The sequence below is a fragment of the Pristiophorus japonicus genome, chromosome 2, assembly GCF_044704955.1.
Source record: "Pristiophorus japonicus isolate sPriJap1 chromosome 2, sPriJap1.hap1, whole genome shotgun sequence".
NCBI classification, from domain to species: domain Eukaryota; kingdom Metazoa; phylum Chordata; class Chondrichthyes; family Pristiophoridae; genus Pristiophorus; species Pristiophorus japonicus.
Genome location: NC_091978.1, coordinates 333,488,277 through 333,560,365, shown reverse-complemented (window position 1 = coordinate 333,560,365; position 72,089 = coordinate 333,488,277). Strand labels below are relative to the sequence as shown.

The following is a 72,089-nucleotide window of genomic DNA, read 5'->3' as shown; positions in this document are numbered from 1 at the left end:
CGGTTCTCCTCATCGTTTGTGGATCAAAAATTTATGGCCTTATCAAGAATCTACTCTCACCGACTCGACCAACAAATAAGGCTTACGATGAATTGTGTACGCTAGTTCAGAATCACTTTAAACCGAAGGAAAGCATCATCATGGCGAGGTATCGTTTCTATACACACAATCGCTCCGAGGGCCAGGATGTGGCGGAATTTGTTACCGATCTCAAACGTCTCGCTGGGCCGTGGAACTTTGGAGCTACATTGGAGGAAATGCTGCGGGACTTTTTCGTGCTTGGCATTGGCCATGAGGTCATCCTTCGAAAGCTGCTGGCTGCTGAATCTCTAGACCTGAGCAGGGCCATCATGATCGCCCAGGCATGCATGTCCACAGATGAAAACTCGAAACAGATATCATCCCAGCATCGAAACTCACCGGCAAGTACTGTGCATAAAATATCATCGGCAGGCAGAGTTGCACATAGCAGGGCCTACTCGTCCGCATTCGTACGACCTGTAACTGCTCAAAGTCCGCCATCAGAGGCGTTGTGGGAGCTATCATCAGGCCCTTCAATGCCGATTCAAGCAAGATGTGTGCAAAGGCTATGCAATCATGGGGCACCTTCAGCGAATGTGTCCCCAACCGAGCAAGCGTGCAGCGACACACCACGTGGCTGCGGATGATCGATCCAGCGTGGATCAAGTGGCACAGGCCACTTGGAGAGTTTGCTGAAGTCCTCTGATAATGCTGCAAGTTAAACTAAATGGGGTTCCACTATCCATGGAATTGGACACGGATACGAATCAGTCAATAATGAACCAGAGGGATTTCGAAAAGCTGTGGGACACTAAGGCAAAAAGACCCAAACTGAACCCAATCAATGCGAAGCTGCATGCCTACACCAAAGAGCTCATACCAGTCATTGGCAGCGCAGCAGTAAAGGTATCATACGATGGAGCTGTGCATGATTTATCGTTGTAGATCATTCCAGACAATGGCCCAATGCTGTTCGGCAAGAGTTGGCTTGAGAAATTTAAATGGAACTGGAACAATATTAAAGCCTTATATCAGTGGGTGATGCTTCGTGTGCTCAAGTGCTGAGCGAGTATCCCTCGCTGTTCGAACCAGGCATCGGCAACTTCACGGGAGCCAAGATGCAGATCCACCTAAGCCCAGATGCAAGACCCGTCCATCACAAGGCTCGGGCGGTTCCGTACATGATGAGGGAGAAGGTTGAGATTGAACTGGACAGACTTCAATGGGAAGGAATCATATCACCAGTGGAGTTCAGCGAACGGGCCAGTCCAATTGTCCCGGTGTTGAAAAGTGATGGCACGATCAGGATCTGTAGCAACTACAAGGTAACGATCAACTGAGTCTCAATATAGGATCAGTTCCCGTTACAGGGCTGCCGACCTGTTTGCAATGCTGGGGAGGAGGGGTAGGGGAGGGGGGAAGTCATTCACCAAATTGGACCTGACCTCCGCTTACATGACAGGAGCTGGTCGAATCTTCGAAAAACCTGACGTGCATCAACACGCACAAAGGACTGTTTATATACCACAAAGGTCTGTTTATATACCACAAAGGACTGTTTATATACCACAAAGGTCTGTTTATATACCACAAAGGACTGTTTATATACCACAAAGGACTGTTTATATACCACAAAGGTCTGTTTATATACCACAAAGGTCTGTTTATATACCACAAAGGACTGTTTATATACCACAAAGGAATGTTTATATACCACAAAGGTCTGTTTATATACCACAAAGGACTGTTTATATACCACAAAGGTCTGTTTATATACCACAAAGGTCTGTTTATATACCACAAAGGTCTGTTTATATACCACAATGGACTGTTTATATACCACAAAGGTCTGTTTATATACCACAAAGGTCTGTTTATATACCACAAAGGACTGTTTATATACCACAAAGGTCTGTTTATATACCACAAAGGACTGTTTATATACCACAATGGACTGTTTATATACCACAAAGGTCTGTTTATATACCACAAAGGTCTGTTTATATACCACAAAGGTCTGTTTATATACCACAAAGGACTGTTTATATACCACTGATACCCTTTCGGAATTCGCTCTGCGGCAGCCATATTTCAGAGAAACATGGAGAGTTTGCTGAAGTCCGTCCCGAGAACTGTCATGTTCCAAGATGACATCCTGATCACCGATCACGATACCACCGAACACCTGCATAACCTGGAAGAGGTTCTACATCGTCTGGACAGAGTGGGACTCAGGCTAAAAAGCTCCAAGTGCGTTTTCATGGCACCAGAAGTCGAATTCCTGGGAAGAAAGATTGCAACAGATGGCATCAGGCCTACGGACTCGAAGACAGAGGCCATCAAGAATGCATCCAGACCCCAGACTGTAACGGAGCTGTGTTCGTTCCTGGGTCTTCTCAACTATTTCGGTAACTTTCTACCTAGTTTGAGCACATTGCGAGAGCCCTTGCACATGTTGCTGAGAAAGGGTAGCGACTGGGTTTGGGGCAAATCTCAAGACAGAGCCTTTGAGAAGGCCAGGAACCTGATATGTTCCAATAAATTACTGGTACACTATGACCCATGTAAATGGTTAGTGCTGGCCTGCAATGCCTCATCATATGGGGCTGGTTGTGTGCTCCAGCAAGCCAATGTATCAGGCAAACTCCAACCAGTTGCATGCGCGTCCGGAAGTCTGTCTAAGGCTGAAAGAGTCGATAGTATGGTAGAGAAAGAGGCTTTAGCATAGACATAGAAACATAGAAAATAGGTGCAGGAGTAGGCCATTCGGCCCTTCTAGCCTGCACCACCATTCAATGAGTTCATGGCTGAACATGCAACTTCAGTACCCAATTCCTGCTTTCTCGCCATACCCCTTGATCCCCCTAGTAGTAAGGACTTCATCTAACTCCTTTTTGAATATATTTAGTGAATTGGCCTCAACAACTTTCTGTGGTAGAGAATTCCACAGGTTCACCACTCTCTGGGTGAAGAAGTTTCTCCTCATCTCGGTCCTAAATGGCTTACCCCTTATCCTTAGACTGTGACCCCTGGTTCTGGACTTCCCCAACATTGGGAACATTCTTCCTGCATCTAACCTGTCTAAACCCATCAGAATTTTAAACGTTTCTATGAGGTCCCCTCTCATTCTTCTGAACTCCAGTGAATACAAGCCCAGTTGATCCAGTCTTTCTTGATAGGTCAGTCCCGCCATCCCGGGAATCAGTCTGGTGAACCTTCGCTGCACTCCCTCAATAGCAAGAATGTCCTTCCTCAGGTTAGGAGACCAAAACTGTACACAATACTCCAGGTGTGGCCTCACCAAGGCCCTGTACAACTGTAGCAACACCTCCCTGCCCCTGTACTCAAATCCCCTCGCTATGAAGGCCAACATGCCATTTGCTTTCTTAACCACCTGCTGTACCTGCATGCCAACCTTCAATGACTGATGTACCATGACACCCAGGTCTCGTTACACCTCCCCTTTTCCTAATCTGTCACCATTCAGATAATAGTCTATCTCTCTGTTTTTACCACCAAAGTGGATAACCTCACATTTATCCACATTATACTTCATCTGCCATGCATTTGTCCACTCACCTAACCTATCCAAGTCGCTCTGCAGCCTCATAGCATCCTCCTCGCAGCTCACACTGCCACCCAACTTAGTGTCATCCGCAAATTTGGAGATACTACATTTAATCCCCTCGTCTAAATCATTAATGTACAGTGTAAACAGCTGGGGCCCCAGCACAGAACCTTGCGGTACCCCACTAGTCACTGTCTGCCATTCTGAAAAGTCCCCATTTACTTCTACTCTTTGCTTCCTGTCTGACAACCAGTTCTCAATCCATGTCAGTACACTACCCCCAATCCCATGTGCTTTAACTTTGCACATTAATCTCTTGTGTGGGACCTTGTCGAAAGCCTTCTGAAAGTCCAAATATACCACATCAACTGGTTCTCCCTTGTCCACTTTACTGGAAACATCCTCAAAAAATTCCAGAAGATTTGTCAAGCATGATTTCCCTTTCACAAATCCATGCTGACTTGGACCTATCATGTCACCTCTTTCCAAATGTGCTGCTATGACATCCTTAATAATTGATTCCATCAGTTTACCCACTACCGATGTCAGGCTGACCGGTCTATAATTCCCTGTTTTCTCTCTCCCTCCTTTTTTTTAAAGTGGGGTTACATTGGCTACCCTCCACTCGATAGGAACTGATCCAGAGTCAATGGAATGTTGGAAAATGACTGTTGATGCATCCGCTATTTCCAAGGCCACCTCCTTAAGTACTCTGGGATGCAGTCCATCAGGTCCTGGGGATTTATCGGCCTTCAATCCCATCAATTTCCCCAACACAATTTCCCGACTAATAAGGATTTCCCTCAGTTCCTCCTCCTTACTAGACCCTCTGACCCCTTTTATATCCGGAAGGTTGTTTGTGTCCTCCTTAGTGAATACCGAACCAAAGTACTTGTTCAATTGGTCCGCCATTTCTTTGTTCCCCGTTATGACTTCCCCTGATTCTGACTGCAGGGGACCTACGTTTGTCTTTACTAACCTTTTTCTCTTTACATACCTATAGAAACTTTTGCAATCCGTCTTAATGTTCCCTGCAAGCTTCATTTTCCCTGCCCTAATCAAACTCTTTGTCCTCCTCTGCTGAGTTCTAAATTTCTCCCAGTCCCCGGGTTTGCTGCTATTTCTGGCCAATTTGTATGCCACTTCCTTGGCTTTAATACTATCCCTGATTTCCCTTGATAGCCACGGTTGAGCCACCTTCCCTTTTTTATTTTTACGCCAGACAGGAATGTACAATTGTTGTAGTTCATCCATGCGGTCTCTAAATGTCTGCATTGTCCATCCACAGTCAACCCCTTAAGTATTATTCACCAATATATCCTAGCCAATTCACGCCTCATACCTTTAAAGTTACCCTTCTTTAAGTTCTGGACCATGGTCTCTGAATTAACTGTTTCATTCTCCATCCTAATGCAGAATTCCACCATATTATGGTCACTCTTCCCCAAGGGGCCTCGCACAACGAGATTGCTAATTAATCCTCTCTCATTACACAACACCCAGTCTAAGATGGCCTCCCCCCAGTTGGTTCCTCGACATATTGGTCTAGAAAACCATCCCTTATGCACTCCAGGAAATCCTCCTCCACCGTATTGCTTCCAGTTTGGTTAGCCCAATCTATGTGCATATTAAGGTCACCCATTATAACTGCTGCACCTTTATTGCATGCACCCCTAATTTCCTGTTTGATGCCCTCCTCAACATCACTACTACTGTTTGGAGGTCTGTACACAACTCCCACTAACGTTTTTTGCCCTTTGGTGTTCTGCAGCTCTACCCATATAGATTCCACATCATCCAAGCTAATGTCCTTCCTAACTATTGCATTAATCTCCTCCTTAACCAGCAATGCTACCTCACCTCCTTTTCCTTTTATTCTATCCTTCCTGAATGTTATATTCCTGCATGCATATATGGGATTAGGAAAATGCACCAATACCTGTTTGGACTTCGGTTTGAGCTTGAAACATGACCACAAGCCACTCATTTCATTGTTTTCTGAGAGCAAAGGTATAAGCACCAATGCCTCGTCCCGCATCCAAAGATGGGCACTGACATTATCCGCTTATGATTATGTCATCCACCACAGACCAGGCACTGAAAACTGTGCTGATGCGCTTAGCCGGCTACCATTGCCCACAACTGGGGTGGAAATGCCGCAGCCCGCAGACTTGCTGCTGGTCATGGATGCCTTCGAGAGCAAGGGGTCACCCATCACGGCTCGCCAAATTAGGACCTGGACCAGCCAGGATCCTATACTGTCAAGCAAAGAAAGGTGTGCTCTAAATGGAACTTGTTCTGCCATTCCCAGGGAACTGCAGGATGAAATTAAGGCTTATAGCCACCGCAAAGATGAATTGTCTATTCAGTTATGGGGTAATCGTGTTGTTATGCCAAAAAAATGTAGGGAAACTTTTGTGCGAGATTTACACAGTACCCACCCAGGCATTGTCATGATGAAGGCCATTGCCAGGTCTCTCGTTTGGTGGCCCGGCATTGACTCGGACTTAAGAGTCATGCATGCATCAGTGCAACACTTGCATGCAACTGAATAACGCACCTGTGCAGGCTCCACTGAGTCTGTGGTCATGGCCATCCAAACCGTGGTCAAGGATCCACATAGAATTTGCCGGTCCCTTTCTCGGCAAAATGTTTTTAGTGGTAGTGGACGCTTACTCCAAATGGATTGAATGCATAATCATGTCATCCAGCACGTCCACAGCCACTATTGAAAGCCTCCGGGCCATGTTCGCCACCTATGGCCTGCCCGATGTCCTTGTCAGCGACAATGGACCGTGTTTCACCAGTTCGGAGTTCCACGAGTTAATGACCCGTAATGGCATCAAGCATGTCAAGTCTGCCCCTTTCAAACCCGCGTCTAACGGTCAAGCGGAGCAGGCCGTCCAAACCATTAAGCAGAGCCTAAAACGCGTGACTCACGGCTCCCTACAGACCCGCTTGTCCCGCATTCTGCTCAGTTACTGGATGAGACCGCACTCGCTCACCGGGGTCCCTCCTGCCAAGCTGTTAATGAAAAGAGGCCTCAAAACCAGGCTCTCCCTTGTACACCCAGATCTCAATGATAATGTCGAAACCAGAAGGCAACGGCAGCAATGGTACCATGATCATGCGGCCGTATCACGTAACATTACTGTTCATGACTCTGTGTTTGTCCTGAATTATGGTCATGGTCCAAAGTGGGTTGCTGGCACGGTTTTGGCCAAGAAGGGGAACAGGGTGTTTGCAGACAAACTGTTAAATGGCCAAACGTGCAAGAGGCACATCGACCAAATCAAACTGCGATTCACAGACAACCCAGAACAAATTGAAGATGACATCATCATCGACCAACCAACACACATCCAACCATCAGTTGACCCTTGTGTCATTCACGAAGACGAACCTATCATCCCCAACAGTCCTGTCAGACCAACTGCTCCTCACTGCAGCAATGGTCCTACTAACTCATCCAAGCTTGGGTTTGAACTAAGAAGATCAACCAGGGAGCGGAATGCCCCGGACCATCTCAACTTGTAAATACAACCTGTACCAAGGACTTTGGGGGGAATGATGTTATGTATGTTAACTGGGTTTTTCCTGCCACCGGAGGGCGCGACTGTCGGAGTCCTAATGGTCACTGGCAGACATGTGCAAGCCGTGTATATAATGTTGGCAGCCATGTTGAATCCTCACTTTGAGAGTAAATAAACTGGAGAAAGGTCATGCCTGAATTAACTCACTGTACTTAGCCTCGTGGAGTTATTCGATACTTAACAGATGAGAAAAGTGTAAAACAAAGACCTGAGAGGGTCAATGGGAAAAGAGAGTTGGAAGAGGCAGTGAAATCAGGAGAAAGAGAGAGAGAGAGGGATAGATCTGGGGACAGTGGGAAACAAAGTCAGAGACATCAGTCAGCAGTCAGGGATCACAGTGAGGGAGATGGTATAACGGTGATTTATGATAGTTTTGCACCTGGATATTAGGTTTATGCTGGTGATACTTAAATTTAATTACCCTTTAGTCCTGCCAACCCCTGAGATTTGTGTCTCTGGGTAATACTAGATACCACAGGGCCACTGCCTTCATGTTGCTTTTTAAAAACTCTGCAGTGATCACCTCTCATCTTCGATCTATCAACCAACCCATTTCCCAGACCCATTACCTGAAGATGCAGATTCTGGGCCCACTTCCTCCCCTCACCCTCCTGCCACCACCTGAAGCCACAAAAAATGCCAGTCACAAGTGTTGTCCTGCACACACAAACAAACACACACATATAATATACACACAGACATACACAAACATATATATACATACGCACAAAAAAATACACTCATACATATATATATATACATACATATTATATCTAATACACACACATATATCTAATACATACACACATAATATATACACACACAGGATTGGATTTTGCAATCAGTGGCGAACGAATACCATTCGCCGTTCATTACACTACCCACAGACTTTGTGTGGGCTTTTACACTGCAATTTATGGTGATTAGAAAGTCGAAATAGCGCGAGCCCCTCTATTGGAGATCTGGGACGTGTGTGAACAGGGAAAGTGACAGCGTGTCTCCTCAATCAATCAGACTGAAGAATCATTATAGAGACAGGCATAGTCTAAACCAGGAAGTGTATGTTAGAATATGTAATTCGATGTCAAAATAAAGGGTTCAATTTTGGTCAGGAGTTGTGTTATGTCTATAAGCACTCTAGTAATGACTCCACGAGGCAAGGTATTGTACTTGAACTGTGGTGACCTTAGTCCATTTATTGCAGCTCCTGAGTGAGGGTACAGCATGGTGAGCTCCCTTTTATACCTGGTTACCTGTAGTGTACAGGTGACCTCTAGGTCTCCACCAGTTGCACCCTCTGATGGTACAAGCATAGTGCATACAGTGTGAAGGTACATCCAGTAGACTTATGTAACTGTACATTGAGTGTACAGGGAGTATACTTATGTTATACATACACAACATCACTCTCCCCTAAGTCTTGTGCCACTGGCCTTTGCATTGTATGCTCTGGCCCTAGACTTGAGTGCCCAAAGCCCTTGCACCTTGTCTATGCTTTGGCTAGGCTCTCTCCCTGTTGACCCCCAAGTCCTTATTGCCACAACATTGGGAAATGGTCAGCAGTGGACAGTTTGAGATTGCAGTGGGGGTTGAGTGGGTTCTGGGTGTGATCCATGTGTGTCCATGGCTACATACATCTATTTCCCATCCTCCCCCCCCCCCCGCCCCCCGCCCCCGCCATACATAGACCGTGTGTGTGGCTCAACGCATGCATGTACATAGCTGTACAGAAAGAAAGAACAAAAAGAAACATAGGATTAATTACATCACTGTTTGGGTTCTGCAGTAGTGGAACAAGTACATTTTACAGATAAGGTACATACATGGTATCACAGTCTTGTTCCTGGGGTGTAGGTGCAGGTGGGTGAGGACGCTAGTTCCAGAGTGACCGGACTGTGTCCAGGTTGTTTGATGGCGGCGCTGCACCCCTTGCCACCTGGGTGGGCTCGGATCACTCACCTGGCTGAGTCTCAAGACCTTTGCCGTTGCCTAGTGGTGGGCAGAGCCACAGGAGTGTGTGGCCTCCCTATCCTCCTTTGAGGGCTATGGTGTCTCTTGCTGCCCTTCAGCAATAGTGGGAGCCTGGTCATCCCAGGTCCCATTGGGAAAGCTGGAGGGTGGTAGCCTCTTGCTCCCGGTACTGGCCCTGGTGGCCAGAGAGGTAGAGCCGGTCAGGGGCAGGGTACCGGTAGTGGTGCCTTTGCCGTCTGCTGATCGCTGGCCTGCAGCTGGTATGTTCCCTCTGTGTGTGGCCACGCTCCCTGAGGCATCACAATGGTCCCAGAGGCACAGGCTACATGGTCAGGTAGCCCACTGGATCTGGGTGCTTCCGACGGGAGGTTGCCCTTTGTTTTGTCGGCATGCATGTAAATCCCGGCATTGCACATCATCACTTCATTTACTCTCACAATACATTGGTTCTGACCGCAATCGCCTGACTTATCATGGTTAGTTACACTTAGAAACTTGAAATTGTCAGTTACATCTTTTACATATGTATCACCGTCATCGCTGTATAAAGAGTGGAACTGTCCCTTTAATTGTGATGGGTTGCCGGTCTTCTTTAAGAGGGCCTTGCAATCTTTACTCCAATCCGGTTTGCTGCTCGGCATCAATGTGTTGCTCCATCAACGCTGCCCCTCGTGGTCTGGCCGCCGCCATCTTTACTTCAGGTGCTTCACCTCGTGGCTCGGCCGCAATCTTCTTTCTCTCCACTAGGTAGGCTGTGGTGATCCTTTTCTCCCCTGGTAGGGAAGTTGCCTTCTGCGCCAATTTTCTTCCTCCGGAGTCCTGCCACTAGAGCCTGGAAGGTGATGTTTCGGCTGGATCCTCTCGCAGTTGGGTTGAGCGGTCTGGGTCGTCTTCACGCAGTCGAGTTAGGCGGTTGGTTTTTCAGGTGCTGTGCTGGATCCAACTTCGGGGCCACGGAGGACATCGATCGCTGGAGGTTGGAGGTTTTCCCATCTCCAACAGATCTTTTCCATCCATCTTCTTCCTAATAGCGTTGGACCATCGCCAGCAACGATCCACAAAGGTAACTTGTGCATCGCGTCATCATGGGACACCTGGACATCCAGGCTGCCAACGACTGGGATGATGTCATTTGTACAGGTGAGCAGCTTCACTTGGATTGGGATCATTTTAAGTCGTTTGATTGGATTGTCCCAGAGTTTCTCAAAGGCCACCTGATTCATCAGTGACTGGTTCGCCCCTGTGTCCACCTCCATTGTGACTGGAACCGTTGATTTCAACTTCCATTTTCAACGGGGAAATCTCGGTGATGCAGGTAAACACTCCGTACACCTCATCGTGGGGCTGAGCTGCCTCATGGACTCTCTCTTCATCATCGCTGGAGTCCGGATTATCGGCCAACTCTTCATCGACTCGGTGAATACGATTTCTCTTGCACATTCGCTGGAGGTGGACCTTCATGTTATAACCTTTGCATGTACAGTCTTTATAGCGGCACTGGTGGGTCCTGTGATTTCCTCCACAGCGCCAGAATGGGGTTAGCCGGTTGGCCCCCTGTGGCGGACTCAGGGTTGCGGGACTCAGAGTTTTGTTCTCTCTCCCCTGAGAGAGACTGCGTTCAGCAGCCCTGCCTCTGAAAAGTGGCAGTCGGTTCACAGTACTTGCCGGGTTAGAGTCCTGTATCAGCGTTATGAGCTCCTCATATGTTTTGGCCGTTGTCTTCACTGGGGCTAGCAAATCCCTGATGAGGCCATGGACGGTGGGCCCACAACTGGTGAGCAGGATAGCTCTGCGCTTATCAGCCAGCGAGGCCGGGTCATCTCCCGCCAGGTCGTTCGCAATAAAGTAGTGGTTCAGCCTTTCCAAACATCCCCATCGGCGAATTGTTGAAACGTGCCAAGATTAGCCATTTTCGCATGGAAATTCGTAATCTCATCGCCAGTTGTTATGTCTATAAGCCCTCTAGTAATGACTCCACGAAGCAAGGTATTGTACTTGAACTGTGGTGACCTTAGTCCATTTATTACAACTCCTGAGTGAGGGTACAGAATGATGAGCTACCTTTTATACCTGTCATGTACAGGTGACCCCTAGGTCTCCACCAGTTGCACCCTCTGGTGGTACAAGCATAGTGTATACAGTGTGAAGGTACATCCAGTAGTCTTATGTAACTGTACATCGAGTGTACAGGGAGTATACTTATGTTATACGTACACAACAAGTTGCTCCGTTTTTTTTTGAGTAATTTGGTTTTTCTGGCGTAACATTTTCCCCAATCAGTTTGCACCAGTGTAACTGAGTTAGTTACGATTCTTTTAGGTTCCTTTTTTTTCTCAAAAGGGGGCGTTACCAGCCACCTACGCCAGTTCTGCCCATTTAGGCAACTTTGGCCAGCTAATAGTTACTCCATTTATACTTAGGCCAGCGTATGTGGCCACTTCAGAAAACCCTTGCGGAGGGTTAAAGAAATCGGCGCAGGTAGATATATCGGAGACCATTCGGCCTGGGATAGGAGCGGGAAGGGAAGCAGAGAGGACCTGTACCTAAACCACCAAGCCTCACAAACCACCAAACTTTGCAAACAAAACCTCAAATGATCGGCTATTTAAAAATAGAAACTCGACACTGCAAAAAAACATTTGCTCAACCTGACGGTAGTAAGTGCAACCAGTTCCATAAAAGAAAAAGATATTCCATTCCTCAGCCTTTATCTTAATGCACAAACAAATTCACCAAGATACTTCGTCAGAAAATTATAGGGCAAACTCAGCAGTCCCACACTCTCAGTGAGGAGCCATGCTCAAAGGGTTTCCTTTGGGCTTTCTTTGAGTACAGCCTGGAGGCCACTCGGCCAGGGCTCGGGGCGAGCAGGAGAACTGATTGAAATCACCGGCAGGCAGGAGCACTATCAGTTCTCCTGCCTGCCCCTAGCCTTGGCCGAGTTGCCTCCCAGTGCGATTTCTAAGAAACTGATCGCACCGAAGGTCACTCAGCCAGGGCTAGGGGCGGGCAGGAGAACAGACAGTGCTCCTGCCTGCCGGTGATTTCTATCAGTTCTCCTGCCTGCCCCCAGCCCAACAAAGGAGGCAGAAAAAATGCAGAGAACTTTATCTGAAGGAGCCCATCACCACGCTATGAAAGTGAGAGAGACCTACTGTTGTTGCAGACTCGCAGCGCTACTGCTCATGCGCGGACATCACCAGTCGACTCCACTGCCATGTGCAGACGTCCCGGCACAGTTTTCGGCGCAGAACTTTGGATCCACCCCCGACTCAACTGGCCATGCTGCGCGACTGCAGTGAAGAGACCGGACAGCGGCCAAAGTGGCAACAAAATTTTTCTGCGCACCTCGGAACACAGATAAGCGGCACAACTCCGGTAAGTGCCTCGAAAAACGGTCTCGGCCAAAATTGAGGCCAAAGAGAGGGAACGAAAGATGGGATTAAGAGAGATAAAAGAGACAGAAAGAACAAGCGGAAAACAAATATATAATTTTTTTTAAATCTCCAACAATTAAAATCTGAACGAATGAGACTCCACACTTGTATAAGCAAATTTTCAGTGCCAGATAGGTTGTGTGGCAGTAACCGCACCGTTAAAAAATCACCTATACTTGAATGGACAAGCCCTAATTTTTCTGGTTTGTCTAGTGGGCAAGTAACCCAACTCCATGGCATTGCATGTATGTGAATGCTGAGTCTCTCGGTGAGATACCGGCATAGCGCAGCTCGTGGAGGAGTAAAGCAACTCGGAGAGCAACTTCTGGATTTCCGCATTTAGCTGCACATGTGGCTCATGTAATAGAGCTCCCCCTAGTGGACTACTGATCCATCTAGTGGACTTCTGTGGTAATGTAACTACTAATGTAAAGGATCATGTGACAGGGCAATATATGCACAGGTTGCTGTATTGGAGCCATCTTGTAGAGTGTTTTTCTTAATGATGTCGTAAGGAAATATCACATTGATGAACGAGGATAGGATAATTAAATTCCCTAGCTGAAATTTTTGTTGGTGGATAATCCAGCCAACCAACAGAGAGACTTCGAGAGGTTTTTTGCTTTGCAGAACAGCTAAAAATCCAAGGTAAATTACAAGCACGCTTGGCTGAACTGAAGAGTCCAAATGGCTGTACCTATGGGAATAATAAGGCGTTTGGGTGAGTTCCATTGTGACCAAGAGACTTTTGGAGCATATGTGAAGTGGTTAGAAATGTTTTTCACCGCAAATAGTATCGTCAAAGTCCCCAATGATGAAAACCATAACCGGGTTGTTTTAGAAAAGAAATGGGCTATTTTCTTGACTGAAGCAGGCCCCAAGGTGTATGAAACCCTGAAAAATGTGCTTGATCCCATCAAGCCAAAGGACACGCCACTGAGGAGATTAGAACAGCACTACAGTCCTGAGCCCCTGGAAATTGTTGAAAGATATAGGACTCAATTTTCCCAAAAACATTTTTTTGGCGTACTTGAAGGGTTACGCCCGATTTTTGTGGCCCAAGTACGCCAAAAAAAAGTGTGGTAAGTTTCCCCATTAGATCTCTTCCTTTTGGCGTAGCCTAACCCGAGAGGGGTGGAGCCTTGATCTGCGCCAGAAAGATCAGGCTGCCATGGTAACCAGGGACATAATGTGAGCTGAGGCTGCAAAGTGAAACATATAGCCACCTCCCAACACATTAAAAGAATTGAAAAATACATAGCACCACCTTATCTCCAATCCCGCCCGAAGGGTGTCCTGTTAGGTTGCTCTCTCTCTCTATCTCTCTCTCTCTCTCTCCTCCGCCCCCCCCCCCCCAAATGGGATCAGATTGTGTGCATGAACCGGGGACTGAGAATGGAACCGGACAGCCTTTCTGTGTGTGTGAACCGGGGACCGAGAATGAGACCGGATAGCCTTCAGGAGGGGTTGGAGGTAAGTTGCTGCTATGTGTTTTTCAATTCTTTCAGTGTGTCCGGGCATCTGCTGCGCCACTTTCCTTGCCTGCGCTGATTTCCTTAACTCTAGGGCAGGTTTTTCAGGACAAGCCACATCAGAACTGGAGTAACTCTCAGCTGGCCAAACTTCCCTAAATGGCCAGAAGTGACATAGGTGGCTGGTTACGTCCCCTTTGGCTGAAAAAAAACGGACTTAAAAAATTCGTAACGAACTGAGTTACATTGGTGCAAATTGATTGGGGGAACTGGGGATTTTTAAGTTAGGCCAGAAAAAGCAGCTCGCTCCAAAAAAAATGGTGCAAATACTGGGGAAAATTGAGCCTATTGTTTTGGATTACGAGATCAATTCATTGACGAGGTGAGTACACTGTAGCTTTCAAAAAGCTATCCATTCACTGTCATTTCAGGATCTTTCAGGACCGAACATTGCGTGACTGCTTTGTTTGTGGGATGGAAAATGAAGAAATCAGAATAACTTAACTTTTGATTTAGTTTGTCAGACAGCTATGTCAATGGATATGGCCAACCAATATTCCCAAGAATTTTGCGTCATTTCCAGCCATCAGACAACCTAATCGCTTGTAGGTTAAAAGAAAAGGGCAGTTGGGCCCCGAGGCCTCAGCAACTGGCCAAGGTAACAGTGCATTGAAGTTGTGCTATTGGTGCTTGGGACAAGACATTGCTCAAAGCTGTCCATATATGAAGGCAGTGTTTCTGCTGCAAGAAAACTGGGCATCTTGCAAAGGCATTCATACTGAAGAGTAAATCGATGTTCAGTGCTGGAAATGCTAGAAGTAGAAATTGCCAGACACTACATAGCATTGAAGAGAAGCAACAGAATGAGGAGGTTCTGGAGTTACAGGTGCTAGAGGGTATCTAACAAAAATTCGCGATGTATCGTCATCCAAATAGACGTTGCAGGAACCAGGATACCCATAGAAATCGACACTGGTGCTTCCATGAGCGTAGTACCGGAATCGCAATATCTCAACAAATTACATGATTTTCCACTGGAGAAATCGAAGATAGAGCTGCGAGGCTACTCAGAGGAGCAAATTATTGTTGTAGGACGTATCAGTAAAATACAAGGATCAGTTTCAGAGCTTGCCTCTCAGTAGTTACAGGAGACAAGCCTGCCTTGATAGGTAGAAATTGGTTGGGATCCCTGAAGCTGGATTGGAATGAGATTTTTCATGTGGAAACAAAATTTGTATCAAAAATGATGTCATCAAGCAATATCCACAAAACAGGCAGACTGATCCAAGACTTCAAGGCGAGTGTCAAGAGTGCAGAAGGACACCAGTTTACTGCAAGCCACGTCCCATACCATACGCACTCAAGGAGATAATTGAGCAAGAACTCAAAAGACTAAAGACTGAGAACATTTTCTCTAAGGTAGATCTAAGTAATTGGGCTACACCCATTGCTGTTGCACCTATGTAAGATGGTAAGGTAAGGTTGTATGGTGATTATAAAGTAACCGTAAATCAGGTTCTAGAAGGTAATCTACCCAATACATTGCCAAATGTCGAAGATTTGTTCACAACACTGACATGTGGCCAGATCTTCTCAAACTTAGAAACTTACAAACGCCTACTTACAACTCAAGCTAGATGAGGAGTCCAAGTCATGCTTGACTATAAATATTCACCTAGACCTATATCAATTTAATAACCTACCATTTGGAGTGTCTTCCGCCCGCACTATATTCCAATGAGTGATGAACCAGATTTTGCAAGGCATTGAAGTGGTGGTATTTTATTTAGATGACATCCTCATTTCAGCACCAAACAGGCAATCCATAATAACGTATTAAATGTGTTATGTATGTAATAACTCGATAGACTGAATACTGCAAACTAACACAGGTACAAACCTGGCTCTGCTTTATTAGGGCCCAAAGTGATTACATTACATGATGGCTTGCCTTTTATACCTGGGCCGCACACAAGTGCGTACAGCCCAATGACCTCCAACAGTGGTGCCACCTGATGGCCGAGTAACCCCAAGCATATATACATGACAATATCCCCCTTTAAGATATTAGTAATAGTCTTTTTACAAATTGAGACAGTCCGGGTCTTTCCGCTCCCGAGTTGATCGTCTCAGTTCAACTCCAGCCTTGGACAAGCGTTCTGAGTCTGTTATAACTGGGGGCTGGGTAGCCGATCTGATGGGAGTGGCTTTGACCATGTCAGGGATTGAAAGTCCAGGTTCATTGATGACAGCGGAGTTCTCTGATGACTGAGAGTAGGTTGGTTGGTCACTGATTGTGTCTTCCTCAGACTGTTCCAGTTCATCCGTGTGCCGCAGCTTTATCTGATCAACATGTTTCCTGCATGTTTGCCCATTCTTGAGCTTGACGATAAACACTCTGTTACCCTCCTTGGCCGTAACAGTACCGGCGATCCACTTGGGACCTTGACCATAATTTAATACAAACACAGGATCGTTCACAGAAATGTCGCGTGACACAGCAGCACAATCATGATACCACTGCTGACTTTGACGTCTGTATTCAACATGATCATTCAAGTCAGAGTGGACAAGAGAGAGCTTGGTCTTGAGACCTCTCCAACAATAGTTCAGCAGGAGTGACCCTGGTAAGCATATGGGGTCTTGTCCTGTAACTAAGCAATATGCATGACAAGCGAATCTGCAGTGAACCTTGAGTTACACGTTTCATACTCTGGTTGATGGTTTGGACAGCATGCTCTGCTTGACCATTAGATGCGGGTTTGAATGGTGCTGACCTCACATGTTTGATATCATTGAATTTCATGAATTCTTGAAACTCCAGACTAGTGAAGCAAGGTCTGTTGTCGCTTACAACAATGTCGGGCAGACCATGAGTGGCAAACATGACACGGAGGCTCTCAATGGTAGCTGTGGACGTACTGGATGACATGATTATACACTCTATCCACTTGGAATATGCATCCACCACAACTAAAAACATCTTTCCCAGGAAGGGACCTGCAAAGTCGATGTGAATCCTGGACCATGGTTTAGATGGCCATGACCATAGACTCAGCGGCGATTTCGCTGGTGCTTTATTTAGCTGCATGCACGTGCTGCACTGATACACACATGATTCCAGATCAGAGTCAATTCAAGGCCACCATGCATGAGACCTGGCAATGGCTTTCATTATGACAATACCGGGATGAGTGCTATGTAGAACATGTACAAATTTCTCTCTGCCTTTCTTAGGCATAACAACACGATTACCCCACAGTAAACAATATGACTGAATGGATAGTTCATTTTTTCGACAGTTGTAAGGTTTGGTCTCATCACCCATTTGCTTGGGTATGGCAGACCAATCACCACTAAGGACACAACGTTTTACAACCGATAATATCTGGTCCTGGCTGGTCCAGGTCTTAACTTGTTGAGCCGTGACTGGGGTTCCTTCACTTTCAAAAGCATCCATAACTAACAGTAGGTCTGCAGGTTGTGGTGTCTCCACCTCCAGTGTGGGCAACAGCATACGGCTCAGTGCATCGGCACAATTCTCGGTGCCAGGTCAATGGCGAATGACATAATCATTGGCAGATAATGTCAGCACCCATCTCTGGATGCGGGATGATACATTGGTATTGATACCTTTGTTTTCCGAAAACAATGAAATGAGTAGCTTGTGATCTGTTTCCAGTTCAAACTGAAGACCAAACAGGTACTGATGCATCTTTTTAACCCCATACACACAAGCTAATGCTTCTTTTTCTACCATGCTGTAGGCTCTTCCCGCCTTTGACAAACTTTTAGAAGCATACGCAACAGGTTGTAGTTTACCCGACTCATTAGCTTGTTGGAGCACACAACCAACTCCATATGACGAAGCATCACAGGCCAATACTAGACACTTACATGGATCATAATGTACCTTGTTAGAGCAAAGCAGATTAGTAGCTTTCTCAAAAGCTATATCTTGAGACGCACCCCAAACCCGTTGTCGCCTTTTCTTAGCAGCATGTGCAGTGGCTCTAATGAAGTGCACAATCTAGGTAGGAAATTACAGAGGTAGTTGAGTAGACCAAGGAACGAACGCAGCTCCATCACATTCTCAGACTTGGGTGCATTTTTGATGGCCTTGGTTTTCGAGTCCGTAGGCCTGATGCCGGTAGCAGCAATTTTCCTCCCCAGAAATTTGACTTCCGGTGCCATGAAGACACACTTCGAACATTTCAGTCTGAGTCCCACTTTGGCCAGACGATGTAGAACCTCTTCCAGGTTGTTCAGATGTCAGCGGTGTCACGACCTGTGACCAGAATGTCATCTTGGAACACAACGGTTCTAGGGACGGACTTCAGTAGACTCTCCATATTCCTCTGAAATATGGCTGCAGCCGAGCGAATTCCGAAAGGACATCTGTTGTAGATAAACAGTCCTTTATGAGTGTTGATGCACGTAAGTTTCTTCGACGTCTCGACCAGCTCCTGTGTCATGTAGGCCAATGTCAGATCCAGTTTAGTGAACGACTTCCCCCCAGCTAGCATTGCAAACAGGTCATCAGCCTTCGGTAACGGGTATTGATCCTGTTTCGAAACTCAGTTGATCGTAACCTTGTAGTCTCCACAAATCCTGACAGTGCCATCACTCTTCAACACAGGAACAATGGGGCTGGCCCATTCATTAAATTCGACTGGTGATATGACCCCTTCACGCTGGAGTCTGTCCAGTTCAATTTCGACCTTCTCCCTCATCATGTACGGAACCGCCCGAGCTTTATGATGGACAGGTCTTGCATCCGAGTCCACGTGCATCTTCACCTTGGCTCCCGTGAAATTGCCGATGCCCAGTTCAAACTGTGAGGGGAACTCGCTTAGCACTTGAGCATATGGAGTATCATCCTCCAACGACAATGCTTTGATATCGTTCCAATTCCATTTGATTTTTTCTAGCCAATTCCTGCCGAACAGTATTGGACCATTGCCTGGAACAATCCATAACGGTATATATTGAACCGCACCATCATACGACACCATGACTACTGCATTGCCAATCACCGTTGAGTTCTTTAGTGTACGTACACAACTTGGCATTGACTGGATTCAGCTTAGGCCTCACAGCCTTAGTATCCCACAGCTTGTCGAATGTCCTCTGGTTCATTATTGATTGACTCGCACCCGTGTCCAATTCCATTGGTACCGGCACACGGTTAAGTTTCACATTAATCATTATCGGTTGGCTCTTTGTTAGGAACAAATACAATCCATATACTTCCTCCTCTGGTATCTCAGATTGCATATCCGGATCCGCGCTATACTGGTCATCATCTGCCATGTGGTGTGTCGCAGCACGCTTGTTCAGTTGCAGACACATGCGTTGGAGATGCCCCAGTCTCGAACAGCCTATACAAATGTACTGTTTAAACCGACACTGATGAGGCCAATGATTGCCTCCACATCGCCAACACGGTAAAATCGGATTCATTCCCATTGGCGGACTTTGGGCAGCCACAGGTTTCGCATATGCAGTCGAGTAGGCCCTGCAATATGCAACTCTGTCAAACGATGATACAATTTTGTTTACAGTACTTACCAAGTTCCAATTTTTTGATGATATCTGCTTTAATTTTTTGTCCGTTGTCATGCATGCCTGGGCAATCGTGATGGCCTTGCTCAAATCCAGCATCTCCGCCGCCAGTAGCTTACGCAGGATCACCTCGTGGTTGATGCCGATTACGAAGAAGTCCCGCAGCATGTCTCCCAACGCATTTTCAAACTTACACGGTCCAGCTGAACGTCTTAGGTCGGCTACAAATTCCAACACATCCTGGCCCTCAGAACGAACGTGCGTGTAGAATCGATATTGTGAGATGGTGATGCCTTCTTCTAGTTTGAGATGGTCACGTACACAATTTCTCATAGTCCTTGTCCATTGGACTTGCAGGTGAGAGAAGATTCTTTATGAATCATAGATTTTCAGACCGCAAACCATGAGGAAGACCGCCCTGCGCCTAACTGCGTCAGTAGGTTCCTCCATTTTGTTGGCCACGAAGTACTGGTCCAGGCGAGCTACAAAATCTGTCCAGTCCTCTCCCTTCACAAATCTGTCCAGAATTCCAATTGTGCTCAATTCTTGCATGCGAAGGCTCTTAAGTTACCTCGTTGCCAAATGTTACATATGTAATAACTCGATAGACTGAATACTGTAAAGTAACACAGGTACAAACCTGGCTCTGCTTTATTAGGTTCCAAAGTGATTACATTACATGATGGCTTGCCTTTTATACCTGGGCCACACACACGTGCGTACAGCCCAATGACCTCCGACAGTGGCTGTTATGTCCATAATAAAGTAATGTGATTGAGTAATGTAGACATGAGTAAGTGTGACCTTAGTCTCTTATTTTAACTCCATGTAGACTTGAGTAAGTGTGACCTTGGACTCTTATTCTAACTCCAGAATGTTGGTACAGCATGGGAGGCCTGCTTATATACAGTGCTCCCAAGGGATGCTGGGATCCCTTGGGACTCCAACAGATATGCCCTCTGGTGGCGGTAGAATACTGGTTACATAGGGTTGCATACATAACATCACTCCCTCCCAAAGTCAATAGTACACTTATTTACAGGGTGAGACGATTTGGGGTTTTTCGCTCCCTAGTCGATCGTCTCGGTATAAATGCAGGTGCAGGTGAGTTGGTTGGTTCTTCGCTGGGCTGCTGCGCAGCTGGCCTTGCTGGGCTGCTGGGGATGATGAGTTCAGCTTCTTGGTCAACCGTGATGTTGGTTGCACTTGTGTGTGTGTTGGAGGGTCGAAGTTGGTGATGTCCTCTTCAGGTTGCTCATGGCTGTCTGTGAATCGCAGTTTGCTTTGGTCCAAATGCTTTCTGCAAATTAGTCCATTTGCGAGTTTGACCTGAAACACCCTACTCCCTTCTTTGGCTATGACAGTGCCAGCAAGCCATTTGGGACCATGTCCATAGTTGAGTACAAATACAGGGTCATCGACTTCAATATTGCGTGACAAATTTGCACAATCATGGTACATGCTTTGTTGATGTCGCCTGCCCTCGACGTGATCATGGAGAGCAGGGTGGATGAGAGAGAGCCTTGTTTTGAGTGCCATTTTCATGAGCAGCTCGGCTGGGGGAACCCCGGTGAGCGAATGGGGTCTGGTGCGGTAGCAGAGCAGGACTCGGGACAGGCGGGTCTGCAGGGAACCTTCTGACACATGTTTCATGCTTTGCTTGATGGTTTGGACTGCCCGTTCTGCCTGGCCATTGGATGCGGGCTTGAATGGGGCAGATGTGAAGTGCTTGATCCCATTGCGGGTCATGAATTTCTTGAATTCAGCACTGGTGAAACACGGCCCATTGTCACTGACAAGGACATCAGGCAGGCCGTGCGTGGCAAATATGGCTCGTAGGTTTTCGATGGTGGCATGGGACGTGTTTACAGACATTATTACACACTCAATCCACTTTAAATAAGCATCCACAACAACCAAGAACATTTTTCCTAGAAACGGGCCAGCGAAGTCAACGTGGATCCTAGACCACGGTTTGGAGGGCCATGACCACAAACTTAGTGGTGCCTCCGTGGTTGATTGCTCAGTTGAGAGCAAGTGTTGCATTGGCGAACGCAAGACTTCAAATCTGAGTCGATGCTGGGCCACCACACATGGGATCTGGCTATAGCTTTCATCACTACTATGCCTGGGTGGGTGCTGTGTAGGTCGCGTATGAACGTTTCCCTGCCATTCTTGGCCAAAACAATATGATTAACCCACAAAATACAGTCATCTTTAGGCCGCTGGAACAGCTTGATTTCTTCATGCATCTTCACTAGGGCCCTGGACCAACTCCCATGGAGGACACAGTTTTGTACAAGGGACAGTAAAGGATCCTGGCTGGTCCATTTCCTGATCTGGCAGGCCGTAACAGGTGACTTTTAATTTTCAAATGTATCCATCACCAAGAGCAAGTCTGCAGTCTGTGCCATTTCCACCCCGGTGGTGGGCAATGGTAGCCGACTGAGGGCGTCAGCACAGTTCTCTATGCCTGGCCTGTGGCGAATTACATAGTTATATGCAGACAGCATGAGTGCCCAACTTTGGATGCGAGCAGAGGCATTGGTATTGATACCTTTGCTCTCTGAGAATAGCGATATGAGCGGCTTATGGTCAACTCGAACTTAAGCCCAAACAGATACTGATGCATTTTTTTTACTCCGTAAACACATGCCAGAGCTTCTTTTTCAATCATTCTGTAGGCCCTTTTGTCCTTGGACAAGCTCCTGGACGCATAAGCGACCGGTTGCAATGTTCCCGATTCGTTTGCTCGTTGTAACACACACCCGACCCTGTACAAAGACGCATCACAAGCTAGCAGTAAACGCTTATCAGGATCATACAGAACAAGCAATTTGTTGGAACTTAACAGATTTCTGGCTTTCTCAAAAGCTGTCTCTTGTGATTTCCCCCATGTCCAGTCATCTCCCTTGCATAGCAACACGTGTAGAGGTTCTGGCAAGGTGCTTAACCCGGGTAGGAAATTACCAAAATAATTGAGGAGTCCCAGGAACTACTGCAGCTCCGTCATTCTGTGGTCTTGGCGTGTTCTTGATGGCCTCAGTCTTGGCGTCGGTGGATCTGATGTCGTCTGCCGCAATTCATCTCCCTAAGAACTCGACCTCTGGTGCTAGGAAAACACACTTCGAGCATTTCAACCTGAGTCCCACACGATCTAGCCGACTTAGAACCTCTTCCAGGTTCTGCAAGTGTTCGATGGTGTCCCGACCTATGACCAGTATGTCGTCCTGGTAAACCATGGTGCGCGGAACCGACTTTAGCAGACTCTCCATGTTCCTTTGAAAAATAGCCGCGGCCGATCGAATCCCAAATGGGCACCTATTGTAGATGAACAGACCTTTGTGCGTGTTGATACAGGCGAGGCCTTTCGAAGATTCCGGAAACTCCTGCGTCATGTAGGCCGAGGTCAGGTCCAACTTGGTGAACGTCTTTCCTCCTGCCAGCGTCGCAAATAGGTCATCTGCCTTGGGTAGCAGGTACTGGTCTTGCAGCGAAAAACGATTAATCGTTTATAGTCCCCGCAAATTCTGACCGTGCCATCGCCCTTGAGAACCGGAACAATCGGACTGGCCCACTCGTTGAACTCAACCGGCGCGATGATGCCCTCTCATTGCAGCCTGTCCAGCTCGATCTCCACTTTCTCTCGCATCATATATAGCACCGCCCGTGCCTTGTGGTGGATGGGTCATGTACCGGGAATTAAGTGGATCTGCACCTTCACCCCCGAGAAACTTCCAATGCCTGGCTCAAACAACGAAAGAAACTTGTTCAGAACCTGGGCACATGAGACATCGTCGATGGACGAAAGTGCTCGGATGTCATCCCAGTTCCAGCGGATTTTTCTCAGCCAGCTTCTACCGAACAGTGTGGGGCCATCTCCTGGTACTATCCATAGTGGTAGTTCATGCACTGCTCCATCATAGGAGACTTTTACTGCTGCGCTGCCAATTACAGGGATCAGCTCTTCAGTGTAAGTTCTCAGCTTGGTGTGAATGGGGCTCAGCTTGGGCCTTTGTGCCTTGTTGCACCACTGACAGTCGAAGACCTTTTGCTCATGATGGACTGACTCGCACCCGTGTCCAATTCCATGGATACTGGAATTCCATTCAGCTCAACTTTTAACATGATCGGTGGACATTTTGTGGTGAAGGTGTGTACCCCGTACACTTCTGCCTCCTTGGTTTGAGTCTCTAGTTCAGTTTGATCCGCCATGGATCGGTCTTCCTCTGCAACGTGGTGGTTTGCAGGGTTTACAGCTGGTCTGCACATTCACTGGAGGTGTCCCATTGTTCCACAGCCTTTGCACGCATAGAGTTTGAAGCGGCATTGATGAGCTCGATGATCACCTCCGCAGCACCAACAAGGTGTTAACTGCCTCGCAGTAACGCTTGATGGCGGACTCTGAGTCATCTGAGGTCATGCAGCTGCAGGCGTGTACGTTCTGCCATATGCATTCCTGCCTGAAAACGACATTACTTTGTGTACAGTACTTGCTGAAACATCTTTATGTTGCAAAATTTGTTTGGTGATATCGCTGGTGGACATAAATGCCTGGGCTATCGTTATGGCTTTGTTCAGGTTCGGTGTTTCAACAGTCAATAGTTTGCGAAGGATAAACTCATAGCCAATGCCAAGCACAAAAAAGTCTCTTAGCATTTGCTCCAGGAATCCATCAAATTCGCAATGTCCTGCAAGGTGCCTTATTTCGGCAACGCAGCTCGCCACTTCCTGGCCTTCAGACCGTTGACATATGTAAAATCGATACCTTGGCATCAGAACGCTCTCCTTTGGATTTAGATGCTCCCAGACCAGCGTATTGGTTGTTGGTTTCACCAGAGCAAGAAGATTCTTCATGAGGCCATAGGTTGTTGCCCCGCAGACGGTGAGGAGGATCGCCCTTCGTTTGGCAGCATTCACACTCCTTTCCTGCTCGTTGGCCACAAAGTATTAGTCGAGTCACTCCACAAAAGCCTCCCAATCGTCCCCATCTGAGAATTTCTCCAGGATACCAACAGTTCGCTGCATTTTCGCGTGATGGTTCGTTATCTCGTCGCCAGTTGTTATGTCCTTAATAAGGTAATGTGATTGAGTACTGTAGACGTGAGTAAGTGTGACCTTCGTCTCTTTATTCTAACTCCAGAGTGTTGGTACAGCATGGGAGGTCTGCTTATATACAGTGCTCGCAAGAGATGCTGGGATCCCTTGGGACTCCAACAGATACGCCCGCTGGTGGCGGTAAAATGTTTGTTACATAGGGTTGCATACATAACAGTGGCGTCACCTCATGGCTAGTAACACCAAGCATACATACATGACGATGTGAAATGCACAAACGGCTAGAGAAGCACAGAGTACAAGTGACTTCTCACAGGCGTGAGTTATTTCAAAACTCAGTGGAGTACTTAGGGCACAGAGTAGACAAAGCTGGTTTACATCTAACCACGGGAAAGCTGGATGCAATCAGAAATGCACCCACTCCCAAGAATGCCACTGAACTTGGATCATTTTTGGGTCTTTTGAACTATTATGGGAAGTTCCTAACAAATTTGATGACAGTACTACATCCACTGAATGAGCTGTTGAAAAAACAGGTCCATTGAAAGTGGTCAGAAGAATGCGACACAGCTTTCAAGGAGTGTAAAAGCCAGTTGGTAGAGAGTACCATGTTAGTTCACTATGACGTAGCTAAGGAGATCAAGCTAGCATGTGGAGTTGGAACAGTGATCTCTCATGCACTAGTTAATGGGGAGAAGAGAGCAATTGCTTTTGCTTCACGCACTCTCAGTGCCAGTGAGAGTAATTATGCGCAGATCAAAAGAGAAGCTTTGGCATTGATTTTTGAGGTCAAGAAGTTCCACAAATACTTGTATGGTCGTAAGTTTACCATCGATACTGACCATAAGCCTGTGACAGCAATCCTCCATCTAAAGGCCCCAGTTCCAACCTTAGCTGCAGTCCGAATGCAGAGATGGGCTTTGATTTTGTCAGCATATACATATGGTATTGAATACAGATGATCAGCTGATAACAGTAATGCTGGTGCTATGCCTAGGTTGCTATCCCCATCACAAATTACACTCAATATGGAATAAGTGTTCTATTTTTCATACATTGATGATCTGCCAGTCACAGCTGAAGAGATTGGTAGAGCAACCAAACGTGACCCAGTTATGTCAAAGGTATGATTACATAATAAATGGCTGGCCAAACCAGGTATCAGAGAAAGATATCCATTCATACTTCATTTGTAGGGAATGTGGTTGACCAAGAGTTTTGCACGCAATTACTTATAATGGACAGGTCTAGATAAAGTTATAGAGTACATCGTTAGTTTGTGTACAACATAGAACATAGAAACATAGAAATTTACAGCGCAGAAGGAGGCCATTTCGGCCCATCGTGTCTGCGCCGGCCGTCAAAGAGCCGCATGGCCCTTCGTCAGCAGCTCTAAAGGTTACATACAAACCCATGAACAATGATGGAAAGGCAAAGAGCACCCAGCCCAACCAGTCTGCCTCACACCACTACAACACCCCTTATACTAAAAACATCTACACTCCACTCCAACCGGAGCCATGTGACCTCCTAGGAGGCAAAAACCAGATAAAAACCCAGGCCAATTTAGAGAGAACAAATCTGGGAAAATTCCTCTCCGACCCATCCCGGCGATCGAAACTAGTCCAGGAGATCACCCTGGCCTTATTCTATTCCCTGCAGTACTTACCATTATATCTGTGCCGACCAACAAAAGGTCATCCAGTCTAATCCCAATTACCAGCTCTAGGTCCGTAACCCTGCAGGTTACGGCACTTTAAGTGCCCATCCAATCATCTCTTAAAAGTGGTGAGGGTTTCTGCATCCACCACTCTTTCAGGCAGCAAGTTCCAGATCCCCACAACCCTCTGCGTAAAGAAGCCCCCCCTCAAATCACCCTCTAAACCTTCCACCAACCACCTCAAAACTATGCCCCCTCCACCAATGGAAATAGACCCTTATTATCCACTATGTCCAGGCTCCTCAATATTTTGTACATCTCGATGAGGTCTCCTCTCAACCTCCTCTCTTCCAATGAGAACAAACTCAGCCTATCCAATCTGTCCTCATAACTAAGATTCTCCATTCCAGGCAGCATCCGAGTAAATCTCTGCACCCTCTCTAGTGCAATCATGCCCTTCCTATAATACGGCGACCAGAACTGCATGCAGTACTCCAGCTGTGGCCTAACTAAAGTATTATACAATTTAAGCATAACCTCCCTGCTCTTATATTCTATGCCTTGGCCAATAAAAGCAAGCATTCCATATACCTTCTTAACCACCTTATCCACCTGGCCTGCTATTTTCAGGGATCTGTGGACAAGCACTCCAAGGTCCCTTTGTTCATCTACACTATTAAGTGACCTACCGCTTAATGTGTATACCCTTTCCTTATTAGCCCTCCCAAAGTGCATCATCTCACACTTCTCTGAATTAAATTCCATTTGCCACTGCTTTGCCCACCTGACCAGTAGATTGATATCCTCCTGCAGCCCATGATTTTCCTCTTCATTATCAACCACACAGCCAATTTTAGTGTTGTCTGCAAACTTCTTAATCATACTCCCTATATTCAAATCTAAATCGTATACCACAAAAGCAAGGGACCCAGTACTGAGCCCTGCGGAACCCCACTGGAAACATCCTTCCAGTCACAAAAACATCCATCAATCATTACCCTTTGCTTCCTACCTCCAAGCCAATTTTGCATCCAACTTGTCACTTTGCCCTGGAATCCATGGGCTTTAACCTTCATGACCAGTCCACCATGTGGGACCTTATCAAAAGCCTTGCTAAAGTCCATATATACTACATCGTACGCACTACCCTCATCAACCCTCTTGGTTACCTCCTGAAAAAATTCAATCAGGTTAGTCAAACATGATCTTCCCTTAACAAATCCGTGCTGACTGTCCCTAATTAATCCTTGCCTATACAAATGCAGATTTATCCTGTCTTGTAGGACTTTTTCCAATAATTTTCCCACCATGATGTTAGGTTGAGAGGACTGTAATTACTCGGCCTATCCCTTTTTCCCTTCTTAAACAAGGGTACTACATTAGCAGTCCTCCAATCCTCCGGCACCATGCCCAGATCCAAAGAGGACTGGAAAATGATGGTCAAGGCCTCTGCTATTTCCTCTTTTACTTCGCTCAACAACCTGGGATGCATTTCATCCGGGCCTGGGGACTTATCTACCTTCAAAGCTGCTAAACCCCTTAATACTTCCTCTCTCACTATATTTATTTCATCCAGAATATCACATTCCTCCTCTATAGCAGTATCTGCATTACCTCTTTCCTTTGTGAAAACACATGCAAAGTATTCGTTAAGAATCCTACCAACATTTTGCATCTCCATACAAAGATTACCCTCTTGGTCTCTAATAGGCCCTATCCTTTCCTTAGTTACCCTCTTACTCTTAATATATTTATAGAACATTTTAGGGTTTTCCTTAATTTTACTGACCAAGAATTTCTCATGCTCGCTCTGAGCATTCCTAATATCATTTTTAATTTTGCCTCTTAACTTTCTATATTCCTCTAAAGATTCTAAAGTATTTACCTGTTGATATGTGACTTAAGCGTCTCTTTTTTTCTTATTTCTCCCCTGTAAGTCCCTAGACATGTAAGCAAGAAAGCACCATCAGTACCATTACAGCTATGGAAAGGGCCTCCCAGGGTGTGGCAAAGATTACATATAGATTTTGCTGAGCTAGAGGAACAACAGTTGTTCATAGTGATTGACAGTCATTCGAAGTGTGTCGAGTTGTTTCCGATGCAGGAAATAACAAGTAAAACACTAGACAATTTGTGAAGATTGTTTTCTTCATATGGCCTCCCAGAACAAATTGTTCAGAAGAATTTGCACAGTTCACGAGCAGAAATGGTGTGAAACATACCAAAGTTCCACCGTACCACTCTGCTTCAAATGGTGCAGCAGAACACACAGTACCAGTTGTAAAATGTGCCCTCATCAAGCAAATGTTCGATCCAAATACAAAGAAATGGCAGTTGCCGTTGGATCACAAACTGGCACATTTTCTGATAATTTATCATAGTACTCGTCATACAACTACTGGTAGAATACCATCAGAGTTATTTCTCAAATGACAGCCATAAACCAGGTTCTTGTTGTTAAAACCAAACTTGGCACTGTCAGTGGAAGAGAAACAATTAAGACAGAAAGAGAATCATGATAAAGATAGAGTAAGAGAGAGAGAAGTGAGAAATTGAATCAGAAGATGAGAGTGAAGAACCATCACCGTAAATGGTTAAAGTGGTTACCAGGAAGAACAGTGAAGATATGTGGTCCTCACACATATTTGGTCAAGATGTTTGATCATGGAGCGGTTAGGTTTGTTCACATTGATCATATTTTACCTACAGATGTGGAAGGAGTGAAAGTTGGAATGATTCGATTATTTCTGATGAGTCAGATAGTCTTGTGACACGAAGAGTACCAATAGCAAATCCTACATCAGATGTACTAGAAACATAGAAACATAGAAATTAGGTGCAGGAGTAGGCCATTCAGCCCTTCAAGCCTGCACCACCATTCAATAAGATCATGGCTGATCATTCACCTCAGTACCCCTTTCCTGTATTCTCTCCATACCCCTTGATCCCTTTAGCCATAAGCTGCCATATCCAACTCCCTCTTGAATATATCTAACAAACTGGCATCAACAATTCTCTGCGGAAGAGAATTCCACAGGTTAACAACTCTCTGAGTGAAGAAGTTCCTCCTCATCTCGGTCCTAAATGGCTTACCCCTTAGACTGTGACCCCTGGTTCTGGACTTCCCCAACATCGGGAACATTCTTCCTGCAACTAACCTGTCTAGTCCCGTCAGAATTTTATATGTTTCTATGAGATCCTCTCTCATTCTTCTAAACTCCAGTGAATAAAGGCCCAGTCAATCCAATCTTTCCTCATATGTCAGTCCTGCCATCCCGGGAATCAGTCTGGTGAACCTTTGCTGCACTCGCTCAATAGCAAGAACGTCCTTCCTCAGATTAGGAGACCAAAACTGAACACAATATTCCAGGTGAGGTCTCACCAAGGCCCTGTACAGCTGCAGCAAGACCTCCCTGCTCCTATACTCAAATCCCCGAGCTATGAAGGCCAACATGCCATTTGCCTTTTTCACCGCCTGCTGCACCTGCATGCCAACTTTCAATGACTGATGTACCATGACACTCAGGTCTCGTTGCACCTCCCCTTTTCCTAATCTGCCGCCATTCAGATAATATTCTGCCTTCATGTTTTTGCCACCAAAATGGATCTCACATTTATCCACATTATACTGCATCTGCCATGCATATGCCCACTCACCTAACCTGTCCAAGTCACCCTGCAACCTTTTAGCATCCTCCTCACAGCTCACACCGCCACCCAGCTTAGTGTCATCTACAAACTTGGAGATATTACTCTCAATTCCTTCATCTAAATCATTGATGTATATTGTAAATAGCTGGGGTCCCAGCACTCAGCCCTGAGGCAGCCCACTAGTCACTGCCTGCCATTCTGAAAAGGACCCATTTATCCTGACTCTCTGCTTCCTGTCTGCCAACCAGTTCTCTATCCATGTCAATACATTGCCCCCAATACCATGTACTTTAATTTTGCACACCAATCTCTTGTGTGGGACCTTGTCAAAAGCCTTTTGAAAGTCCAAATACACCACATCCACTGGGTCTCCCTTGTCACTCTACTAGTTACATCATCAAAAAATTCCAGAAGATTTGTCAAGCATGATTTCCCTTTCATAAATCCATGCTGACTTGGACCGATCTTGTCACTACTTTCCAAATGCGCTGCTATTTCATCTTTAATAATTTATTCCAACATTTTCCCCACTACTGATGTCAGGCTAAGCGGTCTATAATTCCCTGTCTTCTCTCTCCCTCCTTCCTTAAAAAATGGTCATACATTAGCTACCCTCCAGTCCATAGGAACTGATCCAGAGTCGATAGACTGTTGGAAAATGATCACCAATGCATCCACTATTTCTAGGGCCACTTCCTTAAGTACTCTGGGATGCAGACTATCAGGCCCTGGGGATTTATTGGCCTTCAATCCCATCAATTTGATTTACAGGTGCAACTGAAATAGTTGTTGAGCTGTTGAGAGTGGTTTAGCCAGTCACATGATGTTCACAAGATTTCAATCTTCTAAAAGGCAGACTGATTAACAATTCAGTGAGGTGAAGGCAGATGCAAATAATTAAGCTGTTTTATTTCCCAGTCAATAAATGAATACATGGAATAAGTTATAGCAAATCTCAGCTTACTTCAACTTAACTTCTTATAATAAACATATTCACTGACCTGTTTAACTGGCTAAAGAATGTTTTATTTTGATCAGCCCTATTACTGAATCAGACCAGGCTTGTCATGGGCCTGGTCAGCTCTCTTAAGATAGACAGGCCTAGGCCCTACTAATAAGGATTTCCTTCAGTTCCTCCTTCTCGCTAGACCCTCAGTCTCCTAGTATTTCCGGAACGTTATTTGTGTCTTCCTTTGTGAAGACAGAACCAAAGTATTTGTTCAAATGGTCTGCCATTTCTTTGTTCCCCATTATAAATTCACCTGATTCTGACTGCAAGGGACCTACATTTATCTTCACTAATCTTTTTCTCTTCACATAACTATAGAAGCTTTTGCAGTCAGTTTTTATGTTCTCAGCAAGCTTCCTCTCATGCTCTATTTTCCCCCTCCTAATTAAACCCTTTGTTCTCCTCTGCTGAATTCTAAATTTCTCCCAGTCCTCAGGTTTTCTGCTTTTTCTGGCCAATTTATATGCCTCTTCCTTGGATTTAACACTATCCCTAATTTCCCTTGTTAGCCACAGTTGAGCCACCCTCCCCGTTTTCTTTTTACTCCAGACAGGGATGTACAATTGTTGAAGTTCATCCATGTGATCTTTAAATGTTTGCCATTGCCTATCCACCGTCAACCCTTTAAGTATCATTTGCCAGTCTATTCTAGCCAATTCACGTCTCATACCATCGAAGTTACCTTTCTTTAAATTCAGGACCCTAATCTCGGAATTAACTGTGTCACTCTCCATCTTAATAAAAAATTCTACCATATTATGGTCACTCTTCCTGAAGCAGCTTCGCACAACAAAATTGCTAATTAGTCCTTTCTCATTACACACCACCCATTCTAGGATGGCCAGCCCTCTAGTTGGTTCCTCGACATATTGGTCTAGAAAATCATCCCTAATACACTCCAGGAAATCCTCCTCCACCATACTGCTACCAGTTTGGTTAGCCCAATCTATATGTGGATTAAAGTCGCCCATGATAACTGCTGTACCTTTATTGCACGCATCCCTAATTTCTTGTTTGATGCTGTCCCCAACCTCACTACTACTGTTTGGTGGTCTGTACACAACTCCCACTAGCGTTTTCTGCCCTTTGGTATTCCGCAGCTCTACCCATACAGATTCCACATCATCCAAACTAATGTCCTTCCTTACTATTGCGTTAATTTCTTCTCTAACCAGCAACGCTATCCCACCTCCTTTTCCTTTCTGTCTATCCTTCCTGAATGTTGAATACCCCTGGATGTTGAGTTCCCAGCCTTGGTTACCATGGAGCCATGTCTCCGTAATCCCAATTATATCATATTCGTTAATAGCTGCCTGCACAGTTAATTCATCCACCTTATTACAAATACTCCTCACATTGAGGCACAGAGCCTTCATGCTTGTCTTTTTAACACACTTTGTCTCTTTAGACTTTTGCTGTAATGTGGCTCTTTTTGAGTTTTGCCTTGGGTTTCTCTGCCCTCCACTTTTACTTTTCTTCTTTCTATCTTTTGCTTCTGCCCCCATTTTACTTCCCTCTGTCTCCGTGCATAGGTTCCCATCCCCCTGCCATATTAGTTTAGCCCTTCCCCAACAGGACTACCAAGTCCAAGAGAATTTAAGTCTGAGTCAGGCAGACAAACAGTCTGAAGTTGTGGAGAGTACAAATGTAAATCAAGGGTTGCCCTTGGAGAAAAATTCTCCTCAAGCTCAGCCTAGAATGAGTCTAAGTTCAACACCAAGTTTGGAAAGTTCTGTTTGAGAGCGAAGGTATCCTCTTCGAAACAGAAAAACAGTGGGTAAGTTTGATTTGTAAATATGGCTAAATAAGTCCACATATTTTGTTGTGTAAAACCATGCAAGTTATGTGTAATGATTATTTTGTTATGATTACTTCTTCATTAAGGAGGGAGAGGTGTAATCGAGCCACCCCAGTGGGCTTCTGCTGCACCTAGTGGACTGTTGTGGTAAAGGTCAGATGATGACAGGTTTCTGTATTCGAGCCATCTTGTCGTGTATGTTTGTAGGTGATGTGTAAAGATATATCACAGCTCACCTTTATTCTTACAGCAAAATCCGGGCCATAATATATACACCGTTGTATATGGACACACATATACAATCCAGGCACACACAGGTACATGGTTGTGTGCCAAGGGTGTGGAGGATGGGCCTGCCCACAGCGCTGCCCTGATAAGCAGCTGCTCCAAACCAGGCCCCGCCCCTCGCGCTCCGGCCTCGCGCAGTGAGCTCGGCGGCCGCGGTGACGCGCTTCCGGTCGCTGTTGGCCTGGTGACGGCGGTTCATTGCGGAGAAGCCGTGAGCTGCCCAGAAAGTTGAGTGGAGCCGCTGCCTTGTGAGTAAGAGAGCAGTGCGCGACGATCCTGTTGCCTCCCCGCCGGCGGCAGCGGGTCCGACTCTCGGCCTTCGGAGTTGGATTTTTTGTGTTGCCCCTGGAGAGAGGCGAGCAGAGGGAGACGGCCACTTGTTGCGCCTCTCTCTCTCTGCCCGCTTAATCCGTGCGCCGTTTGCACCCGTCATGTGGAGTGTTTCTGCAAATCGCTCGCTTCAGCCAAGTGGCTCCTGCATTGGTGCCTGCCAGCCCCACAAAGCGGGGGATTGCTGGCACTGGCTAACACTGACCCCATGCATCGGTAGCTGTTCTTGCCCAAGCCTGCACTCGCTAATGGCTTTTGCATTTTTTTCAAACTCTTTATGTTGGTGTAAAATGTTCATTTCTTAATGTGTTTTGACTGTCAGCCTATTCCTGAGGCAGTCTCGCTTATTAAATCGGAAAAGCAACACATCTAGTTTACTGTCACTGCAGGTTTACGTTACAGAAGGATGGACAGACTGGTCCGGAAGCTAACTTAACTCCTGAAAACTCTTGCCCATTCACTAGCGAGACACATTTCATTTGTGACTCGGTCATTTAATAGCGCTCTAGTGTTACAATATGATTCCAAGGACTGCATTTTAGAAATTCTGTGAGTCTCGTTTTAAACTGCAGCGATTAAGTTTGATTTGAAAGGCGTGTAACATGGGGACAAAACCCGTATTTGTTTTCTGGCAAATGCAATGGTGTATGGAGCCGAGTCAGCTACATAGGATATGCTGCTACATCACATGGCGCTTTAGTTGCTTTTCCACCACTCAGCTTTTCTTGTCGTGGTGTGAATTGTAAATGTGTACTACCCAAAATTATTGAATAGTAACTGTCCAACATGCAACCATATTGTATTGGACTGAAGGACCAAAGCAGCACCATCTGCTCATGTAGTATGAGGATAACAACATGGACTGTTGGCCTGAAAGGCCTGTTTAATGTTGCAATTCTATGTAAATTTATGCAAAAGTTGTGACCTCCAGTATTTTGCACCAAGGTGGCAGATAAAAAATATAGATATGTTCCTAGGTAATAACTGGTTTCTTGCTCCCAAATTGGATATGTTCCATATCTGTATTATAATGTTTTATTTCCTCTAAATTTTCTTCCATTTTGTGAAGGTGTTAACACATAAAATAATTCTGGGCTAAGAATGACCTTTGGGCCATTTGATTTCCTTCTGGAATACCAATCCTGCTATCTTCCTGTTACAGCATCTAGTGTTTCTTAAATGATTTAGGTGTCTCAGCCTCAATGACAGAGAAGCCTTTTCAGCTTTAATTGCACTCAGTGTAAGGTGGTACCTCCTGTTCTTCTGTTCATTACCTCAAATCTGTGTTTTCTTGGGTAGCTACTCTTGCATATCTGAAGGCATTGTTCTGGGTTTATTTTATCCTTTATACTTAACCTGTGAGGTTCTCCAAGACATCTGTTTTTGAGATTGAAGAGCCCACTTATCAAATATTTCCTCATATCTTGTGTGGAAGCCATCAGGATTAGAATCTGCCCTTTTCAGCACCATCTTCACTGCCTCAAGCAGTTAGAACTGCACACTATACTTGAGATGCAGCATGACCAGAGCATTACACAGCTTTATCTGGGACAGTCTGCAGCTCCTGACTGCTATCAGGTATCATATGTTACCTTTCTTCATGTGAATTCATGAACATGAAGGACATTACAACCAAACCGGATCCTAACCTCACTCAGTGCCTACAACAACAACTTGCATTTATATAGCACCTTTAACATAGTAAAACGTCCCAAGGTGCTTCACAAAAACATAAAACAAAAAATGACATGGAGCCAAAGAAAGTGATGAGGCTTGGTCAAAATAGGTTTCAAGGAGTGTCTTAGGAAGAGGGAGGTGGAGAGGGAATTCCAGAGCTTAGTTATAGATGGCTGAAGACAAAGCCTCTAATGGTGCAGGTGATGGAAGTTGGGGATGCACAAGAGGCTAGAGTTGGAGGGTCACGGAGTTCTCAGAAGGTTGTACAGCTAGAGGGAGGGTTACAGAGATAGATGGGAGCGAGGCTATGGAGGGATTTAAACACGAGGATGAGAATTTTAAAATCGAGGTGTTGGTGGACCGGGAGCCAATTTATGTCTGCGAGCACGTGAATGGGACTTGTGTGAGTTATGATACGGACAGAAAAATATTGGATTGGCTCAAGTTTAAGGAGCATGGAAGACTGGCCAGGAGAGCATTGAAATAGTCTAGTCTGAAGTTACCAAAAGCATAGATGAGGCTTACAGTAATAGATGGCCTGAGGCAGGGATGGAGGTGGGTGATGTTATGGAGGTGAAAGTAGGCAGTCTTTGTGATGGAGAGGATATGGGGCCGTTCGCTCAGCTCAGTCAAATTGGATGCCGACGTTGCAAACAGTCATGTTCAGCCTGAGACAGTGGACAGGGAATGGAGTTTGTGGTGCAGGCTGAAGATAGTGGCTTCGATCTTCCTAACGTTTAATTGGGGAACTCCAAAGGTAACAGTGGGGAGAGGGCAGTATGAGAAGCCATTGCAGGAGATTCTCTGGCTATGACAGGATAGGTAAGAGTGGAACCAAGTGAGGGCAGTCCCATTCACCTGGACAACGGGTAAAAGACATTGGAAGGGTATGGTGTTGTCATTTGTGTCAAAGGCTGCAGATAGGTTGAGGAGACATAGTGCACCATGGTCACAGTCACACATGATGTCATGTGTGACTGATTAGGGCTGTTTCAATGCTTTGGTAGGGGTGGAAATCTGATTGGAGAGGTTCACATGTGGAGCTGTGGGAAAGATGGGTATGAATATGGGAAGTGATAATGCGTTCAAGAACTTTGTAAGAGAAAACTGAGGTTGGAGATGGGTGATAGTTGTGTTGTTTGAGGAGGAGATGATAATGACAGTTTTAAAATGGTGGTGGACAGTAGTTGAGGTCAGGGAACAGTTTACAATATCTGCTAGCATGGGGCCAGGAAGGGAAGCTGGGTGGTCAGCAGTTTAGTGGAAATAGAGTGAAGAGGGCAGAAGGTAGATCTCATGGACAAGGTGAACTCGGAAAGTGTATGAGAGGAGATGGGAGAGAAACTAGAGAAAGATGTGAATTCAGGGCTAGGGCGGGAGAGAACTTTGGCTTGTATGTAAGGAGAGGGAGGGATGTGGCAGAGGCAGCTGAATGGATTTGTTGCCAGCGGTGAGCATGGAGCAAGCAGGGCAGGGGAGAGTGGTTTAAGGACCCGGTTGGTAGTGGACAAAAAAGCCAGGCGGTTATCTTTGCATTCCGGGATGATCCTAGAGTAGTGAGCAGATTTGGAAGGGTTGAGCAGGGCCCAATAGTGTTTGATGTGGTCCAGCCAGATCTAGTGACGAATGGTTAAACTAGTTGTTTGCTACATACATTCAAATCTGCATCCCTTGGACTCGAGGGGGTGAAGATGGGGACTGTACCAAGGGGAACGACCGGGGCAGGAGAGAGTAGGGGTTTTACTGGGGACAAATGCATCAAAGGTGGATGTGAGTGTGTGATTGAGCTGTTCGGTAGTTGCGGAAGTACATGGTGAATGGAGGGCCAAATGTTAGACAATTAGGAGTTTGAAAGTGCAGTTGTAAGTGACTTGGGGGAGAATTATTTCCAGTGTGGAAGGTGTTGAAAGCAATGAGAGATATGTGGAAGTGATCTGAGATGGCCTTGTCTCTCACACCAGTAGCAGTCACAGAAGCGTGATCAGGAGTGGGAATTCATTCTGATTCCTTTTCCTTTCTTTTCACCACCTGTGGAGCGGTGAAGCCAGTTTTAGTGATTGGAAAAGTTGGAACAGAAATAAAATTTTACACTCTTTTTTTTTTTCAAAACAATTGTGTGCAGCAACCAATTTTCTATATCAAGTTTCATTCTTCCTGCTGTTATTACCTCCTGTTTACAGTGCAGTGTGTGTTGGCAGCAGGAGTTCAAGGTTAGAATGGCTTCAGTAGCCTTGTGGATGCTTGTTACCGTTAAGGTGCCTGTTTCAAATGTAAAAGTATTGCAAAATGTAATGGTCACGTTCCAATTAAGAAATTTCTATTTAATGGATAGTGGCGATTTACTGGTATTTTTAGTTTGTTTCTTGTTTTCATGAGAAACATTTTTACAACAGTGTATAATTTAATCATAAGGGAAAATAAAATGGAAATTAAAAAATATATATAAAAGGGATTAGTAGGACAATTGGTTAGCATTCTAGCACTTTGTCCTTTTACATCTCGGACCGAGTTCACATCCATTCCCACTATTTGTGCTCGGTGCAGTTTGTGATTGAGGTGCTGTAACTGGGAGTAAGGCAGCTTTTAGTTTGGGAAAGTAATATGCAATTTTGCCCATTATTGGCGACATCATCCGAAAGCACAGCGTCAGTTTCCACATGTACTCTGACACCAGCTCTACCTCACCACCACTTCTCTTGACCCCTCTCCAAATTGTCAGACTGCTTCACCAACATCCAGCCCTGGATGAGTAGAAATTTTCTCCAATTGAATATTGGGAAGACCGAAGCCATTGTTTTCGCTCCCTGCCACAACTCCGTTCCCTAGCCACTGACTCCAGCCCTCTCCCCAACTTCTGTATAAGGCTGAACCACACTGTTCGCAAACTTGGTGTCATATTTGAAACTGAAATGAGCTACCGACCACATATCCACAGCATAACTAAGACTGCCTATTTCCACCTCTGTAACATTGCCCGTCTCCGCCCTTGCCTCAGCTCATCCGCTGCTGAAGCCCTCGTCCATGCCTTTGTTACCTTTAGATTTGACTATTCCAATGTACTCGTGGCTGGCCTCCCCCATTCTACCCTACGTAAACTAGAGATGATCCAAAACTTGGCTGCCGGTGTCCTAACTCACACCAAGTCCTGCTCACCCATCCATCACCTCTGTGCTCACTGACCTAGATTAGCTCCTGATTAAGCAACGCCTTGATTTCAAAATTCTCATCCTTATTTTCAAATCCCTCCATGGCCTCACCCCTCTCTATCTCTGTAATCTCCTCCAGCCCCACAACCCCCTGAGATGTCTGCACTCCTCTAATTCTGCCCTCTTAAGCATCCCTGATTATAATCGTTCAACCATTGGTAGCCATGCCTTCCGTTGCCTAGGCCCTAAGCTCTGGAATTCCGAGCTTTAACCTCTCCACTTCTCTTCTCCTTCAAGACGCTCCTTAAAACCTACCTCTTTGACCAAGCTTTTGGTCACCTGCCCTAATTTCTCCTTGTGTGGCTCGGTATCAAATTTTTTATCTTGTAATATTCTTGTGAAGCAGCTTGGGACGTTTCACTACTTTAAAGGTGCTATAATAAATAAAAGTTGTTGGTTGATTTTCAGATAGGTCTAGATAGTTTTTACTTGGAAGTGTCTAAGGCTCAAAACAGCTTCACCCTCTGCTGTGTGAATAGTGAGTTCATGTGTATTCTTTTTCTCACCAGAATATGATTGGTTTAATTTGGCATTACCTGTACAGCTCTTTCCTGAGATCTTGGGTGAAGTGGATTTTACGGAAGATCACTGGAAAATGTGAACTACAGCGTATTTGTGCTAATACCGTTCAAGGAGCAGTGCAAACCATGAAAATAGGTGAGCGTTGTCACAAGATATTTCCTTAACTTATCAGTAGGGCAAAATCATCCACTGATGCAGTTGATCCACTTTCTTATCGTAATATGGTATCTGTATGTTCCAGGCTTACTATTTGCATCCGGGGACTTCATAACAATTGGTACTCCTGTGACTTGTGTGAGCCATTTAAAATAGTTAGAGATCAGATGTACAAAAGATCAAGATGCATCAGTTTCCCGTACTTTTCAATCTATGGAGTGGAAGTAGAGCAGGTGTGGCTATCGGTGACAGTTTTATTGTGTTGAATCAGTCTTGAGACATTTTAAATTTGATGTATGAGTTGGGTTAAGTCAATACCAGATGCCACATATTTATGAAGCACTGAATATAGGAAATACTGAGTTATTGGGCCCAACTTTGGCCATGACTTGCATCAATTTTTTTGGAGTAAGTTTTTTCTGGCGTAAGTTTTAATAAATGCCATTTTCCCCCAAAAATGTGCTCCAGAGTAAGTCAATTAGGTACAATTTTTTTAAGTCAATTTTTCTTTCAAAAGGGGGCGTTCCCAGATGTGCCGGCACTGTTTTTGGCGCTGGCCTGTTGCTCCGCCCCCTCCACTTCAGAATGCATGCCACGCCAGGACTCCGGGAACTCCGAAGAGCGGCCAGGATGGGGCCCCTTTTTTCCGGCACCCTTTCCAGCACGCAAAGTCGGTGCACTTAAGGTAAGTGCGCCGAAAAAAGGGGTTGGCAAAGTTAGGCCCATTGATTCTAGAGGCTTCATTCTCTAATACTGTCAGTCTCACAAAGAAGTTGTGTGTAAATAATTGTATGTTGTTTACCATCTGTAAGAATATAGAATAATTTCTAAAATCTGACTAATGTATTTGTTTTAGACACAATTTTACAACCTATAGTTTGTAGGCTATTTTTATATATATTTTGAGAAATAAATAGAAACAGAAAATTGCATGGCTAGTTTGAAATATAGGTCATCTTTATGTTGTCCTATAGTTGTGTATGATAAAATATTTCTCCAAGATCATTGTCCAATGCTACCTGCTAAACTACAGTTGTGTTTCGATAAGTTGTTCTGAAAATTGGTAATTCTCTTGATAAGGTAATGCACCCCATCTGAATCTACCTCAATTTATACTTGTCCCCTCATTTTTCTATCTTGTGCCAATACAAAGAGTCTGACTGATCTTCTACATTCCCAAGCCTTATTTATTTCTCATCTGTCTTCTCCTTTGTCATGTGAACAGTCCCAGTTCTTTGAGTCTATCCTCATATGGTTATTCTCTAGCAGCTCAGTGAGCTTTCTCTGTACCTTTTCCAACTGTGGATTCGAGAACTGCACACTATACACTAGGTTGGGTATGACTAATACTGTATATAGTGGCAGGATTACTTTCTTTGATCTACATTCCATTTCTCTCTTTATGCAACTGAACACCCATTAACTTTTGTATCTTGCTAATTGCTCCACAATCATCATCTTGATAATTGTAGAATTTTATCTGGTGTTACTGTGAGACTGGTTCATAGTTATCCAGATCCTCCCTAGATCCCTTTTCAAATAATGCCTACTATATTAGTAGATGTTAATGCTCAAAGCAAGACCACAAACATCAAATGAAAAGTACTTTAATCTTTTGAAACAATTAGAATAATTGTCAGCCTCTGCAAGTTTTGGTATCTGTCTTATGCTTGTTTTGGTCAAATTCATATTTGATTTAAACATATTTCTTGAAAGTGTTTTTGAATCTATTGAACTATATCAAAATATTTAACCAAAATACTAAATGTAACTTTTTTTTTATAGAATATTCTTTGGAATCCTCCAGAATTGAAGTAAGTGAGGTTAATTTTTTGTGTGTGCCGTTACCTGTTTGTTAAAACGGGTCAGGTCTTGCTCTTGCTTACTGATGTAGAATTAATCTATCTCAAATAGAACTGGGCCTCACATCAAAGTCCCTAACCTGAATGATGAAACCATGAGAACATTGCTTTCTCTTTATGGTTATATGATACATTCTAAGTATTTCCTGTATTCCAGGTCCCCCCCACCACATCTTATATTGGTTTTATTTCAAAAACTAAACTTTGTAAAGTTTGTCTTCGCGCTGGAATGCATAGCTCCCATACCAGCTGAGACACTGCTGATTTTGAAATATGATCAGTGTTTCAACTAGTATGGAAGCAACACATTCCAGTGTGAAGACAAATGTACTTCATTAAATGTGCTTAAAGACCTGCTTAACTGGAATCTTGGGTAGACCAGTCACAAGTTACTCAGCTAGCATGCAGAAGGAAGAAAGACGAAACCCAGTGACGAGAATGAAATAAAGCGCTAGGTAATCCAGACCACTAAAATACACAGACAGATGCTATTCCAAGCACAGGAATCCCAATCATGGCAATAGCAGGAGGACCAGGGTTGGGCGAAGAGAATGGGCAACAACATTCCCGTTAAACTGCGTGACTGCACAGCGGTCTGGAGGTCCTATGCAGACTTTAACGTCGGCGAAACCGCACATGCGCGAACATTTGAATGGGTTGCACAGCAAGTTAAAGAGATCACCCACGGGGAAAAAAAAATGAGAGAGAACATTGGTGGGGTGTACCTTTTTATCTCGAGAGATAATAGTGAAGTTAATGACTTCAGTATATCATCAGAGAGGTAACATTTAGGAAAACAAATTGGTCCTCTAAAGTACCGTATATACTCACGTATCCTACGATCGCACGTATCATGCGACCCCTAAATTTTCATCCCCAAAACATGATTTTATCATATATCTCATGTATCATGCGAGTCACTTTTTTGAGATACCAGATGCCACTAGGCTAGGCTTTCAAACAAGTTTAACACGTACCCAACACGTAACAAGTACCCTAACACATAACAACGATCGAATACAGACCTTAACAACCGAATCATGAAACATCGAGTGGATTCTGTTGTGAAAGCTGTTCGCGAATCGAACACCGATACAGCAATCATTCCAGCTGGCTTGACTAGCGTCGTTCAGCCACAGCCTCTACTGTGTTTGCGGGTAAAAGAAGCATGGGCTGAGATAGCTGGAGCCTCTAATAATGCAGCAAACTTCAGAGGGAGTTGTGGGTGGCGATCTCTAGACCACAGCAAAGATACAGTACAAGTGACAATAGAGGCTGCAATCCAGCCCAGGAGATACCTGCCGAGATTCAGCGTGGATATGGTCTGCTTAACAGCCTAACAGCCTAATCTTGGCCAGCACTTCACACCCGCAAATTTTGTATCTCGCGTATCATGCGACCCCCCAAATTTAGGTTACAATTTAGGTCTTCAAAAGTCGCATGATACGCGAGTATATACGGTATATGTAATCATAATCCCTTAGTTGAGTAATCTAGGCCTTGGGGTTGGAATAGTCCTGTCAATAGGCAAGAACGTTTATTAAATAATAACTTTTTAAACAAATAAGAAGGTAAGGTGAAAGAGGGAGCAAATTTTTGAGTAAATTTTCTGTTACAATTTTACCTTTGCACGTACTGGTATGTTGGCCCTCAGGAATATTTTTCTGCTGGGTTTACCATTCCCTTTTTTGCGAGAAACAAATAATTGAATTAGAAAGCAGGTACTATAACATTTTTCATTTTGCACTGAGTGCATAATATTCTCACCTTTATAATTTTTTTAATATCTGTTTCCCAAAGACATTAACAATTTATAATGACTTAATGCTGAATAATGTTTGTCTTCATTAATTGTTTCTTGTTTAGGTTTTAAAGGCATCAGTGACCGTCCGTGAGGAGAATGTAGAGAACCGAGTTCGTGACATAATGGAGATCAAAAAAGTTTCCGTCCAGAAAGATCCAAAGTAGGTTTGTGTTGATATTCTTAAATCAATTTTAAATCTTGTGCTCAAAATTAATTTATTGCCCATTTAACCTCTTCAGTGCTGCCTATGGTTCTTTGTACATTTAAATGTTCAGACTTTGCTAATCATGCGGATCCATGTATCATTTTTAAATTTCCTTCAGTGCCTGAGCCAAGTGAGAATTTTTCATACAATTGCTGCTGATGCTGGAAATCTGAAATATAAACAGCAAATGCTGGAAATACTCAGCGTCAGGCAGCATCTGTGGAGAGAGAAACCGAGTTAACGTTTCGGGTCAGTGACTTTTCGAGAGAAACATTAGCTCTTTCTCGCTCCACAAATGCTGCCTAACCTGCTGAGTATTTTCAGCATTTTCTGTGAACATTCTTCACAGGTGACCCTATACAATATCTGTATGTGCATTTCCAGCAGTAGTTGCTGGCTGGGAATCAGGAGTGAGAATTCTGTCTGAGTTTGTTTTTCTCATTTGCTCGGACCACTGCGCCCCACTCTTGTGCCCTCACTAAAGATTAGCTAACTTAACACGCAGCAGGGATCGAACCTTGTAGCTCAGCAACACAGCATAAGGTGCATTTACTCTTAAAGCTTTATTACTGTCCTTTTTCCTACTACCTCCTCCGTCCTCAAAAGCATTGATTCTTTGATGAGGTACGGTTCCATGAGTGCTGATCACCCTCTGTTATCTTGGCCAAGTTGCTGTTCTTTATGTGAACCTAGATGGTGATTGTCAGTAGGTCATTCAATCATGGGAGTATTGCAGATTAGTCCAATCTGGTGCTCACTTGACATCCTAACACTGCACACTTTGCAGCACATGTCACTGGATAGCAATGAAAAATATGGCCACTCTTTCCTTGCCAACACAGAAGCACAGAGGCCAATGGTAGTCCTCCGCTGAGTTCAATTAACTTGGTATACACCAGCAATTGAACAATTAATATTAAGCTGTATGGCAGAACTGCTCACTGGTTTAAGTATAAGCCATGGAGGGAGCCAGTTCAACTAAATGTAATGTGCAGAGTGCTTTTAGTGATCTAATCACCGGTCAGCCTGACCTCAGTAGTGGGTAAAATGATGGAATCAATTATTAAGGATGTCATAGCAGTGCATCTGGAAAATGGTGACATGATAGGTCCAAGTCAGCATGGATTTGTGAAAGGGAAATCATGCTTGACAAATCTTCTGAAATTTTTTGAGGATGTTTCCAGTAAAGTGGACAAAGGAGAACCAGTTGATGTGGTATATTTGGACTTTCAGAAGGCTTTCGACAAGGTCCCACACAAGAGATTAATGTGCAAAGTTAAAGCACATGGGATTGGGGGTAGTGTGCTGACGTGGATTGAGAACTGGTTGTCAGACAGGAAGCAAAGAGTAGGAGTAAACGGGTACTTTTCAGAATGGCAGACAGTGACTAGTGGGGTACCGCAAGGTTCTGTGCTGGGGCCCCAGCTGTTTACATTGTACATTAATGATTTAGACGAGGGGATTAAATGCAGTATCTCCAAATTTGCGGATGACACTAAGTTGGGTGGCAGTGTGAGCTGCGAGGAGGATGCTATTAGGCTGCAGAGTGACTTGGATAGGTTAGGTGAGTGGGCAAATGCATGGCAGATGAAGTATAATGTGGATAAATGTGAGGTTATCCACTTTGGTGGTAAAAACAGAGAGACAGACTATTATCTGAATGGTGACAGATTAGGAAAAGGGAAGGTACAACGAGACCTGGGTGTCATGGTACATCAGTCATTGAAGGTTGGCATGCAGGTACAGCAGGCGGTTAAGAAAGCAAATGGCATGTTGGCCTTCATAGCGAGGGGATTTGAATACAGGGGCAGGGAGGTGTTGCTACAGTTGTACAGGGCCTTGGTGAGGCCACACCTGGAGTATTGTGTACAGTTTTGGTCTCCTAACTTGAGGAAGGACATTCTTGCTATTGAGGGAGTGCAGCGAAGATTCACCAGACTGATTCCCGGGATGGCGGGACTGACCTATCAAGAAAGACTGGATCAACTGGGCTTGTATTCACTGGAGTTCAGAAGAATGAGAGGGGACCTCATAGAAACGTTTAAAGTTCTGACGGGTTTAGACAGGTTAGATGTAGGAAGAATGTTCCCAATGTTGGGGAAGTCCAGAACCAGGGGTCACAGTCTGAGGATAAGGGGTAAGCCATTTAGGACCGAGATGAGGAGAAACTTCTTCACCCAGAGAGTGGTGAACCTGTGGAATTCTCTACCACAGAAAGTAGTTGAGGCCAATTCACTAAATATATTCAAAAGGGAGTTAGATGAAGTCCTTACTACTCGGGGGATCAAGGGTTATGGCGAGAAAGCAGGAAGGGGGTACTGAAGTTTCATGTTCAGCCATGAACTCATTGAATGGCGGTGCAGGCTAGAAGGGCTGAATGGCATGCTCCTGCACCTATTTTCTATGTTTCTATGTTAATGCAGATCTCACTGTAATCCAATAGATCTTCAAAGCTTTATCACCTGTTTTAATTATAAGCGTGACAGGGTTGTTGACGGCCATTTCAATCTCACCTGAGGAAGCAGAGATTATGATTGTGCTAAATGATGCCAGTAGTCCTGGCCGAGTGGTTAAGGTGTTGGACTAGAAATCTATTGGGGTTCCCCCACGCAGATTCGAATCTTATCCCTCGGGAGCCGACGCCTCACAACTTGAGCCGCCTCGGGGAAATCCCCTCCGTGCCTTTCAGTTCTGCGCGGATGGGTTTCCTGTACGGGCTGCTCCTGCACACTCTCAACCTTGCCATCCTCGCCTGCCGTCCGGACACGCCATGGCGTACCATCTTGCCATCCGGAGGAGGCGGGGGTCCCCGATGGAGTGCACTCTACGCGGGAGTCCTTCCATTATTTATCGGGGACTTGGCCTGGAGGGTGGTGCACGGAGCAGTCCCGTGCAATAAATTTTTAAGCCGGTTCACGGGCTCCCAGGCCGCCTGCAATTTCTGCGGTCTGGAGGAGTCAGTGTTCCATGTTTTTATAGAGTGTACGAGGTTGCAGCCCCTGTTCCATTATTTAAAGGGGCTGTTCCTGAAATTCTGGTTGCACTTCAGTCCCAAACTCCTGATCTTTGGGCACCCTTTGCGGAGGGGAGCGGGTAGATCCGAAGGCCTCCTCGTAGGACTGCTGGGCACGGCCAAGGGTGCCATCAGCCGTTCCAGGCAGCGGGCGGTCGAGGGGGTCGTTTACCCTGCCTGCCTGCCTCTCTTCCGCTCTTACATCCGGTCCAGGGTGTCCTTGGAGATGGAGCACGCGGTGTCCACCGGTACGCTCCCGGCCTTCCGTGAGAGGTGGGCACCGGAGGGACTGGAGTGCATCATCACGCCCGGCAACCAATTTTTAATTTGATTTTATGTTTTAAAATTTAATTTGTTTTAATTGCCGGGGTTTTTGTGTCCCCCTCCCCTTTTATAGGGGGCACTTGTAAAATTTATGATTTTATTGCCCCCCAAAAAATCACAAAGAAACCAAAATAAAAGTTTAAAAAAAAAGGCAGTTGAAAAATGTTTGGCATGGCCCCCAGATTGGGGGGCACTTGATCTAATGTTTATTTTGTTCCCCCCCTCCCCCCCCCCCCCACCAAAAGAGTTGTGCTAAATGTTGCCAGTAGTCCTGGCCGAGTGGTTACGGTGATGGACTAGAAATCCATTGGGGTTCCCCCACGCAGATTCGAATCTTATCCCTTGGGAGCCGGCGCCTCACAACTTGAGCCGCCTCGGGGAAATCCCCTCCGTGCCTTTCAGTTCTGCGCGGAGGGGTTTCCTGTATGGACTGCTCCTGCACACTCAACCTTGCCATCCTCGTCTACCGTCCGGACAAGCCATGGCGCAACATTTTGGCGTCTGGAGGAGGCGGGGGTCCCCGATGGAGGGCACTCTACGCGGGAGTCCTCCCACTATTCATCGGGGACTTGGCCTGGAGGGTGGTGCACGGAGCAGTCCTGTGCAATAAATTTTTAAGTCGGTTCACGGGCTCCCAGGCCGCCTGCAATTTCTGCGGTCTGGAAGAATCCGTGTTCCATGTTTTTATGGAGTGTGCGAGGTTGCAGCCCCTGTTCCATTATTTAAAGGGGCTGCTCCTCAATTTCTGGTTGCACTTCAGTCCCACACTCCTGATCTTTGGGCACCCTGTGCGGAGGGGAGCGGGTAGGTCCGAGGGCCTCCTCGTAGGACTGCTCCTGGGCACGGCCAAGGGTGCCATCAGCCGGTCCAGGCAGCGGGCGGTCGAGGGGGTCGTTCAGCCTGACTGCCTGCCTCTCTTCTGCGCCTACATCCGGGCCAGGGTGTCCCTGGAGATGGAGCACGTGGTGTCCACTGGTACGCTCGCAGCCTTCCGCGAGAGGTGGGTACCGGAGGTACTGGAGTGCATCATCACCCCCGGCAACCAAATTTTAATTTGATTTTATATGTTTTAAAGTTTAATTTGTTTTAAATGCCGGTTTTAGTGTCCCCCTCCCCTTTTATAGGAGGCACTTGTAAATTATAGTTTTAGAGCCCAAAAGAATACACAAAATAAAACTACAAAAATACAAAAAAAAACAAAAAAACAAAAAAAAAGAGCCTTGGGAAATGTTTGTAGTGTTCCCCAGATCGGGGGGCACTTGATCTAATGTTTGTTTTGTTTACTTTAAAAGAGTTGTGCTAAATGTTTATATGTAGGCCAGCACAAGACCTGCAAAGATGCTATTTTAACTTGAAACCTGAATCAGAATAAAGCAAACGTATGCCCCCAGTATGAAGTAAAACCACATTCCAGTGAACCCTGGCATACCTAAGCCAAAAATAACAACGGCCTGACAGTCTCAAAACATTTCTGCTTACCTGAGTTATGAAGCTTTCTGAAAAGTTTCACCATCACTTGAAGTTTAGCAACACTTTAACATTACCATATTTTACAGTGTCAATGCTCTGCCAGTGTCTGCTCATTTAGAATCATAGAATGGTTACAGCACAGAAGGAGGCCCATCAAGCGCGTGCCGGCTCTCTGCAAGAGCACTTTAACCATGAGGGAAGTTAACAGTTGGTGCAGTAACCAGCTATTGTTGCAGTTAACATGCTCCAGTCTGCTCAAACACACTTTTTAAATTCACTAATTTTAAACGACCCAGATGAACACAGTGGTTTGCGTGATTATTGTACCACCTCATAACTTTCTTCATGGTCAGTTGGGTGGAGAACAAAAGAGCACCAGTACTTGGGGATCATCTCCAGCTTACAGTATTTTATGGGGGAAAAAGTGCAGGCATATGGTGTCCTGGAACATTAGAATGAAAGTATACATTAGCAGTGGTGAGTTGCTGACCTAGCCACAGCTTTGGCAGGAGGTTCAAGGACTTCTCCACATAGAGATAGAATTGGAGGGTGAGTCACTAGGAAATTATAGGCCTATTGGTCTAACATCTGTTGTGGGGAAGTTACTAGAATCTATTATGCGGGACAGAGTGACTGAGTATTTGGACACCTAGTATTGATTTGTAAAGGTTAAGACATAATAAACAAACCTAGTTGAATTTTTTTGAGGAGGTAAAGTGGTAGATCAGGGAGCATCTATGGATGTTATATAGACTTCCAGAAGCCTTTCGGAAAGGTTCCACACAAGAGACTCTTCTCAAAATTGAGTGTGCATGGAATACAAGGTAACCTATTGACATGAGTAGGGAATTGGTTAGGAGATAGAGTAGGGATAATGGGAATGTACTCAAATTGGCAGGATGTGACTAGTGGTGTCTTCCAGGAATCTGTACTCAGCTTTTCGCTATTTTTATAAATAATTTGGAATGAAGGAATAGAGAGCCCTATATCCAAGTTTGCTGACGGCACGAAGTTAGGTGGCACAGTAAATCGTGTAGATTGGAGCAGAAAGTTGCAATGAGACATTGATAGATTAAGTGAGTGGGCAAAACTGTAGAGATGGGAGCTTAATGTGGGGAAATATGAGGTCATCCACTTTGGACCTAAGAAAGATAGATCAGAGTATTTTCTAAATGGCAAGAAGCTAGGAACTGTGGATGGGCAGAGAGATTTAGGGGTCCAAGTACAGAAATCACAAAGCTACTGGACAGGTACCAAAAAATAATTACAAGGCGAAATAGAATGTTGGCTCAATGGGGGCTGGAATACAATGGGGTGGAAGTTCTGTTAGTTATACAAAGCTCTGGTTAGACCCACATCTGGAGTACTTTGTTAAGTTCTGGGCACCACACCTCGGGAAGGATATATTGGCCTTGGAGGGGTACAGTGCAGATTCACCAGAAAGATACTGGGGCGAAAAGAGTTAAATTGAGAACAGGCTTGTATTCCCTTGAGTATATAAGATTAAGGGGTGATGTCCACAGATCCCTGAAGGTAGTTTGCTAAGTGGATAAGGTGGTTAAGAAGGCATACGGAATACTTGCCTTTATTAGCCGAGGCATAGAATACAAGAGCAGGGAGGTTATGCTTGAACTGTATATTTTTTTTAAAAAACACTCGTTAGGCCACAACTAGAGTACTGTGTGCAGTCTGGTCACCACATTACAGGAAAAATGTGATTGCACTGGAGAGGGTACAGAGGAGATTTACGAGGATGTTGCCAGGAGTGGAGAATTTTAGCTATGAGGAAAGATTGGATAGGCAGGGTTTGTTTTATTTGAAACAGAGGAAGCTGAACGTAGGCCTTATTGAGGAGTATAAAATTATGTGGGCCTAGATAGAGTCGTTAGGATGGACCTATTTCCCTTAGCAGAGGGGTCAGCAACCAGGGGGAAATAGATTTAAAGTAATTGGTAGAAGGTTTAGAGGAGATTTGAGGGGAAATTTCTTCACCCAGAGGGTGGTGGGGGTCTGAAATGGTGGTAGAGGCAGAAACCCTCACCACATTTTCAAAAATACTAGGATGTGCACTTGAAGTGCCGTAACCTACAGGGCTACAGACCAAGAGCTGGAAAGTGGGATTAGGCTGGATAGCTCTTTGTTGGCTGGCGCTGACACGATGGGCCGAAATAGCCTCCTTCTGTGCTGTAAATTTCTATGATTCTATGATCTAATTGAAGTTTTTAAGATGATTAAAGGATTTGATGGGGTAGATAGAAAGAAACTATTTCCTCTGGTGGGAGAGTCCAGAGCAAGGGGGACTAACCTTTTAAGATTAGAGCTAATCAGTTGAGGGGGATATCAGGAAGCACTTCACACAAAGTGTAGTGGGAATCTGGAACTCATGCTCCCAGAAAGTTAGGTCAATTGAAAATTTCAGATTTGAGATGGATGTTTGTTAGGCAAGGTAACGGAGCTAAAGAGGGTAAATGGAGTAAAGAAACAGATCGGCCATGATCTAATTGAGGGGCTGAATGACCTGTTGTTCCTATGTCACTTTCAGCTACTCTTGTAAGAAGCTTGGAACATAAGAACAGAACTAAACCATTCAGTCCCTCGTACCCGTTCCACCGTTCTATGTGGTGAAAATGGAGACCTGGCAAAAAAATGGGCATGATTGGGTTTTAAATATTCCTGGACATAAGGTGTACAGAAAAGATCAGGAAGGAAAGAAAGTAGATGGGATGGCACTATTGGTTAAGTAGAATGTTAGTGCTGGAGAGGGAGGATGTCCTGGAGGGGTCAAGGACAGAATCTATATGGTTAGAGTTAAGAAACAATAGAGGTGTCATTACACAACTAGTTGTCTTCTATAGGCCACCAATTAATGGGAAAGATATAGAGGAGCAAATTTGTAGGGAAATTAGAGGTATGCAAGAACTATAATAGTGATATAGGGGGACTTCAATTATCCTAATATAGACTGGGATAGTAATAGTGTAAAGGGTAGAGGGGAAAGAATTTCTGAAGTATGTTCAGGAGAACATTTTTGATTAGTACATTTCTGGCCCAACGAGGAAGGAGACATTGCTGGATCTGGCTCTGGGGAATGAGGTAGGTCAAGTGTCAATAGTATCACTGTTTCCTAAGTTCTTGCTTAGGAAACAGTGATACTATTATCATAAGGTGTAGATTATGGAAAAGGACAGGCAGCAATCCAGAGTAAAAATACTTAATTGGAGGAAGGCAAATTTCAGTGGGTTGAGAACGGATCTGGCTCGAGAAAAATGGAATGAAAGATTGGCGGCAGAACTGCAATTGCCTTTTAAAGAGGAGATGGTTTGAGTTCAGTCGAGATACATTCCCATGAGGGGGAAACGGAAGGCAACTAAAGGCAGAGCTCCCTGGATGATGAAAGAGATAGATAGCAAGATGAAGCAGAAAAATAGCATGTATGTCAGATTACGAATACATGTGAGAATCAGGCTGAATATAGAAACTTTGGAGGGGAAGTGGAAAAGAAAATAAGAGGGGCAAAGGGAGAATATGAGAATAGACTGGCAGCTAACATAAAAGGGAATTGCTAAATCTCTTCTAGGCGTATAAATAGTAAATGGGTCGTAAGAGGAGGGTTGGGGCCGGATAGGAACCAAAAAGGAGACCTATGCATGGAGGCAGGGCATGGCTGTGGGTACTAAATGAGTACTTTGCATCTGTCTTCACCAAGGAAGAAGATGCTGCCAAAGTCATAGTGAAAGAGGAAATAGTGAAGATACTGGATGAGCTAAAAATTGATAGAGGAGGTACTAGAAAAGCTGTCTGTACGTAAAGTTGACAGGACACCAGGAACGGATGGGACGCATCCTAGGATGTTGAGGGAGTAGGCCATTCGGCCTCTTGAGCTTGCTCTGCCATTCAATAAGATCATGGCTGATCATCTACCTCAACTCCACTTTCCCCCTATCCCTTGATTCCCTTAACCAAAAAACAGAGGAAATTGTGGAGGTATTGGCCATAATCTTCCAATCCTCCTTAGATATGGGGGTGATGCCAGAGGACCAGAGAATTACAAATGTTACACCCTTGTTCAAAAAAGGGTGCAAGGATAAACCCAGCAACTGCAGGCTAGTCAGTTTAACCTCAGTAGTGGGGAAGCTTTTCGAAACTATAAATCAGGAACAAAATTAATAATCACTTGGACAAGTGTGGATTAATTAAGGAAAGTCAGCACAAATTTGTTAAAGGCAAATTGTGTTTAACTAACTTGATCGAGTTTTTTTATGAGGTAGCAGAGGGTTGATGAGGGCAATGTGGTTGACGTAGTGCAAATGGATTTCCAAAAGACATAATAGTCTTTCCAGCAAAGTTGAAGCCCATGGAATAAAAGAGGCAGTGGCAGTATGGAAACTAAATTGGCTAAGTGACAGGAAACAGAATGGTAGTGAATGGGTTGTATTTCAGACTGGAAGAGGTGGTGTTCCCCAGGGGACGGTACTAGGACCACTGCTTTTCTTGATAGATATCTTAATGACTTGGACTTGGGTGTACAGGGCACAATTTCAAAATTTGCTGATGACACAAAACTTGGAAATATAGTGAACAGTGAGGAGGATAGTGATAGAATTCAAGAAGACATAGGCTGGTGAAATAGGCGGACACGTGGCAGATGAAATTTAAAGCAGAAAAATGCGGTGATACATTTTGGTAGGAAGAACGAGGAGAGGCAATATAAACGAAAGAGTACAATCCTAAAGGAAGTGCATGAACAGAGAGACCTGGGGGTATATGTGCACAAATCGTTGAAGGTGGCAGGGCAGGTTGAGAAAGCGGTTTAAAAAGAGCATACAGGATCCTGGACTTCATAAATAGAGGCATAGAATACAAAAGCAAGGAAGTTATGATGAACCTGTATAAAACACTGGTTCCGCTTCAACTGGAATATTATGTCCAATTCTGGGTACCGCACTTTAGGAAGAATGTGAAGGCCTTAGAGAGGGTGGATGCGAGTGATTCCAGGGATGAGGGACTTCAGTTATGTGAATAGACGAGAAAAGCTGGGGTTGTTCTCCTATTGAGCAGAGAAGGTTGAGAGGAAATTTGATGTGTTCAAAACCATGAAGGGTCTAGACAGAGTAGATAGAGAGACTGTTGTCATTGGCGGAAGGGTCGAGAACCAGAGAACACAGATTACACAGATTTAAGGTGATTGGCAAAAGAACCAAAGGTGACATTTCTTATGTTATGACATGAGGGGGAAAAAAAAAATCACGCAGCGAGTGGTTAGGATCTAGAATGCAATGGTGGAGACAGACTCAATCAAGGCTTTCAAAAGGGAATTGGAGAAGTACCTGAAGAAGGAAAAAAAAATCAGGGATACAAGGAAAAGACGGGTGAGTGGGTTTAGCTGAAGTGCTCTTTCAGAAAGCTGGCACAGGCTCGAGGGTCTGAATGACCTCCTTCTGTGCTGTAACCATTCTATGATTAGCTCATGGTTGATCTGTATCTTAACTCCATTTACCTGCATTTTCTTGACGTGAGTAGCACGTGTAGCGAGTTGGTCTTACCGCAGGAGAAGGGTCCACAGCCAGATAGGGAATGGAAGACCAGCAGGAAGAGTAGTGCAAGGAAGGTAGTGCAGGGGTCCCCTGTGGTCATCCCCCTGAAAAACAGATATACTGCTTTGAGTGCCGTTGGGGTGGATGACTCATCAGGGGAGGGCAGCAGCAGCCAAGTTCATGGCACCGTGGCTGGCGCTGTTGCACAGGAGGGCAGGAAAAAGAGTGGGAGAGCGATAGTGATGGGGGATTCAATTGTGAGGGGACTAGATAGGCGTTTCTGCGGCCACAACCGAGACTCCAGGATGGTATGTTGCCTCCCTGGTGCAAGGGTCAAGGATGTCTCGGAGCGGGTGCAGGACATTCTAAAAAGGGAGGGAGAACAGCCAGTTGTCGTGGTGCACATTGGTACCAACGACATAGGTTTAAAAAAAGGGATGAGGTCCTACGAAACGAATTTTAGGAGCTAAATTTAAAAAGTAGGACCTCAAAAGTAGTAATCTCGGGATTGCTACCAGTGCCACGTGCTAGTCAGAGTAGGAATCACAGGATAGCGCAGATGAATACGTGGCTTGAGCAGTGGTGCAGCAGGGAGGGATTCAAATTCCTGGGGCATTGGAACCGGTTCTGGGGGAGGTGGGACCAGTACAAACCGGACGGTCTGCACCTGGGCAGGACCGGAACCAATGTCCTAGGGGGAGTGTTTGCTAGTGCTGTTGGGGAGGAGTTAAACTAATATGGCAGGGGGATGGGAACCAATGCAGGGAGACAGAGGGAAACAAAAAGGAGGCAAAAGACAGAAAGGAGATGAGGAAAAGTGGAGGGCAGAGAAATTTAAGGTAAAGAACAAAAAGGGCCACTGTACAGCAAAATTCTAAAAGGACAAAGGGTGTTAAAAAAACAAGCCTGAAGGCTTTGTGTCTTAATGCAAGGAGTATCCGCAATAAGGTGGATGAATTAACTGCAAATAGATGTTAACAAATATGGTGTGATTGGGATTACGGAGACGTGGCTGGGAACTCAACATCCAGGGGTATTCAACATTCAGGAAGGATAGAATAAAAGGAAAAGGAGGTGGGGTAGCATTGCTGGTTAAAGAGGAGATTAATGCAATAGTTAGGAAAGACATTAGCTTGGGTAATGTGGAATCTATATGGTAGAGCTGCAGAACACCAAAGGGCAAAAAACGTTAGTGGGAGTTGTGTACAGACCTCCAAACAGTAGTAGTGATGTTGGGGAGGGCATCAAACAGGAAATTAGGGGTGCATGCAATAAAGGTGCAGCAGTTATAATGGGTGACTTTAATATGCACATAGATTGGGCTAGCCAAACTGGAAGCAATACGGTGGAGGAGGATTTCCTGGAGTGCATAAGGGATGGTTTTCTAGACCTATATGTCGAGGAACCAACTAGGGGGGAGGCCATCTTAGACTGGGTGTTGTGGAATGAGAGAGGATTAATTATCAATCTCATTGTGCGAGGTCCCTTGGGGAAGAGTGACCATAATATGGTGGAATTCTGCATTAGGATGGAGAATGAAACAGTTAATTCAGAGACCATGGTCCAGAACTTAAAGAAGGGTAACTTTGAAGTTATGAGGCGTGAATTGGCTAGGATAGATTGGCGAATAATACTTAAGGGGTTGACTGTGGATGGGCAATGGCAGACATTTAGAGACCGCATGGATGAACTACAACAATTGTACATCCCTGTCTGGCGTAAAAATAAAAAAGGGAAGGTGGCTTAACCGTGGCTATCAAGGGAAATCAGGGATAGTATTAAAGCCAAGGAAGTGGCATACAAATTGGCCAGAAATAGCAGCGAACCCGGGGACTGGGAGAAATTTAGAACTCAGCAGAGGAGGACAAAGGGTTTGATTAGGGCAGGGAAAATGAAGTACGAGAAGAAGCTTGCAGGGAACATTAAGGCGGATTGCAAAAGTTTCTATAGATATGTAAAGAGAAAAAGGTTAGTAAAGACAAACGTAGGTCCCCTGCAGTCAGAATCAGGGGAAGTCATAACGGGGAACAAAGAAATGGCAGACCAATTGAACAAGTACTTTGGTTCGGTATTCACTAAGGAGGACACAAACAACCTTCCGAATATAAAAGGGGTCAGAGGGCCTAGTAAGGAGGAGGAACTGAGGGAAATCCTTATTAGTCGGGAAATTGTGTTGGGGAAATTGATGGGATTGAAGGCCGATAAATCCCCAGGGCCTGATGGACTGCATCCCAGAGTACTTAAGGAGGTGGCCTTGGAAATAGCGGATGCATTGACAGTCATTTTCCAACATTCCATTGACTCTGGATCAGTTCCTATCGAGTGGAGGGTAGCCAATGTAACCCTACTTTTTAAAAAAGGAGGGAGAGAAAACAGGGAATTATAGACCGGTCAGCCTGACCTCAGTAGTGGGTAAAATGATGGAATCAATTATTAAGGATGTCATAGCAGCGCATTTGGAAAGAGGTGACATGATAGGTCCAAGTCAGCATGGATTTGTGAAAGGGAAATCATGCTTGACAAATCTTCTGGAATTTTTTGAGGATGTTTCCAGTAGAGTGGACAAGGGAGAACCAGTTGATGTGGTATATTTGGACTTTCAGAAGGCTTTCGACAAGGTCCCACACAAGAGATTAATGTGCAAAGTTAAAGCACATGGGATTGGGGGTAGTGCTGACATGGATTGAGAACTGGTTTTCAGACAGGAGTAGGAGTAAATGGGTACTTTTCAGAATGGCAGGCAGTGACTAGTGGGGTACCGCAAGGTTCTGTGCTGGGGCCCTAATTGTTTACATTGTACATTAATGATTTAGACGAGGGAATTAAATGTAGTATATCCAAATTTGCAGATGACACTAAGTTGGGTGGCAGTGTGAGCTGCGAGGAGGATGCTATGAGGCTGCAGAGTGACTTGGATAGGTTAGGTGAGTAGGCAAATGCGTGGCAGATGAAGTATAATGTTGATAAATGTGAGGTTATCCACTTTGGTGGTAAAAACAGAGAGACAGACTATTATCTGAATGGTGACAGATTAGGAAAAGGGGAGGTGCAACGAGACCTGGGTGTCATGGTACATCAATCATTGAAGGTTGGCATGCAGGTGCAGCAGGCGGTTAAGAAAGCAAATGGCATGTTGGCCTTCATAGCGAGGGGATTTGAGTACAGGGGCAGGGAGGTGTTGCTACAGTTGTACAGGGCCTTGGTGAGGCCACACCTGGAGTATTGTGTACAGTTTTGGTCTCCTAACTTGAAGGTCATTCTTGCTATTAGGGAGTGCAGCGAAGATTCACCAGACTGATTCCCGGGATGGTGGGACTGACCAAGCAAGAAAGACTGGATCAACTGGGCTTGTATTCACTGGAGTTCAGAAGAATGAGAGGGGACCTCATAGAAACGTTTAAAATTTTGATGGGTTTAGACAGGTTAGATGCAGGAAGAATGTTCCCAATGTTGGGGAAGTCCAGAACCAGGGGTCAAAGTCTAAGGATAAGGGGTGAGCCATTTAGGACCGAGATGAGGAGAAACTTCTTCCAGAGAGTGGTGAACCTGTGGAATTCTCTACCACAGAAAGTAGTTGAGGCCAATTCATTAAATATATTCAAAAGGAAGTTAGATGAAGTCCTTACTACTAGGGGGATCGAGGGGTATGGCGAGAAAGCAGGAAGTGGGTACTGAAGTTGCATGTTCAGCCATGAACTCATTGAATGGCGGTGCAGGCTAGAAGGGCTGAATGGCCTACTCCTGCACCTATTTTCTATGTTTCTATGTTTCTTGGTATCCATTGATACTCTTGCCTAACAAAAATCTGTCGATCTCAGCATGATTGTCTCCCTATCGTCTCAATTCTGTCAGTTATTAAAGCAAGGATACCGAAGATAAGAACATTAAATAAAATAGTTAACATTTCTTTTTAAATCTAATTCATTTTGTTGCAAAATATTTTGATCTAAAATATTATAATACAGCAAATAACACACTTTTTGACACACTGCACTACAGCAACCAGTAAAATCCACATTGTAATCATTTTACATGAAAAGATCAATGCAACTGATTTTGTTTTTCTTTTAAATCCAGTTGCATAATTAGTTGGATTGCTGAGAGATGAGGTTTTATGTAAAACCGAATTTTAAAAAGGCTGACAAGTTCCTTTATTGGTATACTTTTTTTCTTAGGTTCAAGTTAAGTTTACAGATTTGCTTGCTTCAAATCTCCGGCTTTAAAAAACTCTTTGTTGATGTAGAAAACCTACGGAAGCAGCCATTTGACTCTTCAAACAAGGAACATGAAGATATGCTAATAAAGGTATATTTTCCTTACTTATCTTCAGTCTCATTATTTATTCAGGCAACCTTGTCTTGCAAGGCTGCAATATTTAGGGATTTATTTTAAGGTGATAAAGGATGGTACAGACAGAAACACTCATCACATTTTAAAAAGTACTTGGATGAGCACTTAAAGAGCCATGACTTACAGGGTTACAGACCTCGTGCTGGAAGGTAAGATTAGGCTGGGCCGAATGGCTTCCTGTGTTGTAATTTTCTATGATATGTCACTCATATCTACTTCTCTCCTGTTTTTGCTGAAAGAAAAGAGCTTGCATTTTGCTTTTATTGAGGGAGTGCAGCGAAGGTTCACCAGACTGATTCCTGGGATGGCAGGACTGACATATGAGGAGAGGCTGGATTGACTGGGCCTATATTCACTGGAGTTTAGAAGGATGAGAGGGGATCTCATAGAAACATAGAAAATACTGACGGGACTGGACAGGTTAGATGCAGGAAGAATGTTCCCGATGTTGGGGAAGTCCAGAACCAGGGGACACAGTCTAAGGATAAGGGGTAAGCCATTTAGGACTGAGAGGAGGAGAAACTTCTTCACTGAGTTGTTAACCTATGGAATTCTCTGCTGCCAGTTCATTGGATATATTCAAGAGGGAGTTAGATATGGCCCTTATGGCTAAAGGGATCAAGGGGTATGGAGAGAAAGCAGGAAAGGGATACTGAGGTGATGATCAGCCATAATCTTATTGAATGATGGTGCAGGCTCGAAGGGCCAAATGGCCTACTCCTGCATCTATTTTCTATGTTTCTATGCTGAGACTGACATTTTATGTGCAAGGGCTATACCGTGCACTGCCCCAAAATTTATTCCAATGGGTGCAAAGTAAAGGGTAGAATCATTTCCCAGATTTTTGCTAGGAATGTGCTGAAACGAGGTTTAAAGAGAAGCATGGGTCTGTTATTTAAGGTGAATGCCATTTGTATCTTCACAAGCTTTCTTTCCACTTGTGAACAAAAAAACTTAACTTGGATGAAAAGTGGTAATTTTCCAAAAATTCATGAGTTGAACAAAACTGGATAATGCTTGGTTTGTCCTGGTGTGATTGAGGAGCCTAGGATCAAATAAGTGACTTTCTGGAACTGTTCTGTCGTCGCCCATAACCAATCAGCCTTGAAACAGAAACTATTCTGTTTAAAGTCCTCCATTTTTCTTTTAATAATTACAATTTGCACTAAGGATTTTCTTTGTTGCAGTTTCCTAGTTCACTGGATTATCACATTTACTATTTACTTATTTCTTCCATGACTTTTAGCTGTGGAATGTGCTGATGCCTCATGTGCACCTGGAGTCAAGAATCACTAAGCAATGGGGTGACATTGGTTTTCAAGGTGATGATCCTAAAACTGACTTCAGAGGAATGGGAATGCTGGGGTTATACAATCTAGTGTAAGTCCTCATATATCTTTATGTAGTATATAAGTAGCCTCAAACCTTTTAAAACACACGAGTTAAGTAACCCCATACATCTTAAACATTCTGGACTATAATTTTATGATCTAACTTTTAACTGGTTCAGACTTGTGTTCAGTTACATCAATTGGAAAAAATTGGTCTGCTAAGTAAATCTTTGGACCTAGCAAACAGAAAGACTTTGATATCAGTCTGTCCACTTCAGCAATGATCTGATCTGACTAATATGTTTGTTATGCCTTGGCATCTGTTCAGTTTAAAGTCCTCAATTTTGCCCTTTAATAATTAAACGGTGATTATAGCCCCAATTTTAACCTTCGCACCCGACGAGAATGGAGAGTACGGGTGAGGTTAAAATAGGGTCGGAGTACAGACCTCCCCATTAGTACTGCAATCCTGCTGCCCACTGTTTTAACTTTCGGGAGGTGTGAGAGACTCCCATCACAAGCAGGCGAGGACCTCATAAATATTCAACAGCTGGGTCCACTGGCATCATTCAGACCCCAATGCTATTTCAAACCTGGGCCACACAAGTCACGCATAGTACCGATCACAGCCGGGGAAGCTGGTTCCAGAAGGTTCCAGGGCTAGAAGTAGTGTGCGCTCCTCTGGGCTCCACAATGAAATGTTGAACCACCGCTGCCCTGGGTTTATGCCCACCGCCCCGCCTCTGACAGTGAAGCCATCCCAGCCTCTCCTCCTCCCCTGAACACGTGCCTTGGGTAAGTGCTCTCATGGGTTCCCGGCGGCTGTCTCCAGCTGTGCGGAATGCCGATCCCTCCTGCTGGCTTCCTCGTCATGCCCACCAAGATCAGGCAGGAAACTTGCTGGAAAATGGTAATGCTACCTGGGGGTTAAAGTGGCCCAGGTTTCTTGCTGGGGCAGCTGTGCAAGCTTGTTGCTCTTCCCACCCCACCCCCAATGTGGCACTTGTATCCAGAGTTAAAATCAGGGCTTATGTGTTTTAAAAAAAAAATGTAAGGTTTTTGCAGTGAATTGAAGCGTTAATTTAAAATATATTAACATTTTAATTAATCTAGTGGCAAAAGACTTAATTAGCTGCGATTCCTTTTTTGTCGAGTTGAGTGAGTGAGTGTGTGTGTGTGTGTGTCCCAGTGAAGCTCCTACTGAACTACCAGAAACATTGTTTGATGGCAAGATAGATGGTCTGTTTGAGAGATGCAAATTGTATCAGTCGCATTGTTCGAATTATTTAGCCTCCTATATATTTTTTTTTAAAGTCCTGGTACATTGATTGCCTTTGATACACCTGGGAAAGCAAAACATGTGATGTTCTAATGTCAAAAATGAGTTACAGTTGATTTTTCCCTGTGCTAACTCTGGTGATGTACAGGGTACTTTGCTTCATAGAAGGAAGAAGAAAAGCTAAATTGTGTCAGATTTTTACACTGAGTGACGTGTGATTTTTAACTTGCGATGATTATAACCCTTTTAGGTACTTTGGGGAACACTACACAGAAACAGCTCGCCAGACTCTTTCACATTCAAATCACCCCAAAATAGGGTAAGTGAAAGCATGTTATGTTGTTTTTTACTCCATCTCATTCATTTTACAAGGAAAAGGTTAGCAAAAATATTTGGGAACTTAACTTGGGCATGGTGGCTCCTTTTGAGGTCTGTTTAAAATCTCACTTTCAAAATAGTGAGGTAATTCCATCTAAATATAATCTAAAATGACAACTAGTAGCACTGATTTCTTACAATAGCCTTAACTGAGTTTGTGATTTTTGTACCATAAATATCTCACTTCAGTATCTTAAATGAAAGCCAGATTAGACGCTAACTTTTTTTTAAGAAGGAAAATAATGAAATCTCACATTTGCAACTTCCAAATTAGTCATCTGATGGCCATTACCTTTTGGGTGTGGATTCTTGCTGTAAAAATATCACTGAATTTGTAAACTGGGTATGATGAAGTCACATTCAAGGTGTCTCTCAATGGCACTTTCATTTATTGTGATTTAATTGTTTAATTACATAAAGAAAAAACAGAATAATTCAACTGCTTTTACTAACCCTTGGAAAAATGGATCTTAAATTACTTTATCAACCAGTGTGTATAACAGAGCCGCTCAGGATGAGAGTGGAGACCTGAAATAAGTTGCCAATGCATTGGAAATATGCAAATAAAATTGAGATTAAAAATGAGTTGAAGATGGCCTTATTCAATTCTTTCGTTGTACAGAAAGTAATTTGTATTACATCTGCAATAAACTAAGTTTGTTTCATAGATTAAAAATGTTTCCCTTTGTGAGCTCCAGAATATAGTCAGGTTATTTAAATCAGTTTGACAGCTAAAGCTATTTTATAATGTGTTCCCGATTCCAGATATTCCTATGCTATAGTTGGAATAAATCTCACTGAAATGGCTTACAGTATGCTGAAGAGTGGCTTACTAAAGCCTCATTTCTACAACCTGGTGTCTGGAGTTCCTCAGTTACATCATTTCCATCAGTTTTATTGTAAGTGCTTTAAAATGTTTCCTTCCACAACTTCTCACTAGTGCAGAATATATTTTGTTTGCTGCAATGTTACTGTGTCCATTTTCACAGATACCCATCTCTATAATATCCAATTTGGTGTAAATTTTTCAAAATTAAAATATGCCCTGTTAATTTAATACAGCCATATGAAAATAGTTAATTTCTAGCAATAGTTATGTATCTGACTGTTGTAGCATATCCCAGTTTTAGATTGACAGCGTGTTTGCCAAATGGGTCATGCTTTAGATACCTCACTACACACATTAATGGCAGATGAATAACTGAACATTTTTGTTTCCCAAAGGGACATCCTTGTAATTTGCACATTCAGACCCCATATTATTTTCGTATGATTTTACACGTCCGACATGAGAAATTGGATTTTCTTCATTACTCGTATGGTCAACTCACTCTGACCTTGATCTGGATCATTTTCATAAAATCACACAACTGAGATTGGTAACTTACTACTTAGGAAATTGCAGGGAGAAATCCATGGTGGGAACAGCAGTGAACTGCTTAAATTAAACCATCTAATGTCAGCAAACTGTCATGCGCTTTTCAAAAAGTGACCCACTTTATTTTTGACAATATTTGGGTGTCTAAATAAATTGAGAAGTGGGCTCAAGTCTGCAGATTGCACACTTGATTTTCTTTGTAAAATGCAGCATTTTAAGTGGCTATATTTCCAGATGTGATTACAGATGCCTTTCTGTGACTGCTGTGTCTCACTGAGTTGCTATGTTGCCAAAAATGTAGGTTAACTTAACCAAATTTAGACATTTTGTTGTACATTAAAAATAAAAATCTCATTGTTCAGAATCTATAATCATATTGCAATAAATGGTCTACATGAAAGATTTAAATATGTTCTATACTAAAGAACTTTGGGAGGCAGATTCACTGCTGACATGCTTCCCTTTAGGTCACCTGACATTCAACAGTCTTTCACTACAATTAAAGTGAGCATCTATTATTTTGAAAAATTACAGCAGAAGCAACACTAGTATTGAAGATGAGTCACTAACTTTAGCATTGCTGTAAATTAAAGTTTTTTCCTCTGCTGTTTAGCTATCTGTACTGTTTTGACCATACTGTTATTTAATGGCTTGTTATATTGTTTATTACTGAATATGTGCAGTATTTGCATAGGCATTACTTGGTAGTCATTAGCGCATTCATAACTGAAATCAATGGGTAGTTTTATTTATATCTTTTAAATATAGGAAGAAGTATACAACTATTTTGGAAATCATATTAGATATTTTACTTGATTAATGTATATATGGGTTGATTTTTATGCGTTTCAAAAATGATACAAACCATATAGGGATTTGAAACACTGACTGTTTGCTTCTGACACTTTCCAGTATAATCCAGTATGAAGCGCCTTTGGACATTTTACTACATTAAAGGCGCTATATAATTGCAAGTTGTTGCTATGGTAATCTGGTGATAGGCTCAAAATTGAATTCTTCCTTCCCAGTGACCCATATGTGTGTAAAACCTGAAATTGTGATTTTTTTTTTTAAGTCCACAAATGTTTTCTTAAACCATTCTTTCACTTAATCTGTCCTCTTGGATTTCAAATACTGAGTGCAGATTACACAGCTGAATATTTTAATCATGGCAACAGAGGATTGTGCACCTTGGCAGATTACTATAGGCATTCAGTTAGACATGCAAGTGAGCACATGTAGATTTTTAAGAAGTAGTCGTAAATGGACAGGGTGGAAGAGAAGCATTATGTGATATAGCCAGTCTTTATGAATAATAGTTTCCATCTTGTTTTAGGTTACCTGATGCATGAGTTTGATCAGTTCTGGTTCAAGGTGGGGCCATCCAGCATCATGGAATTCAACCACTACAGAGAGCAATTTCATGAAAGGATAAAAGAGATGTTACAAGATCCCAACACAGTGTTTACCCTGAACTTCAATAAATAGAATAAAATGCGTGAAACCTGTGAAGTAGCATTTGGGATTAATTGGAAGAAATGAGATTATGCAATGGATTTCTTATTTGTAAATAGGAACCTATTAACATTATATGACTGACATTCAGGGTGGGTCCATTTTCAGTATAAATATACCATCAAAATTGTTTCAGGTTGTCTTGTGTTTGATGGCATAAATGTGGATAATTTATTTATAATATCCATAATACAGTAATTGAAATGGTACTTCATTGAAATGTATTTAAATTTGATGTGAGATGTTCAGTTTTCCCTTTGGAGTGCAGCATGTGACATAACTTGAAAATGTATTCCTTTAAAAAATGTTTCATTACAGTTTGTCTTTTTGTTATTGCTGCTAATGTACACAGTTTCATAAACCTCTACAAAAGTTTCAAGCAGAATTTGTTCTTGAATTGTCAGTGATTTTTTAATTTACTGTAGTGAATAAGGTTACTTGGAAGTAATTACAAGGCTGCAATCGCCTCAACTGTGAGAAAAAAAAGGTTTGAGTGGTTTAGCTATATGTTGTCATCTGAACGTTAAATTGGGATTACTGTTGTGGAAACTTCCATGAGTCTATTATCAATGATAAAATACACCATGGAATTGGAGGGAAAACCGTTCTTGGTGCCAGGTAGCCTGGTAGACCTCACCAGGACGTTCCATGTACTAACATCTTCGAAGTGTTAATGTCTGTGTGTGATGTAAAACTATGTTTTCCAGCAATAATCTGTTTTAATCTGACTGGTAAATGCCAAAAAAGTTCTAAAGTAGCAATTGATTTATTTATTTAATAGTCTGACTCTTGAACATACTTTTTTTTTTAATCCTCGTAGGGTAATGTATAAATAGATTATTGATTGCAAATAAATTTAAAGTGATTATATTACAAACTAATCTTTCCATAAGAACATCATAGTCTGTCAATTAGAGTTTATGACGGAATTCAAATTGTTGACAATCTTGCTTGTACAATTAAGCTGAGGGCCTCTTGAGGTATGCACCTTTCATATTTGAGTGTTTTTGTCACATTGTGTGAAGTGTAAATGAGCTGGTACTATCAAGTGCATTGTAATGCTTCCCACCATCATCTTCCACAATGAGAAACTAAATCTACCAAGAAAAAGCATTAAATTATTTTTAAATAATGACTGATTATCAAAAAATTCTAATGAGTATTATTGTCGGTACAGTATTTGAAGAGGCACAAGGAAAACTGTACACCATCTTGTGATTTTGAGCCTCATCACTTTTGGGAAGGTGTTTTTTCATGCGCCATTCCTGCTTTAAGAATTCTTTGTGTATGATTGCCAGTGGGATGTTTTATATTTATTACTGGTGTGATTATTCTGGATAAACCATTTGTACCTGAACGTTGATGAGTTTATTGGATGAAATGCTTCTTTCCACAAAAAGATGCTATGATATCAAGTTTATATAGATTTCTACTGGATGGCTTGCCATATAACGGATGGGATGGGATGGGGTGGAGCTTTATTTTATGAACTTTTGCTGAAATAAATAGTTTAACTGCAACAAGTGTACCTTGTATTTATTTTGACTCTTGTTTTTTTTTTTTACTTTGAATCTTAATTTAATGTAAGTCTACTGTGCATTTGCACAAAATAATGTTGCTTTAAAGGTGCTAATTACCATGGGGGAGAAATTTCTATAATTTAACCGATTGGTGTCTGCAGCTTGCCGATATTATGGAAATGAGGAAAGTGCAGATTTCTGTAACCTTGTATCTTTCAGAATCCACCATCTTAATTGCTAGAGTTTGTACCACTTCTGTATTTGAAAGAATTAATGGAGGCTGATTGGACTCCCCAATCTATTGAAGGATGGCCACTGAGCTGTTGGCAAAATGCAGTTCAGCTGGCCGGATCAAGTTGATATTTCTAGTGAATTTTCTAGGGGCAAAATGCCCACATTACTTTCCGAGATGTGCTGCAACATGTGACTGCCTTTGGTACTACCTGGTTCACAAGCCCATAGTGTCTCATTGCTACAACACTCAATCTCAAAATAAATCTCCATATGCCACTGATGGAATATCCGCAAGATCCTGCAAATCCACTGGAAGGATAGGCGCACTGCCTCGGCCAGCATCGAAGCACTGACCACACTTGACAAGCTCCGTTAGGCGGGCCACGTTGTCCGCATGTCCGACACGCCCGACGCAAGACTCCTAAAGTAAGTGCTCTAATCGGAACTCCTACACAGCAAGCGAGCCCCATGTGGGCAGAGAAAACGCTTCAAAGACACCCTCAAAGCTTCCTTGATTAAGTGTAACCTCCCCACCGGCACCTGTGAATCCCTGTCCCAAGTCCGCCCAAAGTGGAGGAAGAGCATCCAGGAGGGCGCTAAGCACCTTGAGTCTCGTCGCCAAGAGCATGCAGAACCTAAGCGCATACAGCGGAAGGAGCATGCGGCAAACCAGACTCCCACCCACCCTTTCCTTCAACGACTGTCACACCTGTTAGAGACTGTAATTCCCACATTGGACTGTACAGCCACCTGAGAACTCAGTAGAAGCAAGTCTTCCTTGATTTTGAGGGACTGTCTATGATGATTTTAAGTGATTAGCCTTGAGTACAAATTACTCGATCACCAAATAAATCCATTTATGTCATATTCAAAATGGACATTTTATAAATGTTGCAAGTTTAAACTCATTCACAAATCCTCTCTAGATGCACAGGAGTCATGTGATGAAGAGGACCGTTGTTTGAGATTTTTAATAGTATGATGATCTTTCCTGATCTTTGGTCTGCTCCCACTACCAGTGAGTGACAGTTTTTCAACTGTTCAGGACTGAGTTAGTATTATTGGCTGGTTGCTGAGGAAGTCAATGCCAGGAGGTTAGCTCCAAGGACATGACGTCAATGCTGGAAAATGTTCAGTTATGTCACCAGTGTTGTCAAAAGATGAATCTTGCCTCTCCGATCAATTACTTTCTCCTCATGCCTGCACCATCACTACTCAATGCTTCCCTTCATGCTCCTGCAATCGCTGCATTCCACTTCACTTCACCACCTCCTCCTTCTTGCAATGGGTAACTTTAATTTTCACAGACTGGGAGAAGCAAAAAGGCAGCAAATTTCTTGTGTTCAAGCCAGTTTTGAACCAACAAGAGAATAGGCATTTTAGATTTAGTGATGAGTAATGTCTGAATTAGTCAACAATCTAACTGTAAGGGAACACCTAGCTAATAGAAACATGATTGAATTGGATATTGGGTTTGAGAGGGAGATGGGCGAGTCACGAACTAAGGGCTAGACTTTCCACTAGGTGGCTAAGGCTGAAAAAAATGGACCTTGTTCCAGCGATGTCTCGGCCTTGCTGATCGCTAGTACAAGGCCCATTTCTTTTTGCGATTTTCCACTCGGCCTTACCACGGCGATGTCAAATGGCCGATGTGATTTTTTGACTATCTCTCGATCGCCCACCGAAAACTGAAGTAAAAAAAAAACTTCCCTAGCAACGTTGTTCTGCGCATGTGTGGAATTTCTTTGCCGTGTTTTGAGGGGTCAGGGGTTATCACACATGCTCAGAATGCACACCGCGAGTGAAGAGAAGCAGAGGAGAATTTAGGAATTTTGTATTTGTTTTTATCAAAAATTATTTTAGTTACAATAATGTATATTAGTGTTATTGTTGAAGAGGCTGGATATTGATGACATTTAGATTAAACTTGAATATTAAAATTGTATATCGTAATGGAGCATGAAAATGAAAAGAAAAGGGTAAAACTTTCAGCGACAAGGCAAACAAAGCACCGCTCAACATTGTGTATGACAGGTGGGACGACTTGACGCGGGGTGGACATGGGAAACCTCCACCCCATGTCTACCAAAAAATCTGGCAGGAGATTGCCAATGTCATCATATCTGCATCCCACGAGATGAGGACACCTGACCAGTCCAGAAACGATGGAATAGCTTGTTGGCAGCAGCAAGAGTAAGTTGCATGTTATATTTAAAATGTTATGTAATATTTTAATGATGCATGCAAATTTTAATTGGAAGCTTGAATTTATGGCTTTACATTTTAATTTATTGTATTAATTTATGAATGAATTTATGCATTCTAACAGTAAGTTGTATTTTCCATGCAATGCAAATTTTTAATCGAACATTGCATCTCTTGCATTGACTTTAAGTCTGTCAGTCTTAAATGTTTATTACCAAGTCCATTAGCTTATGCCATGCCATGCTCTCTTCTCATTTGCAGAAGAAGATATCTATCAATCATTCTGAGTAGAGGAGGATGGGGAGCGGCTCTGCTCTGCTCTGCTCCAACCTCTAACAGAAATTGAGGAGCTTGCGGTCGTGTTGGTGGGACATGATAGCCGTTCGGTCACGATCCGTGGTCTAGCCGAACCCAGCCTTGAGTCGCATGAGTAATGTGAACTTAAAAATCTATCTTAGTTACGCATGTAATTATAATGCAATATACTTGTGATGTACTCTTGATGCACGAATGTCATGGCAGCCCTTGTGCATATAAGGTAGTGAAAAGTATTGATATGGAATGTTTCCTATTAATCACCGTTAATGTTCTAATAAGTTATTTAAAAATGTCATTCGTGTTTTTAAGGTCAACCTGAGAAAGTAGTGTCACTTCAGCCGTCCACTCCACCTGCACCATCAGCAGCAACCACCTCGGAGGAGGAGGGGAATGAACAGTTTAGTGAGGAGGAAGAAAGATTTCCTCACCCCCAGGAGGAGGATGATGAGGAATTGACCATTGTTGTGGGGTGGGGGGGGGGGGGGGGAGAAAGAACCTGCGGTCATCTCTATTGAGAGAGATGAGGCACCGGGACCAAGCGGTGTGAGCTGGCTACACCAAGGCGCAACATTTTGCACACGACGACCCCACTGAGGTCGGGTCAGCGAGGTGAGCACTCGCCTACCTCAGACATGCAGACGGAGTGCTTGATATCCCTGTGCAGGGAGTCGGTTGCGACCTTATCCAGGGGTTCAAGGATTTCTCCACGAACTGGAGCCAGTTCTCAACAACCTGGAGCCAGTTCAACACTTAACTTCTCCAACTGGTCTTCTGTGCAAACGGAGATAGCACGGGAGACCTTGGAGGCGATTCGAAAATAGACTGCCCTTCGGCATACTTTGCTGGCTGGACACGGCGCTGCACCACAAAGTGTTGTGTTGGCTCGGAGTGAGACCCCTAACACTCAAGCGAGTACGGAGGACACAGTTCCTCCTGACTCTGAAGTGGAGCCTCAGGCTTCTGCATGCACTCCGTCACCTCCACCACTGCAGGAAGTCTTGCCGTCCCACGCTGCACACCACATTCGTGTCAGTCTGTGTAGACTAAAACGGGTGGGTGGGGTAAAAACACAGGGTGGGAAAGGACCTGGAGGGAAATGTGGCCGCAGGTAGGGAGAGGGGTGTGTTTTTCAATTACATTGTTAAATTGTTAATATTTTTACAAGTTTTGTATTTTGTTCATGGTGGTTTGGGGTTGGGGAGAATTAATGCATTAATTTAAAAAATGTATTGAGTTCAACAATTGTGCCTTCTCTGTTACATTAAGCATAACATATTTACAGTTGTTCATCATTATTTGTTCAGTCTTTTATTCGAGTTTCACTTTACTTAAGCTAAGCATTAATGCAGGGCAAAAATGAAACCGCACACAAATGAAACTTTTGATTAACCGAAACTGTAAATGTGAATATCCACAATGTAAGTTCATGCAAAGTGTTCATAAATGAGCTGCTGACGCAACAGCTTAGCAGCTGCATAACTGCCACTGGGTATTGGTCTTCGGGAGGGGGTGGTGGTACCGGTGTTAGATCACCAGGCTGATTGCCCTTCCGAAGGTCTTCGCCTGCCTCCTCTTCTGCCTCTTCCTCCTCTTCATCCTCGCTGGCTGGCTCTTCCATCTCCCCTCCTTCTAGAGATGGACCTGCAGCCTGATCTGGCATTACTTGTCCTCTCCTTATAGCTAGGTTATGCAGCATGCAACACACCACAATAAACTCAGCGACCTGGTCAGGGTGGTACTGTAGGCTGCCACCTGAATGATCCAGGCATCTGAAGCGCTGCTTTAGGACTCCAGTTGTCTTTTCAATGATGTTGCGTGTCGCTATGTGACTTTCATTGTAACGCTTCTTTGCTTCAGTGATGGGATTATGCAGAGGGGTCATCAGTCAACTGGCAGGTCCATATCCCTTATCTCCCAGCATTCAACCATAACCTCCTGGCTGTTTGTCAAACAGGTCAGGGATAGCACTTTCACGTAGGCTGTGCGCATTATGGATGCTGCCGGGAAATGTAGCATTTACTGTCATGATTATTTGGTTGTGGTCGACAAAGAGTTGCGCATTTAGGGAGTGGAGCCCTTTTCTGTTACGAAACACCTCTGCGTTCTTTAAGGGTGCTTTCAGGGCAATGTGTGTGCAGTCTATTGCTCTCTGTACCTTAGGGAAGTGTGATATTCTGTAGAAACCGAAAGCCCTCTCAGTCTGTGCCTCCTGGTCATTGGGAAGCTTATGAAGTCCATCCTGCGAGCGTAAAGGGCTTCCGTCACCTGCCGAATGCAGCAGTGTGTGGCATGCTGAGAGATATGGCAGATGTCGCCAGCTGAAGCCTGAAAAGATCCCGATGCGTAGAAGGCTAGGGCAGCAGTAACCTTCACCTCAACGGATGGTGCTGGAAGGCTGCAGATCACCTTTGACGAGTTGGCAAATCTCATCGATGACCTCCTCCTGGAATCGCAGCCTCCTAAGACACACGTTTTCAGACAAGTTGAAGTAAGATTGCTTTGTTGCTGTACACTCGCTGCCTCTGTCTCCGTCTCTGTCTACGCATTACTCTGCCACCTCTTCAATTGATCCTTTCAGAAACCAGCATGTGAGCAGTTACAAGTAATGGTAGAGAAAGGCATAGGCCCCATCACTATCAATAATTACTTTTACTAAATTAAACTAATCTCTACTCTCTACTCTCTACAACGTATACCAGTCAGTCTAATAGGTCCCAACAATATCAATAATTATTTTCACTATCTATAAAAGCACTTCACCAAAAAAATGCCTATACACTAGAAACTATCACTATATATGCCATAATATAATAATCTGAGTTGATCTATCTATAAATAACTCTCTAAATAACTCAACTATTTAGCTCCTTTTTTTCTGTTGCCTCCACCCTTCCTCCGATCTTCAAAATGGCATCCTTCTATAAAGTCCAGGAAAAGCAACTATTTCTCAGCGATATTTTCGGCCTTCCATCAGCCCAGCAAAGTGCCGGCTATGTGACGAAAGTTGGGATGGGCCTTATGTCGGCAATCATGTCAGCGAAGAGAGCCAAAACTTGGTCTATTTTTCCAGCGATGATTTGGCCCTAGTTTTCATTTTTTGTTGAAAATGGGCAATAGAGGTCCGTTTTGGGCGATAGATGGACCTTAGATGGGTGATGTGAAGTGTAAAGTCTAGCCCTAAGTTTTTTAATTTGGTATGGTGGAAGTTGGAGGGATTTAAAATCTAAATTTAAAAAAGTAATGGGACTAAAGAGACAAAACTCCTGGAACTAATGGTTTCCACCCCAGAGAAGTAGGTGAGGAAATTGTAGATCCTTTAGTCATGATCTTCCAAAATGCTCTTCATGCAGAAATAGTCCCCATGGATCAGAAAATTGCCAATGTCACTCTATCATTATTAAAGAAGGGTAATAGAGCCTATCAGCCCTGTGCTCACTGACCTACATTGGCTCCCAGTCCAGCAATGCCTCAATTTTAACATTTTCATCCATATTATCAAATCTCTCTATGGCCTCGTCCCACCTTATCTCTGTAAGCACCTCCAGCCCTATAAGCTTCTGGCTTCTTGCACATCACTGATTTTAATCGCTTCATCATTGGTGGCTATGCCTTCAGTTGCCTGGGCCTTAAGCTCTGGAATTCCATCCCTCAACCTTGCTGCCTTTCTACCACTCCTTCCTTAAGAAGTTTCTTAAAACCCGTCCTATTAGCTCTTTATGTAGCTCGGTGTCAAATTTTGTTTGATGATGTGCCTAATGTTTTACTACATTAAAGACACTATATTATTTTTTTATTCTTGGGATGTGGGCATTGCTGGCAAGGTCAGCATTTATTGCCCATCCCTAATTGCCATTGAGACGGTGGTGTGGAGCCACCGCCTTGTACTGCTGCAGTCCTTGTAGTGAAGGTATTCCCACAATGCTGTTGGGGAAGGAGTTTCAGAATTTTGACCCAACGACGATGAAGAAATGGCAATATACTTTCAAGTCAGGCTGGTGTGTGACTTGGAGGGGAATGTAGAGGTGGTGGTGGTGTTTCCATGCAACTGCTGTCCTGGTCCTTCTAGGGATAGAGGTTTAGGAGGTGCTGCAGTGGAAGCCTTGGCGAGTTGCTGCAGTGCATCTTGTAGATGGAACACACTGCAGACACAGTACGCCGGTGGTGCAGGGAGTGAATGTTTAAGGTGGTGGATGAGGTGCCAATCAAGCGGGCTGCCTGTCCTGGATGGTGTCGAGCTTCTTGAATGTTGTTGGAGCTGCACTCATCCAGGCAAGTGGAGAGTATTCCATCCTTGTGCCTTGTAGATGGTGGAATGGCTTTGGGGATTCAGGAGGTGAGACACTCACTGCAGAATACCCAGCCTCTGACCTGCTCTTGTTGCCACAGT

At 44.1% G+C, this 72,089-nt stretch overlaps 1 protein-coding gene across 2 annotated transcripts; it reads left to right on the top strand.

The window, feature by feature from the left end:
* Positions 1 to 12,352: 12,352 nt before the first annotated feature.
* On the top strand, positions 12,353 to 64,920 carry elmod2 (ELMO/CED-12 domain containing 2). 2 transcript variants are annotated; one of them, XM_070865413.1, is made up of 9 exons: positions 12,353 to 12,531; positions 38,814 to 38,961; positions 40,768 to 40,796; positions 42,711 to 42,808; positions 57,370 to 57,499; positions 58,791 to 58,924; positions 60,405 to 60,473; positions 61,298 to 61,431; positions 63,247 to 64,920. In XM_070865413.1, the coding sequence occupies exons 1-9, from the start codon at positions 12,436 to 12,438 to the stop codon at positions 63,396 to 63,398; spliced, it is 990 nt and encodes a 329-aa protein (XP_070721514.1). In that variant the 5' UTR covers positions 12,353 to 12,435; the 3' UTR covers positions 63,399 to 64,920. The 2 variants fall into 2 exon arrangements, with proteins under 2 accessions (XP_070721514.1, XP_070721520.1); XM_070865419.1 differs by lacking the exon at positions 12,353 to 12,531 and adding an exon at positions 33,257 to 33,339.
* The last annotated feature ends 7,169 nt before the right edge of the window (positions 64,921 to 72,089 follow it).

Excerpts from the sequence above, each read along its gene's own strand:
- elmod2 (XM_070865413.1), top strand. The coding sequence starts at position 12,436 with ATGCTGCGCGACTGCAGTGAAGAGACCGGACAGCGGCCAAAGTGGCAA. Across the intron at positions 40,797-42,710 it reads TGGAATCCTCCAGAATTGAA|GTTTTAAAGGCATCAGTGAC; the intron begins GTAAGTGAGGTT and ends TTTCTTGTTTAG. Across the intron at positions 61,432-63,246 it reads TCATTTCCATCAGTTTTATT|GTTACCTGATGCATGAGTTT; the intron begins GTAAGTGCTTTA and ends ATCTTGTTTTAG.